The following is a 72,089-nucleotide window of genomic DNA, read 5'->3' on the forward strand; positions in this document are numbered from 1 at the left end:
TTCAGCTCTCCCATCATGCTCATCTCAAACTCACTCTGCATTAAGTCAGCAAATTCTTCGCAGAGGCGATTGTTAGTAGCACCGAAAATAATATCATCAACATAAATCTGCACTACTAACATATCTTTATTTTTCTTCTTAAGAAACAGTGTTGTATCTACATTTCCCCTAGAGAACTCATGATCTAGTAGGAATTTGCTAAGTCTTTCATACCATGCTCTAGGTGCTTGTTTCAAACCATAAAGTGCTTTGTTCAATTTATATACATGATTAGGGTATTGATGATTTTCAAAATCAGAAGGTTGTTCTACATATACCTCCTCATTAATATACCCATTTAAAAATGCACTTTTTACATCCACTTGAAATAATTTGAAGTCCTTAGAGCATGCAAATGCTAGTAAAAGTCTAATTGCCTCAAGTCTAGCTACAGGAGCAAAGGTTTCATCAAAATCTATACCTTCTTCTTGATTATACCCCTTTGCTACTAGTCTAGCCTTATTCCTTATTACAATTCCATTTTCATCAAGTTTATTTTTATAAATCCATTTGGTACCTATAATTGAATATTCAGAAGGTCGTTCAACTAGATTCCATACCTTGTTTCTAGTAAATTGGTTTAATTCTTCTTGCATTGCATTTATCCAATTTACATCTTTTTCAGCTTCTTCTATGTGTTTGGGCTCAAAATGTGAGACAAAAGCTAGATGATTATTTAAGTTCCTAAGAGATGCTCTAGTTCTAACAGATTGAGATGGATCATCTAAAATCAATTCTTTAGGATGCCCGTGAGCATACCTCCAAGCCTTAGTTAGCCCATGATCCATCATATCCTCTTGGCTTGATGATGCATTTCCAATTAATTTTTGTTCATCATCTTGTAACGTCATCTCATCAATCTTTTCTTCAAGAATTTCAGCATCATCATCAAAATTAACTCTCTTGCTAGAAGAGATATCACTAGAATCATCAAAAACAACATGTATGGATTCTTCTATAACTAGGGTTCTTTTATTAAAGACTCTGTAGGCTTTACTAGTTGTAGAGTACCCCAAGAATATACCCTCATCAGATTTAGAGTCAAATTTTCCTAGATTATCTTTCCCATTATTATGAACAAAACACCTACATCCAAAGATATGAAAATAGTTCACTTTTGGTTTCCTGTTTTTCCAAAGTTCATAAGGTGTTTTCTTTATAATGGGTCTTAATAAAACTCTATTTAATATATGACATGAGGTATTGATGGCTTCTCCCCAAAAGTACTTAGGGAGATTACTTTCACATAACATGGTTCTAGCCATTTTCTCTAGAGTTCTATTTTTTCTTTCCACAACTCCATTTTGTTATGGTGTCCTAGGTGCCGAAAAATTATGAGTTATCCCCTTTTTACTACAAAACTCATCAAATAAATGATTTTCAAATTCGGTTCCATGGTCACTTCTAATAGCTATGACTGAAGTATCTCTAGCATTTGTTACTTCTTTGTGAAATTTCTTGAAGACTGAAAATGCTTGATCCTTATGACCTAAGAACATGACCTAAGTGTATCTAGAATAATCATCTACAATAACTAGACCATATTTATTTCCACCTAGACTTGTGGTTCTAGTTGGTCCGAATAGGTCCATGTGTAGTAGTTCTAGAGGTCTAGAGGTAGAGACACAATTTATAGATTTAAAGGAGTTCCTTGATTGTTTGCCAAATTGACATGCTTCACATATTTTATTCTTTTCAAACTTTAGTTTTGGCAAACCTATTACGGAATCTCTCTTAACTAGTTTTGATATTATGTCCATGCTTGCATGACCTAACTTACGGTGCCATAACCAACTAGCATCATTATCCTTAGTATCATTAACAACTAAACATGGGTTATGTTTGGCAAGATCCTCAAGGTCTACAACATACACATTCCCACGTCTTATTCCTTTAAAAACTAAACTATTGTCATTTGAGTTGGTTATGATGCATAGTGATGGTTTGAACAAAACATCAAAACCTCTATCACACAATTGACTAATGCTAAGTAAATTATGCTTAAGACCATCAACATATCGAACATTATCAATAAAGGTTGAAGGGGTAATTTGTACTTTACCTATACCAATGATGTGACCTTGGTTATTGTCTCCAAAAGTCACAGCACCTCCCTTCTTAGCTTCAAGGGTGAAGAATTGATCCTTGTCACCCGTCATGTGTCTTGAGCAGCCACTATCCAAGTACCAACAATTTTTGTCGACCTTAGCTGCAAGACACTCCTACACAAGCAAATCATATAATCTTAGGTACCCAAGTTTTCTTGGGTCCTTCATGGTTAGTAATGTTTGTTCCTTTTGGAACCCAAACCCTTTTAATTTTTCTATTAGTTTTTCCTTTTCTATAATCACATACATTTGCTTTGTGTCCTAATGTTCCACAGCAAAAACATGTTATTTTCTTAATTTTACTCTCCCCTGCTTTAACAAAGAAATTACTAAGGAGTTTTTGCTTATTTTTAGGTTTATACCCTAAACCAGCTCTATTGAATACAGCTCGTTGACTATTAAGTATCATATTCAATTTTTCAGAACTATATGTAAATTTTTCAACCAAGGATTTGTATTTTTCAAGTTCATTAGTTAGTTTTTGTTTTTCTGTTTTTAGAGTGTTTAATTCTTTTGTGAGATTCTCGTTCAAGATTTGTTTATTGTTTTTAAGTTCTGAAATTTCCTTAGTTAGTTTATCCTTGTTAAGTTCAGAAATTTCCTTGGCTAGTTTTTCATTATCCTTAGTTAAGGTATTAGATTTTTGAATCAACATTTGATTCCTTGTTTTAAGTTCTACATTTTCTTTAGTGATAGAGTCCTTATCCTTAACTAACTTATCGTATTTGTGGAGGTGAGATTGATTGGTTAGTTTTAGCTCTTTATTCTTAAGATTTATAGCCTTATATTCAACCATTAATTCATTAAATGCATCATACAATTCATCAAAGGTAAAATCTAGATGCGTTTCGGATGATACCTCATTTTCATTTGCCATGAAGCAGAAATTGGCCTTTTCTTCTTGTTCCTCATCCGATGATGATGATGATGAGTCGGAGTCCGATAAGGTGGAGACAAGGACTTTCTTTTTCTTGTACTTTCTCCCCTTCTTCAGCAAGGGACACTCAGCTCTGATGTGCCCCGGCTTCTTGCACTCATAACATCCAATCCCCTCATTTTCCCTTTCCTTACCCTTATCCTTGTGATAGGAACTTGAGGGGCCTCTCCTTTGATGAAAGGACTTCTTCCGGTTGATGAATTTTCTGAACTTGCGCACGAGAAGAGCCTCATCATCATCTCCCTCATGATCTTCTTCTTCACTGCTGCTACTGCAAGACAAGTCTTTGTTAGAAGATGTAGATTTGAGAGCTATTACCTTTTTCTTATGGGTGGACTCTTTTTCGCTGTGTTGTTTCATTGTGAGCTCGTGCGTCATTAGGGATCCAAGAAGCTCCTCAAGTGGAAGCTTGTTCAAGTCCTTGGCTTCTTGGATTGCCGTCACCTTGGCTTCCCATGACCTTGGTAGACAGCGAAGAATCTTCCTGACAAGCTCACTGTTAGTATAATTTTTGCCAAGGCTTTTTAGGCCATTGACAATATCAGTAAATCTAGTGAACATGCAGGTGATTGTTTCATTAGAATCCATCTTAAATAATTCATACTTATGAACTAATATATTTATTTTGGATTCTTTGACTTGATTCGTGCCCTCATGGGTCACTTCAAGTCTATCCCAAATCTCTTTTGCAGAATTGCAGGTGGAGACTCTATTGAATTCATTTCTATCTAATGCACAGTAGAGCACATTCATTGCTTTGGCATTGAGTTGTGCCTTCCTAAAGTCATTGTCATCCCAATCCTTTTCAAGTATGGGTATAGTGACACCCTCTACATAGATGGATGGAATGTAGGGTCCATTTAGTATAATGGTCCACATCTCATAGTCTTGGGCTTGGATAAATATTCTCATCCTAGCCTTCCAATATGAGTAGTCGGATCTATTAAAGAATGGGGGTCTTTGGGTGGACTGGCCCTCAATGTGGGGAGATCCAAATGGGGTTGTCATTTTGATCTTTTACTCTTAGGATAAAAGAGTTCCGGCTCTGATACCACTTGTTGCTCAGATAGACAACCCAAGAGGGGGGGGGGTGAATTGGATTTTAAAATAATTTTGCAATTAAAACGTTTGTGGATGACTAATTAATACTTTTGCAAGATGATTAATTAGTTGCTATGTGCTGTGAGTGAAATGTGAGTAAGAGAGAGAGACACAAGCAATCACAAACACAATATTTTTATAGTGGTTCGGAGCTAACCCTTGCTCCTACGTCCACTCCCCAAGTCTCACTTGGGAATTCACTATAACCCCTCAGATTACAGCCAGTTGTTTTACAAGCTCACAACCCAACTTGTTGTTTTACGAGGTCACAACGAACTCGGCCGGTTTTCCCAGGCTCACCGACTAGAACCACCCGATTGTTTTTTCGGAATCACAATCGAACCCTTACACGTTGGTTTTACCCTCGGCTCACCAACCAACCTCTACACCCTTGATTCAATCCCCTGATTGAATCAAGTGACAAGAAAACAGTTTATAAAGAATACAGGAATAGCTTCTTGAAAAGCAAATATAAACAATATAACTAAAGAAGAGTTAGAAGCCCTCAAACAGATTTTTAGATTGAGGAAGGAGGCTTCTCGAACTCTGCAAACTCCTCGTGAGTGGAAAGAAGATTTGTTATCAGCTGAGGAGCCTTGAATGCGAAGAAGACGTTGGGAGTATGGACTTCAATGCACTTCTTCCTTCTTTCTCTTGTATTTACTCTAGAGAGGCTTTGGTAGGTGAAAATCACTTTAGCTTTGAATGGAGTCTCTCCCTTTTTTTTTTGCTACAGTCCTCTGTGGCTATTTAAGCCATTCCCCACGGAAACTAGCCGTTAGACACACTTTTCTAGCCGTTCTGCACATTCTGCACATCCTGACAATGTGTCCGTTGGGATCGGAGTCGACTCGCGCGATCTGGAGTCGACTCGACTGTAGCAGGAGTCGACTCATGCTTTTCTGGAGTCGGCTCGGCAACTATTCCATATTTGAATTAAAGTGGTCTTCTCGACTGGGAGTCGACTCGACTTAATCCGGAGTCGACTCCCCAAAGTTTGGAGCTGACTTGGCATTTTTGGAGTCGGCTCATGCCAAGGAATCCATGGATGTATTCTTTAACTTGGCTCACTCGAGTCGACTCGTGAAATCTGGGAGTCGACTCGGTGCTCAGAGCCCGAACTCCCGATCTTCTGTCTTTTGGCTCGTCCAGTCTTGGAGTCGACTTGAACTGTTCCGGAGTCGACTCGGCTCTCAGTATCCGGAAAACAGTTCTCTGTCTTTTTGGAGTAGCGCTGCCTTGGAGTCGACTCGAACTTTCTTGGAGGCGACTCGCGTCTCAGAGACACAAATACTGTCTTTTGTCTTTTTGAGGTCGCGCTGTCTCGGAGTCGACTCGGCCTTTGCGGGAGTCGACTCGGCCCTCAGTGTCCGAAAGTTGCTCTCTGACTTTTGCCTTGTATTACACTGAGAGTCGACTCTCACTTTCTTTGGAGTCGACCTGCCAACCATCAGAGTCGACTCGCATTCCTCAGGAGTCGACTTGGCTCTCAGGGTCCGAAAACTGCTCTCTGACTTTTTGTCTGTAACTCCCTGGAGTCGACTCATACTACCCTGGAGTCGACTCGGCTAGCATCGGAGTCGACTCGCGCACTTCAGGAGTCGACTCGCTGACAGGTTCTGAGTTGGGTCTTTCTGTTTGTCTGTCTGTTTTTAGTTGGAGTCGACTCGTAATGTTCCGGAGTCGACTCGAGCCTGTGCCAATGCTTCTGATACGCTTGGAGTCGACTCGTAATATCCCGGAGTCGACTCGAGTCTCAGACTTTGGTTCATATAGCCTTCTTAACTTATCCAAATTGTCTTGAACCAAATCTAGAGACTCTTAACCATAAATTTACAAGATTTTCACTGAAACACTAGATTGAATTCATTAGTAAACATAAGATATACTCAAATGCTTTGAGCTCATCAAAATCAAATAGGATTACAATCAATCACTCCACAGAACCTGTTACCTGTGGCGAATGCAGTCAACTGGAAGCGTCCGTTGTAGAGTCTTGAACCCAAAGTTGGCGCTAGGCAGAGCTAGCTGGAACTGTGGATCCGGATCTGCAGCCAAAAGGGGTTCTTGGGCTCCTGGAATGGACTGACGAAGGTGCTGGATCAGGCCTGAGATAGGGCCTGTGGCCGCTTGGGCCTGGGCTGCGCTCAAGGAGTAAAATGGGCTTTGGCCCGCAGCGGAGAGAAGTGTTGGCGGCCTATGGAGTGTGATCGGGCCTGAGGAACCTGCAGAAAACGATGGGCTGGGCGCGTGGGCGTGGGGTCGGATGAAGCCCACAGTGGAATGGGAGAATGGGAGACTTCAGAGGAGGGTTTGGGGTTTTTCCTTTGGTGGGTGGGTGAACGAAGATGATGAAGGGAGGGTGGTACACGGCGGAGGGAGAGGGGGGGGGGGGGGGGCTGCCGGCGAAGAGACGTCGGAGCTCGACGGAGGCAAAGGGGAGGAGAGGTGGCGGTGGCGCTCGGGTGGCGCAGGGTGCGGCGGAAGGGAGAGGGGGGGGGGGCGAACTGCTAGCGAAGAGACGTCGAAGCTCGGGTGGCGAGTGGCGGGACGATGGCGGCCACAGAAGGAGGTGAAGCGGCACCGCGGGGAGACGAAGGGGCACCGTGGACTCGGCGACGGCGTAGCAGCGCTGGCGGCACGGCGGATACCATTCAATTCGGAAACGGGGAAGAAGATGGTGGCGGCTTGGGCTGCGACGGCTTCGACAAGGGAAGCGACGGCAATGCAACGACGACGGCAGCGGCAGCAGGCGATAGCAGCAGCGGCGGCGCAGCGACAGATCGTGGTGACGGCGGCGAAGACGGTGGCGATGGTAGCGGCAGCTGAAACCTTTTGGGTTTCCTCTCGGCAGAACAGAGGTAAGTTTTTTTTTTTTGGGACACGTGCGGGTCACGTGAACCTACAGTTTTTTTTTTTTGACTTGTTGGACCCGGGTTACCGGGTTGTGGGTAACGGGTTAGAACTAACCCATTACTCGGCTTTTTTCTTCAACCTCCCAACCGATTCGGGAGGGTGAACCGGTCGCTTCGGCGGCAGCGGCAGAACGGCCGAACAGAGGGGCTACGGCGTTCGCGGACGCCGATCCGTGGTGGGCGGCGACAGGCGGAGGCTGAACAAGTACACGTTGGCCGGCGGGTGTCTCGACGGGTTCGAGCGACAAGGCCGAAAGAAGGACGGTGATATTCTTCTTCTTTCCAGCAACGAGGACCGCTCGTGGCCCGTCGGCGCGCTCCGGTGTCCGGGGTCGGGGGCACCGCGTAAAGCTCGTGCGCCAATTGGAATCCGGGGATCCGGCGACGCTCGGCCATACACCGGTGGTGGTGGCGTCGGTTGCAGGCACCGGCGGAGGGCCAGAGGCGGCGTTGCAGGGAGGGGTCCGGCAGATCTGATGGAAAGAGGTGGTTGCGGTAGGGAGGGGCACGGTGGAACTGCTCGGCCACGGGGAAGATTTCCTCTTTTTTTTTTTGACACTGACAGAGGGAAAGAAGACTGTTGTTGGATCGAGGCTTTGGCAACAGAGGCAAAGCCCACCAATGCTCTGATACCAAGTTGATGACGAACCAGGAGGTGGAATGGCTGCAATGATGAGAACGTATTGTTGAAGTTGCTGTACGTTGTAGCTTTAGATGAAACAGAAGAATAAGGAGAAGAGAATGAGGAGGAGGAAGAGAAGAGGGGGAAAAGAAGGAGGAAGAGAGGAGGGGAAGACGTGGGGGAAAATTTATAAAACCTTCATTGAAACCCTAATCATGAAAATAGGTCCCTATATATAGGGCCCAAATACACAATTTGCATAAACCCCCTTACACAAAAATAAATCCTAATAACCCCCAAATAATCCACAAATAAGCTCTAAAATGCAAATAAGCCCAGAAATAAAATAAACCACAAATAAATCCTAAAATGCAAATAAGCCCAGAAATAAAATAAATATGCAAATAAAATGGTGGCCTATCTGATGTCCCCATCACACTTTTTTGTTCGGGTTCTAATTTTGGACCCAGACCCGATCCGGTTGAAGACAGGGTCGGATCGGGTCGGATATGGGTCGGGTCCGAATCCGAGTCGGGTTGGGTTCGGGTCTGAATAGGATCCAATTTTTCTATGCTTTTGGGAAAGAATTTGGGCAAATCTAATTTGGCCATATCATAATTATGAGGTGCTGGGTGACCCATGACTTGAAAGACTTGCAATTAACATCCGGTCAGAACAGATGACCCCTGACTTACTAACTAAGTCGGTCAACAAGCCAAATTTCATATCACACTATTTTTTGTCCATATGACTGATTGGACGGAACTTGGTGTCTCCCAGCTCCCCTCTCACGAGGAGAAAAAAAATCCCAGACCTTCTTCCAAAATCCAATTCCATTGGAGAAAACTGGCACATGACCCATTTTCAGTTCAGTGTTCCCTCACTTCCTCCCTGCAAAAGTTAAAAAAAATAGAAACCAAAAAACAGAAAGGAAAAAAAAAAAAAAAGCCTGCTACCGAGACACCAGAGGTATCAATAGTGTAATAGATCGAGGATTCTAACGGACCAATAGTGCCACGACCCACACAAAAAAAAGAAAAAAAAATTCTCTTTTGCTTTTTCCCTCTCTCTCTTTCTCTCTTTGGGTCCATTCGGGTCGGGTCGGATTGGGTCGGTTTGATAAACTTAGATCCGACCCAGAAAATGATTCGGGTCCAATTTTAGGACCCGACCTGGACCCGTGGGTCCTAAAATTCGGATTGGGTCAGATCTACACGGGTCGGGCCGGATCAGATCTCGGGTCGACCCGACCCATTTGCCGCCTTACCCCCAGCTCATTCAAGTTATGCAACAGCAAACTTGTTTGCATCCTCGCATACTCTTCCGAGTAGGCCTATTCAAAAAAGGACTTTAGTTACATAAGACTATTTTGGCAAGCATATGTTTTAATAAAAGTTTGGATAGGCTCTCCCTCCCTTCCTCTTCCTTCTTCCCAAAAGGAAGAGAGAGAGAGAGAGAGAGAGAGAGAGAGAGAGAGAGAGAGGAAAACAAAAATCATGCAATCATTCACAGAAATTTGTTATCAGTTCTAGATCTGTGGGTCAGTTTGGTTTGTCAAGATTGGTGAAGGAAGCATTTGTGATCTGAAATGAAGTGTGAGACTTTCACTTGCAATGCTAAGGTTGTGAAATTTTCATTGTTTTTCCGAATAATAATAATAATGCCTTAGTATGCATGTATTTATTCTGAAATGCTAACTTTAATGTGGATTTTAGGAACCCAACAACGTTTGCGGAGGATAGTTGCAGCGGGCCGGGTTCAGATACCACCCACAGAGTGAAATGGGAAAAGAAGCTTGGTTCCAAGGAGTTGGAGTATTTTACCAGCATCAAATTCATCGACCAGGAAGGCTGGTTGTCTCAACAACCCTGACGAGATGTTCTCATCTCCTTGCTGATCTTGTTGTCGTACGTTGCTTTGATTTGTGCCATGGGATGAATTAAAAAAAAAAAAAATCGATTGTACGGGAAAGGTACAAGTAGGTTATGCTTGATTCTAATGCTAGGAATATCTCAAATTTATATCCTTGGAAGCAATTTGAGATACTAATCAATGATAGACCTAAGATTCTTTGGGCCCTCCTAGACTTGGTGCAACAATCGGCATGGGCTAGCCAGAGTCGATAGGGCACTAGCTTTGGAGTTGTAGATGGATTTGTTTCTAGAATCACAAGTCCATCATCTAGCCAAATTCGCTTTGGACCACTGTCCTTCACTGCTTTACTATGTCATCGCTTCATGCTTCTGGTTATAAACTTTCTCAATTCGAGAAATCCTAGTTGTTTTGCCCTGGGGTTTATGCCATGGTTCAACAAGCCTGGCAATGGCCTCATCATCATCATTCTAGTTGATTTTAGGCCTATAAGCTTATGTAACACAATCTATAAAGTTATGGCCAAAATTTTAATGCAAAGACTTAAGCCTCTCATGCCTAATTTAGTATCCCCTAGACAAGGTGCCTTTGTTCATGGTCAAAGAATTGTGGACAATCTCCTAGTCACACAAGAAATTATGCATTCGCTTACTAAGACCTTCAGGTCAAAAAGCTTAATGCTTGTTAAGGCTGATATGGAAAAAGCTTTTGATCGCATTCTTTAGGATTTTCTGTTTAGGGTTTTGAAGCACTATGGCTTTGATCCTCATTTCATTGACCGGGTGCATGCTTATGTTATGGACCCTAGTTTTGCCTTACTAGTTAATGGATTCCCTACTTCTTGATTTAGTTCCATCAATAGGCCTCAGACAAGGATGCCCCTTGTCCCCTTATTTGTTCATTCTCTACTTTGACATTCTTTCGAGATTGTTACACTTAGCTACGGATTGGGTAGCCTTGTATAGGGAGAGTTGTCTAAAGTGCTCTGAACTTATTATCTTTTGACTTTTTTGGATGTATTTATACTAAAAGTGTATGACTCATCCATTGGACTAAAGCTCTCCAGATTCTTTGTCGGCACTGCTCGCTATGCTGTCAGTAGCCCAGGTAGAGAGGTCGAAGACGGCTGCCGTAGCATTTACCTTATGGTCCATGTCGAATGCTTGGAATCTCAGGCTGTTTCAGCATCTTACTATATCCTCCATGCAGTTGGTAAGGAATGTTATGTGTTTCTATCATGACTTGCTTCTATATGACGACTCGGCTGGGTTTATAAAACAGTTAAGGTACTTGGGATCTTCTTCTTCTTCTGGTTCTTTCTCACATTCATCTTCTCACTTAGTGTCCTGGACTCCTTCACCCCTTGGTGTTCTCAAACTCAACTTTGATGGATCTGCTACCCCATCGGCAGCTGCTGCAGGTTATGTTATCAGGGATTCTTATGGGGCTTTAGTTAGAGCAGTAGGCATAAGGCTTAATTCTTGTACAGTCCCTTTTGCCAAGTTGGTGAGGCTGTGGGCTTCCATTCAGGATGCTGTCTGCTTGTTTCAGGCCAACCAGATTTGGATCGAGGATGATACTGCCATTGTAATCAAATGGATTAATCGATTGTCTTCTTTTCATAATGCAGGTAACCTCTTTTGCAAGACCTAGCCAAATGGTAACAATCTGCGGAGGTGTTCATCATTTCGCATACTTATCGGCATGACAGAGAATTAGGTTGCCTTCCAAGCACCCAAATAGGATTTGATGCGATGGGGATACAATTTATCTGAGCCTCCCTTTTGGAATTGGACCCCACTCGGAATGGTTACTGGACAAGAGTGTGTTGGGTTAGGACACCTAAACGCGACATCAGTTCTGTGGTACAATCATCCTGAAGTTAAGACTTGAACTTTGCAATTTCCATGTAATGAAAAAGCATACCTCAGCTTCATTATTGACTTCTGTTTTGCAAAACCAAGGAAGTGTTTAAAATATAATTATGTATTTTGGACTACTTACACTTTTTGCTTATACGTTATTTTTGTACCAAAAAGACAAGAAAGAAATGGTTGTCATCATCTACTTACAAGAGTTTGATAGTCTTTTTCTAGAAATACCATAATATATATTGAATGATTATTAAATAATGATCTAAATGGATGTGGATAAGTAAAATGAAGTATAATAGGTGTATATGTTGTAACCTGGTGGTCAGGGTTTATGATTCAAATCAAAGATCACTAGTTTCCGTTATACAATTTGTTGGGGGAAAAATAAGTCGCTCCAAAGCACAAGGGCACGTGGTCAGCACGTACCTGAAGGCGCCCAACCTGAAGGCGCCCAACCTAAAGGCGCCTGACCTGGAGGCGCCCGACCAGGCGCCCGACCTGAAGCCGACCTGGAGGCGTCCGACCAGGCGCCCGACCTGAAGTCGACCTGGAGGCGTCCGACCAGGCGCCCGACTTGGAGGCGCCCGCTTGACTTTTAAGGCATGCAACCGGGCCCGACGTCCGACCAGGCGCTCAACTCCGAGACGTCCCGTCCGAACACTTGGCCTCGGCATCCTCGATTTCGAGAGCCCGGCCTCCCAACCGCACCGCCCACCTGCTGCGGTCACATCCTCCTGCAGTTTGACCAGGGACCATGCCCTGCCACTGCCCTCAACCATTAATGCGCATGGCCTCTGTTGATCTTTGGTTCACTCGACCATTAATGCACATGGCCTCTGCTGATCTCAGGTTTACTCAATAATTAATATAATCTACGGATCTCAAGCCCTTCACGGCAAATAGCTGACTCACTCGGCTACGTCCGATCAGGCACGACGACTCACCGGCTCCGGCCTGATCTCCTACGACAAGGTATTAATTCACACGATCACGCATTAATACGACACGCACAATCATACGGTAACCCGTTCGCTCCGTCATATTGCAGGTACACCTATATCCCTCTATAAAAGGAAAACCCCCTCCTCCTGAGAAGGGGATTGGTTAGTTGGATTCTAAAACTCAGGAGACCCATTTCCTCCATCATTCTACACATTAGCCCCTTCTGACTTAAGCATCGGAGGGTCGGCGCCGGAAACCCCGGCCACCGGCTTGTTGCAGGTCCCCCGGAGGATACCGCTCGCCGACGGATTGCCATCCGCCATTCCCGCATTGGAGCTCCTCCTTCTCAGCTGAAGGTCACCCCCGGGTCCAATTTCCAGCAACAGTTGGCGCTAGAGGAAGGGCCCGAGTTGTGGCCATGAAGCTGAGAAGCAAGGGAGCCTCCAATACTTCCCGACGTCTCCCATCAAGTCCTGGACACTCTGTCCAGAACTCGTCACCTCTGGCCGACCCAGCCCCCCAAGTCCAGCTGGAACAGTTCGACGTCCTGGTGCAGCAGGTCCAGGCTTTGGCCGCCGTCGTCCAGGGACTGCAACGTGGGGAAACCCCACCCATGCCGTCTTCGTAGGCCCAGGTCCAGCTAGTGCTTCCTCCAAATGGACCGGTGCCCCGGGGCCAAAACCTCAACAGCTCCTCGAGGGCCAACAATGAAGAACGATGTTGTCGCCAAGACTCAGCCCGGGCGTCTCCCCAGAGAGAATTGCTAGGGAGGAGCATGGACAGAAGGCCGCCGCTTTCGGAAGCCGAGTCAGCCCCGGACCGTTGCGAGCCAGAGCAGACTACTGTGGCAACCCCCAGGCTGGGGAGCTCGACAGAAAGGTCGAGAACCTTGAACGCCAGATTGAGGCGTTTCACAGCAAAAGGGCAAGGCACGAGGGTGACTTTTAGTTTACCACCAAGTCCCCCTTCTCCCGCCAGATCGAGGATGAGCCGGTCCTATCGAGGTTCAAAATGTCTCAAGTGGAGCCCTACAACGGAACTACCGACCTCCTCGACCATTTAGAGAGTTACCGAGCCCTCATGGCACTGCAAGGGTCCTCGGAGGCCGTGCTCTGCAAAGCCTTCCCAGCAACTCTTTGGAGGATGGCTCGGCTTTGGTTTTCTGGACTGAAGCCGAGCACGATATCCTCTTTTGAGCAGCTCGGCAGACAGTTCGCTGCTAGCCGGCGCCAGCGGTGAACATCGGATTCCCTCCTGGGCGTTAAGCAGAAGGAAGGGGAATCCCTCAGAGAATACCTCGACCGCTTTACCGCTGCTACCTGGGAGGTCCGCGAGCTCGACCAGTTAATAGCCATGTCGGCGCTAAAGGCTGGGGCTCGCTCCTATAGATTCCTCTTCTCCATCGAGAAGAGCTTCCCCGCCGAGTTCACCGAGATGCTGGTCCGAGCCCGGAAGTATGCAAAGGCCGAGGAGGCTATCGCCTCTAGGCGGGGCGTGATCGAGCAGGGTTCAAAGAAGCAGAAGAAGCACCGTGAAAAGCGCGGCCGCCAGATAAGCCGATCTTCCCGTTGAGATAAGAATCTCCCCCGGCTAAGGAGTCCACCTCGACAGCGAGGACAGCCTCGACCATGGTCCCCGCCTCAACCAAGATCTCCGCTGCGACCGCGAATGCCCTCGGGGAGATACGAGAACTACACTCCCATCAACGCACCCCGGGCCGAGATCCTGATGGAGATAGAAGGTCGGGACTTCTTCCGACCTCCACCCCCGATGCGGGATACAGGAGCCTGGCGCAATTCGAGGAAGTATTGCCGCTTCCACCGAGACCACGGCCATGATACGGAGGATTGTTTCCAGCTCCGAGACGAGATCGAGGCACTTATCCGTCGTGGAGTGCTCAACCGGTTTGTGCGGAACCGGCCTGAGGAGAGGAGGCCAGCGGAAAATGCCGCACAGCCCGAGAATCCAAATGACAACGGGCCTATTGCCGGCACCATCAATGCCATTGGAGGGAGCTCAGCTGAAGAACCAGTCGAAGGAAGGACTCAGAAGCGCCCGCGCACTTCCGAAGCTATCTCATTCTCGGACGAGGACCTGGAAGGAGTTGAGACTCCTCATGATGACGCTATGATCATCTCCATGATTGTAAATAAGTTTGATGTAAAACGTGTTTTAGTTGATAATGAAAGCTCGGCAAATATTTTGTACTACCATGCCTACTAGAAAATGGGGTTAACAGAAAGCCAGCTTCGAAGAATGAATGCTCTGTTGGTCGGATTCACCGGGGACTCGGTCCCGATTGAGGGCGAGATTAGCTTTCTTGTCACGGTCGGGCTCGCCCCCCGAGAAAGTACAGTGAGGACAAACTTTCTTGTAGTTCGTCTGTCTTCAGCCTACAACGCCATCCTTGGAAGACCAGGATTAAATGCCCTCCAAGCTGTGGTCTCGACCTATTACCTGCTTATGCGGTTTCCCGCCGACCGAGGAGTAGGCAAAGTCCGCGGGGACCAGTCAATAGCTAAGCGGTGCTACGTGGCAACTCACCAAGTAAAGGAACTAGCTAAGGCGCCAAGCCGAGAAGAGCTACCGGCCAGGGCGCCAGCTCGAACGCCCGATCAGACGCTGCCCATTGAAACCTTGGAAGTACGGGACGACCTCCAAAAAGGATGGGTAGAACCTGGTGAGCTTCTTGCCCAGATTCCTTTGCAAGAAAATTGCCCAGAGCTAACCGTGCAGGTCAGCTCCGACCTGAGCCTCCTTGAAAGAAACCGCCTGATCGAGTTCCTTCGGTCCAATATGGACGTCTTTGCCTGGTCGCCCGCTGATATGCCTGGAATAGACCCTGAGGTCATGCTTCACCGACTCCAGGTGAAACCGACCTGCAAATCCGTGCGGCAGAAGAAACGGGGCTCTGCCCCAGAACGACAACGAGCAGCGGCCGAGGAAGTGGACAAACTTCTCGAGGCCGGCTTCATCCGGGAGGTCTCCTATCCAGACTGGCTCGCCAACGTGGTCCTCATGAAGAAAGCCAACGGAAAGTGGCGCATGTGCGTGGACTACACCGACTTGAACAGAGCCTGCCCAAAGAACAGTTTTCCACTCCCCAGCATCGACCAGCTCGTGGACTCTACCTCGGGCCACCAGTTATTGACATTCATGGATGCCTTCTCGGGATACAATCAAATTTGAATGGCGCCAGAAGACGAGGAGAAGACGGCTTTCATCACCGACGGAGCACTTACTGCGATAAAGTGATGCCTTTCGGGTTGAAAAATGCCGGAGCTACATACCAGAGGCTGGTCAACTAGGTTTTCAAAAATCAAATAGGCCGAAACATGGAGGTCTATGTGGATGACATGCTGGTGAAGAGCCGGACAGCAGAGGACCATGTGGCTGACCTCAACGAGACATTCTCCAAACTTAGAAAGTATCGGATGAAGCTCAATCCTGCCAGGTGCGCGTTTGGAGTCACCTCGGGCAAATTTCTTGGGTTCATGGTGACCCAACGAGGAATCGAAGCAAATCCTGAGAAGATTCGAGCACTTCAAGAAATCGCGCCCCCAAAGACGGTCAAGGATGTACAACGGCTCACCGGACGGATTGCGGCCTTGGAAAGGTTTGTTTCCAGGTCTGTCGAGCGGTGCCTTCCCTTCTTCAAAATCCTGAAGCGACCGAAAAACTTCTTATGGTCGGAAGAATGTCGGCAGGCTTTTGAGGAGCTTAAGCACCTCCTTGATTCCCCTCCATTACTCACAAAGCCCCAACAGGGTGAGCTCCTCTATTTGTACTTGGTCGTCTCCTCGGTTGCAGTAAGCTCAGTCCTGGTCCGAGAGGAGAACAAACTTCAAAGACCAGTATACTATGCCAGCCGAGTCTTGAGGGATGTTGAGACCCAATATTCTAAATTGGAGAAGACAATCTTCGCCCTGGTCATCTCGGCTCAGAGGCTCCGGCCCTACTTCCAGGCCCACACAGTGGCCATACTGACCGACCAGCCTATGAAGCAGATTCTGCAACGGTCGGATCGCGCCGGGAGGATTGCCAAGTGGGCAGTCGAGCTCAGGGAGTTCGACCTCGAATACCGTCCGAGGCCGGCGATCAAAGCCCAAGCGCTAGCCGATTTCATCGTAGAGTGCACTTTGCCGGACGATCCCGAGCTCTCACTCATCCCAACGGAGAGGACCCCGAGGCAGCCATGGGTCTTATATGTAGACGGCTCCTCGACCTCGGAGGGTAGCGGAGCAGGTCTCATTCTCACCAACCTGGATGGGGTGGTCGCAGAACAAGCTCTGCACTTCGAGTTTTCCGCCTCCAACAATGTGGCGGAATACGAGGCACTCATCACCGGGCTCAAACTGGCAAAGAAGTTGGAAGTGAAGAACCTAAAGGTCTTTAGTGACTCCCAATTGGTTGTGAGCCAGATCTTGGGAGATTTTGAAGCTAGAGAGCTGTCAATGCAGAAATATCTTCAGAAGGTGCGGAACTTCACCTCTACTCTGAGCTCCTTCAGCATCCAACATATTTCCAGGACAAAGAACCTGGGAGCAGACCAACTATCGAAGTTGGCGACCTCGCGCATGAGCGAACTCTCGAAGACAACGGTGCTCGAGTACCTTCAAACGCCTAGCACTGAGGAGCCCGAGCCAGCCCTCTGCCTCGAGACGGAGCCAAGCTGGATGGACGAGCTCTTCAGCTATCTGCAAAATGAAGCCCTTTTCCAATGACGAGCTCGAGGCACGCCAAATCAGGCGTTTAGCCTCCCGATACATATTGTATGAAGGCAAGCTCTACCGAAAATCCTTCACCTCTCCCCTCCTCAGATGCCTCCGCCCGTCAGAGGCGGACTATACCATGCGGGAGGTTCATGAAGGGATATGCGAGAATCATTTAGAAGGCCGAGCGCTGGCCCACAAAATCTTGCGTCAGGAATACTACTGGCCCATACTTCAAAAGGACGCAATGGACTTCGCCTGAAGGTGCGACCGATGCCAGCGGAATGCCAACATCCAGCGCCGACCCTCGACCCCGCTGACCTCAATCCGTGCCCTCTGGCCGTTTGCCCAATGGAAAATTGACATCCTAGGGCCATTTCCCCTGGTGACCTGGCAGAGGAAGTTTCTAGTCGTCTCCATCGACTACTTCACTAAATGGGTGAAAACTGAACCAATGGCCCGGATCACCAAGCAGAAGATGCGGAATTTTATTTGGAAGTCAATAATCTGCAGATTTGGACTCCCCCACATCCTTATATCTGACAACGGTCATCAGTTCGACAATGCCCGTTTCAGAGAATTCTGCTCCAAACTCGGCATCGATCACCGTTTTCATCTCGGTCGCCCATCCGCAGACCAATGGAGAAACCGAGGTAACGAATCGCACCATTTTACGGAGGCTCAAGGCCAGGCTCGACCGATCCAAGGGACAGTGGGTCGAGGACCTATACAACGTCCTCTGGGACTACCGAACTACGTTCCGGCTACCCACCGGCGAGACCCCCTTTAACCTGACATACGGAATAAAGGTTGTCATCCTCTTGGAAATCAGACTCTCCTCACTAAGAGTAGAGCATTATGATGCCGACTCCAATTCTTCTCAGCTCAGGAACAACTTGGACCTTATTGAAGAGACAAGGAAAGCCGCCCAAGTCCGCATGGCAAGATACTAATAGAAGACGGCCCAGTACTACAATTCCAAAGTCAAAGCCAAGTCTTTCAAAGTGGGAGATCTTGTCCTCAGGAAAACCGAAGCTTCTCAACCTACCGAGCAGGAAAAGCTAGCTTTGAACTGGGAAGGACCCTACCGGATCGCGCGAGTCCAGCGGCCTGGAGCGTACAAGCTGGAGTCTCTCGAAAGGACTCTCATCCCACGAAGCTGGAATTCTGAGAATCTTTGGATGTACTACCAATAGAGCCCTAAGGGGTCCTCGGCAATTGGGAACATGATTCTCGCCCTTTTGTGTTAATTCATAGCTCTTTTTGACTACCCTGTGCTCCTCCTGACATCGGGACCCTCGTGATCCTCAGAAAACCCGATCAAGTTTGGATTCCCGACCACGTTCGGATGCTCGACCAAATTTGGATGCTCCAGCCAAGCCTGAAACACCTCGCTGCGAAGATATCGAGCTCGGTCCCGATCTCCTTCAAAGACCCTGGCTGAGTTCGGGATGTCCCGAGAATCGACAGCGAGCTCGAGCTCTCTCGACCTCGGAAAGACGGGGTAGTACCTTCGCAGCCCTCCGTGGTGCTTGACGACGACAACGGGATAGTACCTTCGCGGCACCCCCGTAGCACCTCCTCGACTAAGGTCGGGATGCCCCGAGAGTCGACGGTGAGCCCGAGCTCCCTCGACCTCGAAAAGATGGGGTAGTACCTTCGCGGCCCTCCGTGGCGCTTGACGACGACAACGGGGTAGTACCTTCGTGGCCCCCCGCAGCACCTCCTCGACTAAGGTCGGGATGCCCCGAGAGTCGACAGCGAGCTCGAGCTCCCTCGACCTCGGAAAGATGGGATAGTACCTTCGCGGCCCCCCGCAACGCCTCCTCGACTAAGGTCGGGATGCCCTGAGAGTCGACAGCGAGTCCGAGCTCCGTCGACCTCGGAAAGACGGGGTAGTACCCTCGCGGCTCTCCGTGGCGCTTGACAACGACAACGGGGTAGTACCTTTGCGCCCCCCTGCAGCGCCTCCTCAACTAAGGTCGAGATGCCCCAAGAGTCGACAGCGAGCCCGAGCTCCCTCGATCTCGGAAAGATGGGGTAGTACCTTCGCAGCCCTCCGTGGCACTCGACAACGACAACGGGGTAGTACCTTCGCGGCCCCCCGCAGTGCCTCCTCGACTAAGGTCGAGATGCCCCAAGAGTCGACAGCGAGCCTGAGCTCCATCGACCTCGGAAAGACGAAATCGTACGTTCGCGGCCCTCCATGGCACTCGATAGCGACAACGAAATAGTACCTACATGAATTCTCGACGACTGTGATATCCTCCGATGTGTCGGTGTACCTGAAGCAGATCCCAGGGCAAAGAATGCCCCCAAAAGGCTAGCCGAAGAGCGAGGTTCCTTACCTCAGCATGGGGCACCTAACTCAGACGGTGCATGAGGTACGTTCCACCCAGCACCTGCTTCATTACATCTATTCACTCGTATCACTGACAAAATCCCGACCAAGCTCATGACCTCCCCCGACCAAGGTCGGGACACCCTTCTGAGCCAACCATTAGCCGAGTTCCTCTCGACCCCAGGCATGCTCTCCTCACTGCTAATCTACAGGTCAGTCCATACAGACCCCTCTGAATGAGGGCTCGGCCGAGTCCAAACGCTGATCTAAGTCGACGCCGGCCTGTAGCGACGACCTCGAGCTTAGATACTCTAGCCGAGCTTAGAGGTGCCGAGTTAGTCTCGATTCTACTTGTTGATACTCCGACCAAGTTCGAGACCAACAGCCACGAAGCCCCAATGATAGCTTGACTCTGGTCTACGATCTCCTCGGGAACCGACTCCAAAAGTTTTTGTAAGCCTATAACCGGAAAACCGAGCCTGAAGACCTGGCCAAATCTTCCGGGAGATGGACCTAAAGACCTGGCGAAACCCCTTCGGGGTCCAAGGTCCGAGCTCAGCGCTCCGACAATTCGGGAGCCGAGCTCAAGGGCTCGGCAAGATTCGAGTACGAGCTCAGATTTTCAATCGGGATCCAAGCTTAACAATTTAGTGAACGCAATCGGGACCTAAGTCTACGAACCTAGCCGAGCTCAAAGACTGAATTTTCCTAAGGTCTGAGCCCGGCGCCTAAGTGCCATCCTTATCGGACCTAAGCTTGATAACTTAGCAAACATGATCCGAACCTAAGTCTATGAGCTTAGCCAAGCTCGAGCACTTAGAGGAACTCGCCGGAAAGGATTCAATTCGAACGATTAAAGTAAAGGCTTACCCACCACGCAAAGAAGAGAAAGGTAAACATGAATTTACAAAGAAAGTTCTTTCATTAATAAAAGCCCGAAGGCTGAAGTACAAAATTAAGAATCGGCCATACAACAATTTCGGGGGCCGACCTTGCTTACAAAAAAAGAAAAGACCGAAACAAGAAACAAAATCCTAAAGGGCGGGTGCAGCTCCGAGGTCGTCCACAACGGCCGCCTCGGCTCTCTCCGTCGAAGCCCCCCAGGTCCTTCCGCCGACCCGGCCACAATCGTAGAGGCCTCAGCCGAGACGTCGCCGGCAGCTTCAGGGGCGGCATCAGGAGCTCCTTTAGGAGCCCCCTCGGCGGAAGCCTCCTGAGTGGCCTCCCCGGCCGCTTGAACCTCGGCCCCAGCCAGGCCTTCGGGCCCATCTTCGCCCTCCTCAATCCCCACTCCCGGTTGGAGCAGGTTGAGATCGAACTCGGGGCAGAGCTGCTTCAGCTGATTTCAGAAGTCTTCAAAGCTGCGGATAAGTCCATCCACGGCCTCTTCTTCCAGCAGCTCGCGGAACTCTTCCGACTCCCGGAAGAGTTGCACCGCATGGTCAGCTCGTTCCTGGGCCCCCTTCTCTCGGGCCTCAAGCTGCTCAACCTTAAGCTGAGCAGCTTTCGCCTCGTTCTGATGGACGACGAGCGCGGAGCGGGCCTTGGCCAGACGAGCCTCGATAGAGTGCACTTCCGATCTGGCCAGAGCGTGCGCAGCCTTCTCCTCCTCGAGCTGAGCAGTCAGCGACCGGAGCTCGTCTTCGCCGGCTTCTACCCTCGCGAGGAGCTCCCTCCTCGAGACCTCGACCTCGCCGAGCTTCCTCTCGGCCTCCTCCTGTCCCCGCAGACACTTTCGGGCCCGGTCCCGGTAGTCTGTCCCTATGGAGATCAGTGTGTCGATCTCATCGAGATGCTGTAAACAGAGCAAATGGGAGAGTGAGTTAAAGCCAACAACTGAATACAAAAGATAAAGGCAAACTTACCCGGACGGCAGAGCGATAAGTTTCGTCCAGGAAGCTGTTGTAGCTCATGGACCGGATCTCGGCCTGGTCGGCCGGGAGCAGCGCGACTCGAAAAATCTGGCGCGCTATTTCAGCATTGTTGAGGGCCGAGTCACCCTCGAAAACTACCCACTCGGGGCAGTAGGGCCTCCTCTCTTGTCGGGCCTCACCCTCCGAGGGACTCAGGAGGCTAAGCCTCGCTGGGCCCGGCGAGGATGACCTCGGAGCCCCTTGACTGCTCCCCGGCTCGGGAACCGAGCGCCGCAGTTGGACAGGCTGTCGACCGGGGCGCTGCAAGATAGGAGCCGGGCAGGCCGGCGTCGCGGAAGCCCCCGCGGAGCTCGAGCCCCTGCGGTCGGTGACCGGGACCTCCTGAGCAGGCCTGGAGGACCCGGCTTGGGGGCCAGTAGCCTCGGCAGCTGCACCCGTAGAAGATCTGGCCCTCTTTCTAGGCTCGGGTGGGGCCCCACCGATCTCGGCTGCCCTCTTCTGAAACCGGGCATAGAGAGCCGTGTTCTTGGTCACCATCTTCGGAACGTCTGAAAGAACAAAAAAAAGGAATAAATTCGAATGTCAGGGAAGAAGAGATAAAGAGCAGAACAAACAAAACAAAAACCACAACCGCCCTTACCCTGAGGGTGCGCCGAGCTCAAGCCTACGTTGACTAAAGCGTCCTCGCTTACGAGGTCGTTCAGAAGAATGTTTTTCTCGATGCCGTAAAGAGCGTCAAGGATCCCCTACTCGTTCTCGGACAATTTGGAAAGTTTGTTGGCAGTCTTGAGCCGGGCCTGCCCCCACCTGGGGTCGAACCCCCATGACCGCTCGGAGGACAAAAAGAAAAATTTCTCCTTCCACCCGTGAATGGATGTCGGAGCGCCCCGGAAGAATGACCGACCACCCCGAAGGGCAAGATACAGCTATTATCCGTCTCTCGGGTTGGACTTCAGTAAGAAGCACCACCGGAAGAAGTTGACCGAAGTCGGTATCCCGTGCGCAAGGCACAGGGACAGAAAACCAACGATCGTCCTCCACGCGTTCAGAGTAAGCTGCACTGGGACAAGTTGATAAGTCGCCAGGAGCTCATTCACAAATCCGTGGAGAGGGAACCGCAGGCCGGCCCAGAGTATTTCTAGATACACCCCGATCCGACCCGGGGGAGGTCTCGTTACTCGATCCCCTGACCCCGCAAGTTTCAGATGGAACCCCCGCTGAGGGAAAAACCACTCAGCAGTCATCTCCACCTCCTCATCGCTCATGGCGGACCCGACTTCGTCCGGACGATGACCCATCCCAGAAAACGACAAAAAGAAGGGAAGCAAAAATGAAAACCCTCCGAGCAGACGGGGGGAAGAAGGCACCTACTGAAATCTTCGCCGAAAATATCAACGAGTCGGGGAACTGCGACGATCGCCTCGGGATACCGCCGGAAGGAACAGAAGGATGAAAGGAGTAGGAACAGGGAGCAACTATGGTGGGAGCCAAATAAGAGCCCTTAGGGCCAGAATGGGCGTTTATATAGACCTCTCCGACGGCACGGATCGATGAAACAGGATCCCGCCTCCCATCGGCCCCGAAAACCGAAGCGGCATATTCAATTTAGATCGATGCCTTGAATGCAGAATCAGGAAAGCGTCCTATTGGATCGCGGAGCCCCATCATGAGCTCACAACGCGAGGACGCTTCGAAAAGCGAAAGGGTGTCGCCCCGTCTCTTCCCATTAAGGGCGTCTTGAAGCGCGCGGAGTGCCGAAATAATTCAAAATCTCCTGGCCCACACCAACATGGTAAAAATAGCTACTTTCCGCGCCCGAGCTTGCTAGCGGCTCGAACTCGGAAGTCGGGGGTAGTGTTGGAAAAAAAATAAGTCGCTCCGAAACACAAGGGCACGTGGTCAGCACGTACCTAAAGGCGCCCAACCTAAAGGCGCCCGACCTGGGGGCGCCCGACCAGGCGCTCAACCTAAAGGTGCCCGACCTGGAGGCGCCCGATCAGACGCCCGACCTGAAGCCGACCTGGAGGCGTCCGACCAGGCGCCCGACCTGGAGGCGCCTGCCCGACTTTTAAGGCATGCAACCGGGCCCGACGTCCGACCAGGCGCTCAACTCTGAGACGTCCCGTCCGAACCCTTGGCCTCGGCATCCTCGATTTCGAGAGCCCGGCCTTGCAACCCCACCGCCCACCTGCTACGGTCACATCCTCCTGCAGTTCGACCAGGGACCATGCCTGCCACTGCCCTCAACCATTAATGCGCATGGCCTTTGCTGATCTCCGGTTCACTCGACCATTAATGCGCATGGCCTCTACTGATCTCTGGTTCACTCAACACTTAATACAATCTACGGATCTCAGCCTTTCATGGCAAACAGCTGACTCACTCGGCTACGTCCGATCAGCCACGACGACTCACCGGCTCCGGTCTGATCTCCTACGACAAGGCATTAATTCACACGATCACGCATTAATACAACACGCACAATCATACGGTAACCCATTCGCTCCGTCACATCGCAGGTACACCTATATCCCTCTATAAAAGGAAAACCCCCTCCTCCTGAGAAGAGGGTTGGTTGGTTGGATTCTGAAACTCAGGAGACCTATTTCCTCCATCATTCTACACATTAGCCCTCTCTGACTTAAGCATCGGAGGGCCGGCGCCGGAAACCCCGGCCACCGGCTTGCTGTAAGTCCCCCGGAGGACGCCGCTCGCTGACGGACCGCCATCCGCCATTTCCGCGCTGGAGCTCCTCCTTCTCAGCTAAAGATTACCCCCGGGTCTAATTTCCAGCAACACAATTTATTTAGAGATTTTTCAATCAAAATATTTAAAATCCAAATTCTGCAAAAGAAATGCTGAGATTTAATAAGGAAGGGAAAGAAAGGAAATATGAAAGGAGAAAGAGAAAACATGCTTTAGAGATCTTTCTACGAAAATCTTTAAAAATAGAAAGGAAATAAGAAGGACAAAAGGAAGGATTTTGTCCGGTTCGGTTGGCTGGTGGAAAGGTGGAAAGTTAAGAGAGAAAGGAGAAGAAGATCGAGAGAAATGGGAAGAAGAGGCCTGGCCTGCCTGGCTTCCTTGGATGGAGTGAAGAGGGGAAATAAAGAGGAGGAGAAGAAGGAAAAAGGAGGAGGGAAGGAGGAGTAATGGAGGAAGGATGTAGGCTTTTAATTGCTTAATTACTAGTACCGTGGCTATTGTTTTAACAAGGCACAAAAATATTACGCATCTAAAAGACCAAACATTTTACATGCACTAGTTGATACAAAAAGATTACGCATTTAAAAGACTAAATTCACAACTTTGAGCTAAGACTTATATATATGTAATTAACTCAGGACTGTTACCTATGCTCTCTTCAAATAGTTTTATTGTTACATTCAAATGTGTTAGCAATGCAATCTCCTTTCTTCTTCCTCCTCTTCCTCTTCACCTCCTTGACACAGATTTTTCTCTATTATGATTCTGTTGATGGATATGCTGTGATCTCGAAAAATATCACTGTCGATGCGTTTGGGCATGGAGACTTCACTACCATTCAAAGAGCCATTGATTCAGTTCCTGATGGCAATAAGCAATGGATCAGAATTCATGTTGTACAAGGAATCTATAGGTTTGCTTAACTAGCTTTCTATTTATATGCTCTCAAAATTTTCAGGTAGATTATTTCATAATCTCATGTTAAATCAGATAAAACATGAACACTTGAGTTTGATTGTATTGGTTGTAATACCCCTAAAAAAAAAAGAAAAAAAAAGAAAAAAAAAGAAAAAAAAAAAAGAGAGAGGGGTGGATGGGCCGGCCCGAAAAGACCGGGCCCATCCACCATATATGATCGTGCCCTAGGCACGATCGTTGGAGAAGAAACACAAGAAAAAAAGGGGGGGGGGGGGGGGGGGGGGCAGCGGCGGCGTTGGAGGCGATCGCCGGGGGAGATCGAGCGCCGGAGCCGAGAACCGGCCGACCGTGGAGGAAGCTTTAAAGCTCTTCCTTCCTTCAAGAAGATCCCCACAAATCGGGTGAAGAAGCTTGGGGATCCGAGGGTCTTCCTCTCCGATTTTGTCGCCGGAAAGGCCGCCGGAGCACCCCCATCAGACCGAGGTAAGCGTGGCTTCTTCCTTGCATTTTATTGCTTGGTTTTTGGGTCGTGTGGGAGGGGTTTTTGGCCGGTGAATCGTCGAAGAAGAGCCCGAAACAGGGTACCCTGTTTCGGCCTCTTCTTTCCAGTTTTTGGCCGCCGCCGGCCGCCGGGATGGCCGAGATGCAAGGAGGTGGGGCTGGTCGGGTTCGTATGAAGGTCGGAGAGGGTTTTCTAGGATGTGTATGTGATGAGGGAGGGTGGATCCAAGGTCCTCTTCCTCGGGATCCCATCCTCTCCTCCTCTTCCCCTCGTCGGATGGCCACCGGCGGCGACGACGGCGGCGGTCGTGGGCCACCGTGGCTGCTGTCGGGTGGGGGGGAGCCGAGCCACCATCACGGTGGCTGTGAGGATGCTTGCCTTCTGTCAATAATGCAGGAAAAGGGGGAGGACCCTTTCGGTTCTAAGGGAAGGAGAAGAAGAGGGATCTTCTCTCCTCTCTTTCTTTGGCCAGCCACCATCGCCGACGACTGCAGCAAAGACGGCCGACGATGGTTCGGCCAGTGGTGTTGTCGGGTTGGGGAAGGAGAGGGCACAGCCACCATGGTTGTTGCCCTTGGATCAAAAAAAGGATTTGAGGGAGGGAGATGTATTCCCAACCATGAAGAGAGAGGAATCATCCCTTTATGTTGGTCTCTTCATCGGGACCGGCCATCGTCGCCGGCATGGCTGCGGCCACGGCTGGCGATGACATAGGCCGATGGTGCAAGGTGGGAGTCAGGCCATCCCGACTGCCCTAGATCTGGAGGGATTGAGATGTTTGGGGACCTGGTGATGGACCCCATAGTAGATGTGAATTATGGTTTAGAATATTTAAATATTAAATAATTTAGTTTGTGATTTATAATTGATGTTGTAGGGGAAGAGTCAGCGGTGCCAGGAGGTTTTGATCAGGAGACTCAGCACCCCAGCTCGTAGGTTGTGATCCAGATCTGTATTTGAGTCTGTCTACAATTTCTGTAAGAATTCTTGTACGCCAATCCTACATGATATAGATATTTTTGCACTATATATGTTTGATATGCTATGATCCAGACAAAGCAAAATAGTTTTATATTAAATTATATTTTGATTGTGTTACCTTGTGATTGGTATTATGATGGATGCATGTATGTGTATAACCTATACCTGCATAATTGGATTTATGGATGTGGTGGTATGGATTAACCATGTTATATTGATTGCCCTGTCACGGGCCGGAAACGTGACCATGGTTAGTCTAGGCCGGAAATAAAGTGGAAAAGGGAATAGATGTGTGTTTGTGAATTGATTAAATGAACAGGGACTTTGGGCTTATCTCGTTATTATTGATTGCCCCATCACAGGCTGGAAATGTGATATTATCGATTGTCCCGTCACAGGCTGGAAATGTGATACTATCGATTGCCCCATCACAGGCTGGAAATATGATACCATCGATTGCCCCGTCATAGGCCGGAAATGTGATACTATCGATTGCCCCGTCACGGGCCGGAAACGTGACCGGGATATAGCCCAAAGTCGGAAAGATAATTGATCCGGATCAAGTTAATATAGAATGAAAAAAAAGCATTGAAAACATTAATGAAAATTTATGAGCTATCGTATGCTATATCATTTTTGTGTGGTTGAACTTTCATTGATATTTGATGTACATACTTATGTTGATTATTTGAGCCTTTTTGATAGCCGGTTTATGATTTCATGAAATGTGAATCGATTTGTCGTGGCTTTCAAATTTATATTATTATTGTGTTGGTTTGGATGTGTAGGGATTCTTACTGGGCTGTAAAGCTCACCCCCTTTTCTTCTTTTTCTTTACCAGAGTTACATAATGCATTGATTTGGACAGGATGGGCGCAGAGTGCGAGTACCCGAGTCATTAGTTAGTTGGTTTGTTTATCTTTCTTTGATGTTGATGAACATTTGAAGATCTTGTAATCGAACTAATTTGTTTATCTGGTGTGGACATGTTGGATTTGTCTATTTGAATTACTAAATTAATTGTGCATTTATTGGAATTTTTTGATAATCATAGGCCTTGCATGATCTTTAGGGCACTGCTCTAGGGCTCATGCGGCCGGTCGCGTGCCGGATCCGGGTGCTGGGTTCGGGGCGTGACAGAGTGGTATCAGAGATTAAGGTTAAGGTATCCTAGGGTTTATGTTCAGGTGAGTATCAGTGGAGAATTATGATAGAAAAACTATCAGAGATTTGGTTTATAATTACTTGAGATTGTAACAAGAATGATATTATAATCTAAGGTTTAAGACCACTAGGGACTGTGGCCTTAGTGGCATTAAAGTTTGAGGTTTAAGATTATTGGAAAATGTGACCAGTTGGAATCTGAGCATATGTTTAAGATCACTAGGGATCGTGACAGAAATATATCATAGCTTAAGGTTATGATCACTTTGGAACATGACAATTAAATTCAGTGCTTAAGATGTAAGATCACTGGGCATTGTGATAAAATGTATGCATCGGATTTGGTTTTTGATGAGTGTGGAAGGAAAGTATAAATTGTCTTTGATCATGATAAGAGGGGTTTGACCTAAGATAAGTGTAGGAAGGTCAACAATGGCATATCGGTTATACCATGCTCATATATTATTTAAATGACTTGAAAGTTCAAACTTGATATAGATTTTGATGTGATTGTACTTTTGATTTTGTTGCTAATTATTAGAGTGAGATTTGTACGTAGATCTTCCATAGTATTGAAGTGAGCTAAGAAGATTTCATAATATTGAGAGGAACGTTCTTCGAAGTTGAAAATGCATGTGGATTATATCTGATATTGGCATGTTGGATATTGCAAATAGGTCTATTTCCTATTGATGTATTTGATTATTTTGAGGCCATAGAGTATGCATATTGATGGAGGAATTCTAATTATTTGAATTCTCATATTTGGATTGGGCTACTGAATTTTTCTTATAATTGTTGGAGATTATTGGGTGTGTTAACTTGAAATCTTTGTCATTGTAAAATACAAAATTGAGTAGAAATTTCGATTTTGAGATGCTTATGTGAGTTATTATGTGTAGCATTGATCATAGACATTAAGAATTTTGGTAAAGAAGGATTTGGAGGTTGATAGAGTTAATTCCTACTCATAGTGATATTGGCTCAACAGTTCTAACCCATTGAGTTTGAGGTCAATTCTGTTGGAAGGAAAATCAATGTAGATTTTCTAATTAAATTGCAAAGAGAATACAAGAATTACCCCCTTTAGATTAAACCTAGATATTTTGGATTCTAAAAAGGTTGTGGAGATCACATAGTGACCTTAAACTTGACTAAAGGATCGGGGGTTAGTTATGGTATGTACACTCTATATAAATTGAGGACAAAAAGATCTAGAGGTTTTGCTCTAGTTCTACTTGGAAATTTGAAATTTGGAGTTTCTTAGTCTCAATGCAAAGTAATACTTTAGTCAGAAATTATTTTGTGACTTTAGAGAATTAAATGAATTAAATCAGTGAGTGCAGCAAAAGTGTAGTGGGTTGAGTTATTTTGAAACCGATTAAAAAATAATAATAAAATAATAATACTTTAATCTGAAAGGTATTATTATAAAAGACTTGAGTTAGTTTTCTAGTAGAGGGGAATGTCGTTGATTCTTTGCGTACTGGAAGTAGTTGTGGCTCTCCTATTTTTGATAATTCTAAGAAGAATTTTGGGGCATCTCAATTTTAGCGTTAACAGGATTGATAGCTCTGTGATTAAGCTTGGGCCTGGAATCCTAGGATAAAGGTTGATCATTTAATCACAGGCAAAGTTAAAAAAAAAGAAAATTTATTATAGAATATTAAGAGCATTTGATACTAAAGATTTCTCCTATTTCTGTCAAGCCAATTATGATCTCTGGGTAGAATTAAGAGAAATTAATTTCTTTGGGATATAATTATGGCATTTTAATCCAAGGTTGGGAGTTTGGAATTCTTTTGAAGGAGATCAAAAGAACTTACTATGTGTGGTAAATAGAAAGGATCAAGTTTTGAGATGCTATAATTTTTGTATGTCAAAATCTTGTGGGTAGGTACTCCGAGAGGGAGACTATTTGAAATCTCAGGGATGATATAATGGATGCAATTTTTTTTAAAATTTGAGGCTTCAAGTAAGTTAATTTCGAGGACGAAATTTTTTTTAAGGGGGAGAGTATGTAATACACCTGAAAAAAAAAAAGAGAAAAAAAAAGAGAGAGGGGTGGATGGGCCAGCCCGAAATGACCGGGCCCATCCACCATATATGATCGTGCCCTAGGCACGATCGTTGGAGAAGAAACACAAGAAAAAAAAAAGGGGGGGGGGGGGCAGCGGCGGCGTTGGAGGCGATCGCCGGGGGAGATCAAGCGCCGGAGCTGAGAACCGGCCGACCGTGGAGGAAGCTTTAAAGCTCTTCCTTCCTTCAAGAAGATCCCCACAAATCGGGTGAAGAAGCTTGGGGATCCGAGGGTCTTCCTCTCCGATTTTGTCGCCGGAAAGGCCGCCGGAGCACCCCCATCGGACCGAGGTAAGCGTGGCTTCTTCCTTGCGTTTCATTGCTCGGTTTTTGGGTCGTGTGGGAGGGGTTTTTGGCCGGTGAATCGTCGGAGAAGAGCCCAAAACAGGGTACCCCTGTTTCGGCCTCTTCTTTCCATTTTTGGCCGTCGCCGGCCGCCGGGATGGCCGAGATGCATGGCGGTGGGGCTGGTTGGGTTCGTATGAAGGTCGGAGAGGGTTTTCTAGGATGTGTATGTGATGAGGGAGGGTAGATCCGAGGTCCTCTTCCTCGGGATTCCATCCTCTCCTCCTCTTCCCCTCGTCGGATGGCCACCGGCGGCGACGGCGGCGGCGGTCGTGGGCCACCGTGGCTGCTGTCGGGTGGGGGGGGGGAGCCGAGCCACCATCACGGTGGCTGTGAGGATGCTTGCCTTCTGTCAATAATGCAGGAAAAGGGGGAGGACCCTTTCGGTTCTAAGGGAAGGAGAAGAAGAGGGATCTTCTCTCCTCTCTTTCTTTGGCCAGCCACCATCGCCGGCGACTGCAGCAAAGACGGTCGACGATGGTTCGGCCAGTGGTGTTGTCGGGTTGGGGAAGGAGAGGGCACAGCCACCATGGTTGTTGCCCTTGGATCAAAAAAAGGATTTGAGGGAGGGAGATGTATTCCCAACCATGAAGAGAGAGAAATCATCCCTTTATGTTGGTCTCTTCATCGGGACCGGCCATCGTCGCCGGCATGGCTGCGGCCACGGCTGGCGACGACATAGGCCGATGGTGCAAGGTGGGAGTCAGGCCACCCCGACTGCCCTAGATCTGGAGGGATTGAGATGTTTGGGGACCTGGTGATGGACCCCATAGTAGATGTGAATTATGGTTTAGAATATTTAAATATTAAATAATTTAGTTTGTGATTTATAATTGATGTTGTAGGGGAAGAGTCAGCGGTGCCAGGAGGTTTTGATCAGGGGACTCAGCACCCCAGCTCATAGGTTGTGATCCAGATCTGTATTTGAGTCTGTCTATAATTTCTGTAAGAATTCTTGTACGCCAATCCTACATGATATAGATATTTTTGCACTATATATGTTTGATATGCTATGATCCAGACAAAGCAAAATAGTTTTATATTAAATTATATTTTGATTGTGTTAGCTTGTGATTGGTATTATGATGGATGCATGTATGTGTATAACCTATACCTGCATAATTGAATTTATGGATGTGGTGGTATGGATTAACCATGTTATATTGATTGCCCTGTCACGGGCCGGAAACGTGACCATGGTTAGTCTAGGCCGGAAATAAAGTGAAAAAGGGAATGGATGTGTGTTTGTGAATTGATTAAATGAACAGGGACTTTGGGCTTATCTCGTTATTATTGATTGCCCCATCACAGGCTGGAAATGTGATATTATCGATTGCCCCGTCACAGGCTGGAAATGTGATACTATTGATTGCCCCATCACAGGCTGGAAATGTGATACCATCGATTGCCCCGTCATAGGCCGGAAATGTGATACTATCGATTGCCCCGTCACGGGCCGGAAACGTGACCGGGATATAGCCCAAAGTCGGAAAGATAATTGATCCGGATCAAGTTAATATAGAATGGAAAAAAAAAAGCATTGAAAACATTAATGAAGATTTATGAGCTATCGTATGCTATATCATTTTTGTGTGGTTGAACTTTCATTGATATTTGATGTACATACTTATGTTGATTATTTGAGCCTTTTTGATAGCCGGTTTATGATTTCATGAAATGTGAATCGATTTGTCGTGGCTTTCAAATTCATATTATTATTGTGTTGGTTTGGATGTGTAGGGATTCTTACTGGGCTGTAAAGCTCACTCCCTTTTCTTCTTTTTCTTTACCAGAGTTACATAATGCATTGATTTGGACAGGATGGGCGCAGAGTGCGAGTACCCGAGTCATTAGTTAGTTGGTTTGTTTATCTTTCTTTGATGTTGATGAACATTTGAAGATCTTGTAATTGAACTAATTTGTTTATCTGGTGTGGACATGTTGGATTTGTCTATTTGAATTACTAAATTAATTGTGCATTTATTGGAATTTTTTGATAATCATAGGCCTTGCATGATCTTTAGGGCACTGCTCTAGGGCTCATGCGGCCGGTCGCGTGCCGGACCCGGGTGCTGGGTTCGGGGCGTGACATTGGTCTTCTCTCTCTCTCTCTCTCTCTTTCTCTCTCTCTCTCTCTCAATGGATGCATTAAGGTGGAATCTATATTTGAGAAACCAGAGAGCTTATTAGTCCTCTTTTCAACATTACTCAAAGCAATCTTCTTTCTTTAGAAAAAGATATTTAGCACCCCAATCTTGTTATGTGGGACAAAATGATCCTTTGCATCCAACTAGAGACCAGTTCCATTGGTATTTTTCTATTGAATGATGATTATAAGTTTAAGTTTACTACCATTATGTCACAAGCATTTCTGGATGAAGGATCTGTTGCTGGAATTTGGACCCGGGGGCGACCACTGGACCAGGAAGGAGGAGCTCCAATGAGAATCAGCGGGCGGCGGTCTGGCGGCGCGCGACGTTCTCTGGGAGACCTGTAAGAAGCCGGTGGCCAGGGTTTCCGGCGCCGGCCCTCCGATGCTTAAGTCAGAGGGGGCAAGTGTATGAACGGGAGGAGTTGTGAATATCCAGAGTTTCAATCTCCCAGCCCCTTTTAAAATGGGGAAGTTCTCCTTTTATAGAGTGGGCTGGGTTACCTGTGATGTGACAGGGCAAACGATCCGTCGTACGATTAGGCATGCAGTAGAAATTAATGCTCGATCGTGTGTATCAATGCTGTTGCCGTAGGAAATTAGGCCGAAGCTCTCAAGTCATCGTGGAGTCATGCCATCATTCGTAGCCAAGCAGGTTTGCCGTAAGAGGCTTGATGTCCATAGACAACAGAAGCCATACGCTTTAATTGTTGAGTAAGCTGAGTGCCTGTAGGGGCCATACGCATTGATTGTTGAGTAAACCGAATGCCTGCAGAAGTCATACGCATTAATTGTCCACGAAGGCAAGGCGTAGTTTTTCGGTCGCACTGGGGGGGATGTGACCACAGCGCGAGTCGGGCATTTTCAGGTCGGAGGAGGTCTGCTCGGCTGCCTCCAGGTCGGAGGAGGTCTGCTCGGCTGTTCATGTAGGCGTGACGACATATTTTCCCCCCAACAGGATCCATGTTTCCTCTCTCTTTAGAAGTAGGAAATCTCAATGTTATAATCATCATTATGAACAGTAGAGCTGGTCTTTAGAGGAACAATAGAGATTATTTATCTAAGAACCTTATTGGCAAGTTCCATCAAGAAGAATTGGTATCAAGTTCAACCTTTAGACCTATTGCTGAACCCAAGTCATCCCAATGTAGAAGGAGCTACATTTTATGTCTTCCATTGCTTGCACAGGGAGAAGGTCTTCATTCCATCTAAAAAGGAGTATATCTTTCTAGAAGGCGAAGGGCACCAACAGACATCAGTTGAGTGGGATGAGCCTGCTCGGCTGCCTCCAGGTCGGAGGAGGTCTGCTCGGCTGTTCATGTAGGCGTGACGACATATTTTCCCCCCAACAGGATCCATGTTTCCTCTCTCTTTAGAAGTAGGAAATCTCAATGTTATAATCATCATTATGAACAGTAGAGCTGGTCTTTAGAGGAACAATAGAGATTATTTATCTAAGAACCTTATTGGCAAGTTCCATCAAGAAGAATTGGTATCAAGTTCAACCTTTAGACCTATTGCTGAACCCAAGTCATCCCAATGTAGAAGGAGCTACATTTTATGTCTTCCATTGCTTGCACAGGGAGAAGGTCTTCATTCCATCTAAAAAGGAGTATATCTTTCTAGAAGGCCAAGGGCACCAACAGACATCAGTTGAGTGGGATGAGCCTGCTCCCCTTGATTTGATTAAGTGGAACAACACCAGTCTCCCAAATTCTGTACTTGCTGGAGAAACGCAAGGTGTTACTTTTAGTATCTTAGCAAATAATTTCGTCGTCAAAGATATCGCATTTAAGGTAAGCATCCATGGACAACTCAGATCCACTAATAAAAATCTAAGATGGATATGTCCTTGTTCTAAATTTTTTTCTACAACTAAGTTTATACATTTTTTTTGCACTCCTTCCAATTTTGAGTCTTGTCATAAAAAAAGGCTGGTGAGTCATTAGTCAGTCCTATTTCAGAAGGAATTGAACTAGAGAAAAGGGAATGTGAAGACCACAATTGAGAATTTTGTAGCTTCTTGTTATTCGAGGAATATGGTCCAAAAATTATGTAGATGGGAGTTTCCATGTTATGATTGAAATGGCTACCCGACAACAACAGCAAGTAGAACAAAAGTGACAGCAACAATAAAATCTATATATAGCTTTACACTATAGAGAAGCTACCTTATTGATCAAGATAGATTCTTCTCAGTTGAGAGATCAGAGCTTTTATAAATCTAGTGATAATCTTGTGGCAATTTCCCTGCAAAATACCTAAATACCATTATAATTTGGATTAAAATCAAGGGGTAGACTGCTTTACATTCCTTAGGTGTCATGCAAATATTAATAGGTTCGGTGGATGGAAATTAGTTCAAACATAATCTCATTCTCATTCACCATGAGTCAAAAATCTAGAGCATGTTCATGTTATCTATATGTTACTGAAACAAATCCTGACACAATGCTCTTCATGGTAGAATACATACGACCGTGTCAAGTATGGATCCAAACAAGCATTAGCAATGTTTGGAGCAGGAGACAAAGGCTCCTTTTATCGGTGTACATTCTATACCTACCAAGACACATTGTGTGATTTCGGAGGCCGACACTACCTCTATGATTGTTGGATCGAAGGTGCTGCCGACTTTATCTTTGGATTCGGCCAATTTATCTATGAGGTACTATCCTTTCTATTCATGCAATTAGTACTTCCGAATCTATCCTTTATGCAATCTAGACTAAAAATTTATACCTATGTGTTATTCATGGGTCCCAAATGTAGATTCAAGCTCTCAAACAAGTTAGTTAGAAGTAGAAGATATACAATGAGTCAATAATCACCGGAACATATATATATATATATATATATATATATATATATATATATATATATATATATATATATATGTATGTATGTATGTATGTATGTATATATGTGTGTGTGTATGTATGTACAGCGACCTAGTGCTAAATGATGCGCGGATGGTAGTGGGTGATTTAATTGGACCCTCACCTAAGTATACTTGACAAGAACTAATACATTAGGTATAATGCCTTCTTTATTTTGTCATGCAGAAGTCCACTTTGCATTCCATCATGGAGGGGGCACAACCAGGACGGATAACGGCACATGGCAAGCCTAAAGCCGACGCGCCGGGTGGCTTTGTGTTCAAGGATTGTAGGGTGGATGGGGGCAAGACGTTTTTAGGAAGAGCATGGAATTCCTACTCCACTGTGGTGTTCCATAAGACGTACATGGGAGGCAACGTTGTGCCTGAGGGTTGGGATGCTTGGAAAACCAATGGGTAAGATCCATCATCACTCTATGCTTTGGTCTGAAATTAAGTGGTTGCACCTTGGTAGACCAGAATGACTCTTGGGTGGACCTCCATTAATATTTGTTTTCCCCTAGCTCATTCAAATTATGCAACAGCAGACTTATTTGCATCCTCATATTCTTCCAAGTAGGCCTATTCATAAGGACTTGAGTCACAAAAGACTATATTGGCGAGCAAATGATTTAATACAAGTTTGCCTAGGTCGTCTCTCCCCTCCCCTTCCTTTTTCGAAAAAGAAGAGAGAGAGAGAGAGAGAGAGAGAGAGAGAGAGAGGGGTAAACAAAAATTATAGCAAGTATAATGATTTGTGCAGATGTGTGTTTAATCCCACATCGGTTATTCGCTGGATGGATCTTGAATACTTATACAAGATCAAGAAATCTAAATAATGTCTTATGACTAGTTCTTTTGGATGAGATCTTGAGTTGTTATAAATAATATCAGAGCAGCACGAGTATATTATCTATGGTTTGGCAAAAATGTCAGGGCTTAAATAAGAAGAGTTTGTAATAACGTCCGATAGATATTGGGTAAGATCCAGCAAGCATTCACATAAATTTGTTATTAATTCTAGATCAGTGGGTCAGTTTGGTTTGTCAAGATTGGTGAAGGCAGCATTTACGATCTGAAATGTTGCATGACAGTTTCACTTGCAATTCTACAGTTGAGAAACTTTCATTATTTTTCTGAAAATCTCAGTACGTGCGTATGTATGCTGAAATGCTAACTTTAATGTGGATTTTTAGGCACCAAACAACATATGCGGAGAATAGTTGCAGCGGGCCAGATTCAGATGCCACACAAAGATTGCTATGGAAGAAGCTTGGTCCCCAGCAATTGGAATACTTCACTAACATCAAATTCATCGACAAGGAAGGCTGGCTGTCGCAGCAACCCTGATGAGATATTCTCATGGCCTTTCTGATCTTGTTGCCATATGTTGCTTTGATTTGTGCCATGGGATGAATGAAACCAATTTCTCGTATTATATAAAATTGTCTCAAAGGCTCAAGCCTGCTTTCCAACTGCTTATTATATATCCAAAATGCTTTCGTATGACAAAATTGTAATAACCAATTGATTTCCCTGGTCTTTTTATTTATTTACTTTTTGTTTTCACCCTTTGCCTCCATGTGTTAATCTCCTTTTGCCTTGGATTCATCCAGGGTTGGTCCTGCAAGAACTGGTTAATCTCGCCGAATTGCAACTCCTTAAATTTAGGATAATATAACCTATGAACTTTTAAGTAAAAAAGGAAAAAAATCTTATTAAATACTTCTAAATAATAGGTCTCTGTGTTTTTTTTTTTTTTTTGCTAAGACGAGATATTCATATTTTCTTAGACAAACACATCCAAAAGAGCAAGAATCTTCAGAGCAAGAATCGAGTCCGTCTAAAACAAATAATTCAAAGTGATGAGTTATAAAGGATGTCATCTAGTCCACAGCCCCATTTGTCTTGCAGTAGATGTGCCTTGCAGCAGAAAAGGTGCTCTCTCACCAGACTCCAAATATCCTATATCAAGAGATGTGCATTCACCCCTCTGGTCTGCTTGTGGATTTAACCAATCACCATAGTAGAGTTGTCCTTAACTAGGATGGAATCAGCTCTTATAGTGTGCTGCGCATGGTTGATGCTTGTCTAAGCAACTCTCAGCTCTGCTCTTAGGATCGAGATATCAAAAATTGGACTCTCTCTAGCTACTATAAAGCTGGAGTCTAGACTTCTGATCATAAATTCAGCTTCGCCTCTCTTGTCATTGCCCAATGCATAGCCATCAAAGTTGGCTTTGGAAGAAACTTTGTGGTGCGGTATGGCTTTTGACATGCCTATGGCTCCAAGCCATTGCCCTCACTATTTATTAAATATTTTAAAATAAAACAACGGTAATAACATCACAATGATTGTTGTAATGGTTTCAGCTGTCTTCTGTCACACCATAAATATGTACGAGCATACGCAATGCATTTTCTGGAACATCCACCAAGTCGCCCCGTATTGCTTTTTCTGCATTGGACTTTCAACAAACATCTTGTAGGCGTTTCTTCTGGTTCGGATGGCGCTTCGTCACCTGGCATCCCCTTCGGTCCTCTCCCCTCTGCTTTGCTCTCGAAGACCTTGCGTCATCTCCGCCGCCTCGCCATCGTTTCCCCTCTTCCCTCAAACCCTAACCTCCAACCCCCCCCTGATTTCCATCTCTTCACCTGGGAGCCGCCATCACTCTAACCTGCAACCTGTCCGTTGCTGCACCATCCCTGAGTCTTCCTCCACAGTAGAAAACCCTTCTTCATCCAGGATCTTCGTCAAAGGTAAGCTCCATCTGCTTTTTTTTTTTTTATTTGGTCTTCACCGCTTCCAGTTTTACGGTTCATATGCTCTGTTTTGGGCTTTCTTTCAGCTTTTATTTCCCGTCTTGATCAATGTGCTGTGTGCATCGCTGCTGCAACAGATAACCATGATATTTCTTTGCTTAAAAAGAAAAGGATTGAGTAGAGAGATATAAGCAACTTTGAAATAAGAAAAAATATTACATGTTATCAGGCAAAAACCCTTTTATATTGAAATAATATATTGTTTCTTGATCAGCTTACGAATGGTTCTTGAGATGTGTTTGCAGTAAGCTTATATGACCAAGGTATTATCATATGCATGAAGCATGAGAGCAGCAAAAGGCCTGTGATTAGTTGTAATTAAGAGTGATGTATATGAAGTACGAAGGTGTTGACTATCATCATTTGCTCTTTAAAGATAGGAATTGCACAAGGTATTATGAACTGACTTTGTTTTTAATTTTAAAAAAAAGGAGAAAAGAAGGGTAGTACTCCTCCCTTCCCCTCCTTGATATATTGGACAAGAAAAAAAAAAGAAAGGAAAAAGAAAGAACTACAAGAAAATCTCAACTACACAAGCGAGCAACAAACAACACTGTCACAGAACCTCCTTGGTCCAACTTGTGTATTAAATATCTCTATGCATGTTGACATTCAAGAAAACTTTTGGCTTTGATGTTTTTGGTTTTCTGCATTGATATGGTTCTCCTTTTGGAGATTTTATCTAATATTTTAAATGTTGCTTGTGTACAAGATGAAATGTTAAAATTAACTACTTTAATTATCTCGATTTCTTTAAAAAAAATCGTCGCAATTTGGAAGGTGAACATTTGGGATGAAGGAGAGAGATCTGAGTGTTGAAGGACCAAGTTTTAGGGTGTCCATATAAGCAGATTCAGATTCAAGAGTTAAAGAAATGAAGCTATAGGCTAAAAATGGCGGAGGTGTGGGCTTAGTAGCTGGGAACTTCTATTTAAAGTGTAATGCTTGCTTTGAGATCTCTTCAGAAACTGATTCCATCACCTGCTTCCTAAAGATTACTTGTTCTACATTTTTCGAGGGATGTTCTTCCCTGTATGCACATCTGAATCTGCTTTGTCAACTGCTCCTGCTTTCGATAACTAAAAGATGGGTGTAACTAGAAGAGATCAAATGCCGTGTTTCATTTTAGATGACATGCTGATGGAATTATTTTTAATCTTCAAGTAGGATTTGTAAAGTGGATATCACATAGATTTGAGAAGGTTTGTCAGATTGCTCAGGTTGTTTATATTTTGAACATTTGAAGAGGGTGATGGATGAAGTTGCAATGAGTTATCGTTCATAGAGCATAATTTGATGAATCATTTCTTTGTGACTAGTCTTTTTATTACTTAATGGGACTTATATTTGATGTAGATAACATTAGAAGTTTTCTACAGACACCAAAAGTAGGGTGGCAATTGCAACCAACCCATCGGATACCCGACCCAACCTAACCTGAATGGTGTGCGTTTTATCCGATCCATTTAAACCCTGCGGTGGGAATGGGTTCTAGATAAATACCTAAAGCGGGTTCTGTTTGGGTGTGGGTAATGGTATGCCCCGTTCCGAACCCGACCCGATATAGCCTTAATCTAAATCCCACCCCCAAAGTTACAATTATTTTAGAATGTTTGCATGATGAGTTTCTTACCTGACCCGACTTGATCTGATCCGTCTTATCAACCGAATCCGACCCGCACCATCTACTTTACCTGACCTAATCTGAGACGGGTACAATGCGCGTATGAGTACGAGGTTTCTAATTGTGGGGTAGGTACAGGTATTGGCCAACCCAACCCATACCCGACCTGTTGCCATCCCTACCAAACAGGAGGGGTCAAGAGAAAGCTTCACCAAAGTATTTAGATAGTTTGAAGTTGAAAGTTGCTCCATCAGCCCTCGCTTAGAACAAGCATTTTGGTGGCTCAAGAATTGTGTGAATCTAACCTATGGCAGAGGAGTTATAAGTGTTTTACTAGAGAAATACTGAAATTGCCTTAAAACTTGATTTTGATACTAATGCAGTATTTGAGTAGTAACGTGGTTTGATTCCTTTTTTTGGGGGGGATGTGCATGTGTTGTTGGGGGAAAGGGGAGGAGGGCTTTGGGGTGTTTGTACTTTCTGAGTTAGAGCTTATAGGGCTTATGGATGTCGATTAGGTGTAGCATTTGTCATTTTGGGGATTCCAAAGGCTGTATAATCTTTGATTATAATTGGTTTCTTTCTTTATGTTAAGATTTGCTTATTTTCTCTAAATATAGAATCTATTGAATCAATTGTGTTAGAGTTAAAAAATTAATACTTGATATTGATAGTTTTGAGGGTAGTAAAGCTTCAAATCTTTTTGAGTGGAGTTCCAACATTATCTCTCTCTCTTACTCTCTTCGTCTTCTTCCTTTCTTCTCTAACATCTCTCTCTTGCATTATTTGGTTTCTGGGATCAATTTGTAATGCATCATTTGGTGTCAAAAGTGTCGGGCCCTTCATGTTATTTTAGCACCAGAGCAGGTTAATTCTTGGAATAGTGAATATCTGATCTTTTATTTCTGAGGCCTCATACTTGCCAAATCTTTAGCAATTTGTCCATGAGTTAAATCCCAAATCTTTGGAGCCTTTATTCTTACTGCTTTGTTAAGGAACACTATCTTCGCTAGCTCCTCTATTATCTCAGCCTCTATTTTCTATTCAATCATTGGAAAGCAAAAATCTCAATCCTCTTCTCCAAAATGTGGGAGCTGGAGTACAAGCTGTATATCTCACAATCTTAATGACAGACTTCTCACCTCTAAATTTCTAGTTCTATTAACTTCAGTTTAGGCTTCCTTCCCAAAAGTGTGCATCCCATAACTCATTCAAATTGCCCTCCATATTGAGCAATCATATGAGCAATTGAAAATAAGATCTTCTAAGGTCTGATGGTATGCTCAGCATGAGACGACCATTTAGTACTACCTCTCTCATTTGAAGCATTTTTCCTGGAATCTTTAACTATTTCAGGTGCAGAGCTCTCCGTGAGGCCATTTAATGTTTCCATACCCACCACCTAGACTAGATTACGTTGAACTAAGCAAAAGCTGAACTGGTTTGCCTTATGAAGTTCCAGGGTTATCTGAAAGAGCGATGTCCATCATCTTCAAGAATCCAACTAGCTTCATCTTAGGCAGGGTGGACAAATTTTTTCCAGATATGTTAATTCACAAGAAAACGTACAGCAAGTAACAAGGCTTATATTAGAAATTCTATGAGGAGATTGGCTGGAAGTTAGAATAAGTGAGACTATAGGTATTGAAAGAAAACTTTTTTGTGACATATGTAGCACGTATACTTGGGTATAGATAAAGGCAGCAACTACTGATAGACAATCAATATGATAATATCTATGAAGATATAATTCAAGTTGATTTCATAGGATTTCTTATCCAGATGGTAAAATGGGAAAATACAGTTGGTTCAAAATTGCATTGTCAAAACTTAGCAAGAATATATATCAAAAAAATGTTTCTTTATTGTCACGTTCTTTTTCAGTACACAGGGACCACTTCAGAATTATGCAAAATTTACTTTACTACAATCATTTGTTTTCTATTTAATGCCCAAATGATATGCTGATACAGGATTATCACGCACAACATCTGAGGGATATTTGGCAAAGATCTTTTCATGCTTTGGAGAAGTTAGCAGAGGTGAGATCTAAACTTTCCTTTTCCTATGCTAAGATTCTCTTCTTTCTTGGTTGATGTTAGCAAAGATAAGAAAGTACTCAATTGGACAGAAAGATGAAAGATCATGTATAAATTATATAAGCAGAGTACTTGGTGAATGGCATCGAATTGATAATAAAGCAATTTATGGCTGCATTGACAATTTCACAAGGAATTCATCAGCAAACCTGTATATTTACTTCCTCACTGCAATGCTGCAGTTAAAATTGTTTCAAGCAAAACATCTAAAGAGTCCTTGGGATTGGCGTATCTTTGGTTTGCTCGTGAGCAAGATGCACGACGGGCTGTAAAAGAGATGGATGGAAAGGTAATTTTCTTTTTCTAGGATCTGTATTCTGAAATATTTCGGGACCAATTAATGCTTGTCATTTTTAACTGTAAATTATTCTTTTCCTTTTAGTTTGTTGATGGCAGATTTATTGCTGTTATGATGGCGAAGCCTGAATCCCCTTCCAAGCAAGTGAGGGCCATACCTTACCAATTCTAACTCAAGTATTCTACATTTGTTCTAACTTCAGTTTAAACACATCATAGGCTTCCTTTTATATAACAAAATAGAAAGATTAAGTGGTTGCGGAATGTTTGACTATGTAATATAAGATTAGCTGTCTCAGTTTCCGATATACAGCTTATCATATTTGAAACAGATGGTGGTTATATGTACAAAAATTTTTTCTTGAATTCTGTAAGCGTGCTTACTTTCAAGCTTAACTGAAACATGTGCTTATTAATAGGCTTGAAAGGATTTAACACATACCTTTTTCTTGTGGTCCATGTGAATGCTGCTGTTGTTTGTGATGTGGTTATAAGTGTTACTGGAAGCAATGATTTAAAATCATGTGTCATGCTCATGTTGATAAGGCATTGACACAGTAAAAACGCACACGCCCGGCATATACGAGCCAAAAAAAAAAGGTGTGTGAAAATTTCCACAAGCAGAACATCAAGATTGATTTCTCGATCTTTTTCCAAACGAGACCGGTTTCAATATTTCATGATAGTGTACACAAATTTACGGATAAATAAACATATATCTTAACTAATAGAAATTTAGCATCATAAATTATTTTTAAATATTTGTTGTCACGCTCTAAACCTACGTGTGTAACAACTCAGAACCTTACTCAAAATGACTAGCTAAAAAGTACTATTTGGTTTCTTGGTCCTATATAAGTATTCAAGATCTATCTAACGAACAACCGATGTTGGACTAAACACACGTCCACATGGGTTTTCACATACTCTATCCATTTAAGTTCTGACATCTTCATCAGGCTAAAGGTTCAAATTTATTCAAATTTAATCATAAGTACCACGATCGACTCGTGATCGACCCTAATGTATCTGTGCTGCAGTATCTCATAATCCACATAGGTTATGAGTCGGATCCGCTTTAATATAATTAGTAATAATCCAGAATTTTACTCAAAATGGCTAGTCGGAAGGTATTATTTGGGTTCCTTGATATTATATAAGTATCTAAAATTTATCTAGCGAATAACCGATGTGGGACTAAACACATATCTGCACAGGTCTTTAGTGATATGGCCGCACATTCCATTTGGAAATCCTCCTACCATCTAGGCTGATATTTGTGATTGCCGTTGTTTAATACGTATATTATATGTTTTCGGGTAATTTACTATAGAAATGTTGCATAACTCATTAACCCATGATCAATGCGTATAAGCTCGAACTAATTATTTAAACTATAGGGGAGCATATGATATAAGTTGGACTACATAGTTATCCTTACAGTTGTGGTGGTGGTGTATACGAATGTGCATCCGATTCACATGCACAGTAGCCTTTATTGGCGAATATTTTTGTCCCATCCCTGCATAAGGAGACCACCTTGAAGGCACAAATCTTGATGCATGTCACTGACTGAAAACTTGTCAACTCCACTAGTAGATATTCATTAGTAATACGTATTTATATATATTGATACCAGTAATTAGCATGTTTGATGCACGTTCCTGATAGACGACGAAGATGAGGCAACACCGGAGTCCTTGGGATTTGTTGGTTTTTCTTTTCAAACCTCTCCTACGATTCTTGTTACATCAATGGAAATGTGAACTTTTTTTTTTGGAATTCTAAGTCTTTACAATAGTTGGATCATTTTGAATAATTGAAAAGGAGAAAGAAGTGTTCTTCTTTGATTGCTAATTAAACCCTGACCAACTGCTGCAAAGCAGATAGAAAATAGTAGTTCATCGGTTGAAGCATGATATCATCTTCATGTCTTAAGCACGAGGCAAGCTTCTTAGTTTCAATCTCTATTATCTCTCTTCTTTTTTGGCACAAAGAGCATGAAATACTCAAACCACTTGTAACCATCCTCTAACTCCGTAAATACCATAAGAAGAAGAAAAAAAAATCCAAGCTTGCGCGGTTCTGCCAACGAAGGATGCTTCAGGGGATCCAGGAGGATGGTAATGGCCATGGACGTGAGCATGGGCATGAGCATGAACATGGAGAGGATCGAGCAGCGTGCAAAAAAGGATTGTTACTGGTGGCTGGCTGAGGTAGATAGAGACTTGTGTATGTGAAGCTTTATTCCATTTGCCTCCATTCCTTATCAAAGCCAAGCACACTTGCATCATAAAAGTTGGGAAGACCTGTAAACATGAATACAAGTATGGAGGAATTTCAACCAAAATGGTGATATGTAGAGGAGTTATTGCACTCTTCTGTTAAGGGGCTTTTGTTGTTATTGAATGTTTGCTTTTTCAATCTGAATTATCTTGAGAGAGAGCCGGAATGGCATGAACATCTCTCGCTTTGGTCTTTTGTCTAAGATTTCCCAAGTAAATAGGTTAAATCACACACTTTGCATGTACATTGCTAATTCCTAGTTTGTTGCTCTGGATCGAAATTGGCTTACATGTTGCTTCTGGCTAGAAGCAATGAGAGTGGTGATCTTCAAACGTCCCTCAAGACGCATGCATGTGCATGTCTGTGCTGAATGAACTTGTGTGTGTTGCATACATGAGCCATGCACTCATTTTCTGGACCCATATTCAAGGTCACTAGTTAGATTCGGAATATATATGAGGTTAATTTATCATATATCTCTATTATTGTAACACAAACTTTTGGATTACTTAACTTTGCCATACTTCAACTCCATCTTTTTATTTCAAAAAAGTGTATTAATTTGTTATAATATTATAATATATATATTAATTTTCATTGATTTTGTGACATCCTATTTTAGGGATGGCCAGCTGGATGGAGTTGGCCGTGATCCTCGCCACAAGGGAGGCAGGGCCGCGTGACATCGCCAGAGCCCTGCCCCTCTTCTTTCCTTTTCTGGCGTGCTCTGATTTTGGAAGAATAGCATGAGGAGATCACGGAATCCGCGGTCTCCTCCCTCTATTTCTTCCCCTCCCCGTCTGCATGGGCTCACCGGGCCCTTCTTCTTCCTCCATAGAGCCCTTCTCCCTTCTCCTCTCCTTCCCTTCCTTTCTCCCTTCCCTTCTTCCTTCCTCTGCTTGGGCTCATCGTGCCCTCGCTTGTGTCGCCAGATTAGTGGCCGCAACACTTCCTCAAAGCCAAGTCTCCCTCTCCTCCCCTATCTCCCCCTCTTTCCGATCAACCCGGCAATGGCTGGAATCCGGCAAAGGGTCATCGGGATAGGGGGGGGGGGGGGGGAAGAGAGAGAGAGAGAGAGAGAGAGAGAGAGAGAGAGAGAAGAAAATTGAGAGAGAGGTTTCATCCTAGGTGCAACCATTCTCTCTATCTGATTCGTAGATCCTAGTCTGATTTACCCAGTCGGGGTTTAAAGCTTGCTTAAGTTCATTTCGAGTTGCTTAGAAATTTTTAATTTAAATTTAGATTTTAAATAGTGAATAGTAAATAGTTTATTATTATCTTTTAATGTTTTGATAGGTGCAACGGTTTTGTCCAACTGAACCTAGTGATCTTTGGGCAAACAGTGATAAGTGGCCCTAGCATGAATATTGTTAATTTTTGAATTATTTAATTTATATGCATTACGAAAATATAAATATAATGATGTGTTTAGTTTTTCATTTTCTTACAAAAAATTTAGGTTTCATGATTCATGAATAATTCATTTTAGAATTATGCTTTACTGTGGATAATTTACACATGAATTATGTTCTCTAAAATTAAAATATAAATTATAGTGATGTGATGAGCTTTTTATTCTCTTAAAATTTAGGATCAAGCATATGATTGTAAATATTCCATATTTTTGGCCAAATAGTATCTTTATTGAATATTTTATTATAAATGATTTACGCATGACTTGTGATTATAAAAAATTGTATGAAAATGATATATATGGCACGATTATATATTTTAAACTTTTGCGATGCTATTTAGAAATTCCAACCTATTTATAAATATATGATTTACGAAAATATGCAATATTTTACGAGCTCTCAAATAGCTATGATCGCTTTTAGAAATGGAGGCTAATTGACACCCTGCAGCTAGCATCCAACAAAAACAACTCTCTGCCAATGAGTTAAAGTTGGTAATGAATATGAATTATAAAATCTTATCGATTACGAAGACGACCCCATCACAGATTATAGTGACCGTAGCGCGAAAATTTGTGAGCACTGTTTTGATTAAAAGTATGGATAAATGGCAAACAATTGACGATTATGGATATTTTAAATTGCACCTTCAACTTTATGAACTTGCATGATTTGTGCATACACGATTGGTTTGCTACAACAGTTTATTATTATATTTATCAAATATTTTATTTTACACTATAATTTTACTCTCCAAATGATGCATTGAATCATGTAAAAATTTACTCTTGATCTAGCAAGGTGGTGCATGGTTACTTCTGAGCTACAGAGCTCATTTATCTCTTTATGTTATTTTTGTTTCAAAGAATTAAGGTTGCTAGGAGTGGAGAAGAATAAGTAAATAAATGATGAAAGAATAAAACTTGAAGCATAGTTGCAAGCTAGCAATAAGTGTAGTTATATCTAGGAAATCATATGTTAGATTTAGATGCCATGTACATGCTTCTTTTCGTTTAGCAAATGACATTGGACAATTTTTTTATCATGCTATATAAAGTGTCATTATGGGCTTCGTGTTATTGTGGCCAATACTCTATGGTAGCATCACTATGTCTTATACCGAATTTAGGGTGTGACACTTTATGGTATCAGAGTGAGCTCGACTCATAGCTTATATGGATTAGGGGACACTTCATCATGGGTTCATGGAGGCTAACTACGAGCCGATCATAGTGGTTGCGATTAGATTTGAATGAATTTTAACTCTTAGCCTGACGAGGACATCGGGGCTTAAATGAGAAGAGTATATGAGGACCTGTGTGGACGTGCATTTAGTCCCTCATCGGTTATTCACGGGATAGATCTTGGGTACTTATACTGAATTAAGAAACCCAAAAAATACCTTCTGGCTAATCTTTTTGGGTGAGGTCTGAGGTCTTGAGTTGTTACAAATAGTATCAGAACAGACCTGACTCATAACCTTTGTGGATTAGGAAACACTGCAGCACAAATTCATTGGAGCAGACTGTGGGCCGATCATGGTGCTTATGATTAGATTTGAATTGATTTAAACCCTTAGCCTGATAAGGATGTTAGGACTTAAATGAGGGGAGTACGTGAGGACTCGTGCATTTGTGTATTTAGTCCTACATTGGTTATTTACTGGGTTGATCTTGGGTACTTTTACAGGATCAAGGAACTCAAATAATATTTTTTGGCTAGCTTATTTTGGGTGAGGTCTTGGATTGTTACAAATAGCATCAAAGCGAATTCGGCCCATAGCCTATGTGGACTGGGGGACACTACAGTATTGGTTCATGGAGACTGACTACGAGCCGATCGTAGTGGCTGTGATTAGATTTGAATGAATTTGAACCTTTAAGCTGACGAGGACGTCAGGGCTTAAATGAGAGAAGTATGTGAGGACCCATGCGGGAGTGTATTTAGTCCCACATCGGTTATTCGCTGAGTAGATCTTGGATACTTATATAGGATTAAGGAACCCAAGACGAGGTCTTGGGTTACGACAGATTTTTCACTCATGATTTGGTAACTAACTTTCTTTTGAATAAAAGATTAGTTTATTGTGGTTGTAGATTGTAACAAGTTTGACATCTTTGGACATTATATAATTCTTTTTTAGTTCACCTTCTATCATTAATTTTTTTTTCAAATAACATCAATAAATATATAAGGGTTAATTCATTATACATCTCTATTATTGTAATACAAAATTTTGGGAAGTCACTTTAGCTTGTATGTGTGTGTGTGGGTATGTATCTATGTACATACGTATGTATGTATATGCATGGAAAAAGTGACTTTTTTATGGGAATAAGATCTCTACACTTTGTGGGAAAAAATCTATGAGAGACATGGAAAAGTCCAATTTCTACTCACTGAAAATTGAATTTTTTTTCTTCCAAAAATGTTCTTAAGCTTTTAGATAGATTGGGGTAGGATCTTTTTCTTTATTAACGGCATAATAGGTATTTTACACAACTTCTCTAGAAAAAATGGATGCTCAACAAAACATAAACTACTCTAGAGTTCACCCCCTGCTCCGCCGCATTTGGGAGATGGCGAGGGAGAGTGTTACATTTCAGGCCATGCATGTATATCGTGAGGCCAATGGGGCGGCCGACTGGGTGGCAGCATATGTTGCGAGCTACTCAGGAGGTATCCTATAGACTGGGGAGAGAGAGATACCCGGAGCACTTCAGAATTTTTTGTTTTCCGATTCTATTGGGTGTATTCATATCCGTGATGTATGAAATGGCCATTAAAGTTAAAAAAAAATGTAAAAACTACTTTTTCGGAGATCGGTTTGCGAGTTAAAATATTTTAGTGAGGAAAAAATTCTTCGCACCAACGAAACAAGTAAGGATTGCAGAATTTATTCCATCTCGGTTGGCAAATTATAACCTGCCACTCTAAACCTCATCCAGTTCAAACGGTAAAACAAAGAGGAGATAAAGAAGACATAAATGCAAAGAGGATTCGTGCTTCCACCACGTATATATCTTTAAATAATATAACTCCGTGAACATTGGGGGCTTTCACGACCTTAGGAATATTATCCTCATCAAGAGAAGTAAATAATTAGGATTCCCATTCACACGACAAAAGCAAAGAAAACGGAACCCTCCAGATGGATGGGCTCGTTTCAAAAGGCTAGCAAAATCAGAACGCCATGCATGCATGCATCCAAGCTGGTGCACGAAGTCAGAAATCTTTTACAAACTATATATATAATAAGCTTGCCCATCCTTCATTCGTTCCAAGTCTCAACACATGAGATGCATGCAAGCCACAATATTGGTGCCAATGATTTTCCCATCGTAACAATTATTATTATTATTATTATTTTTACTATCCATGCAGTGAATTTGATAAATCCACTTTCATTCTGAAAGTTGTACAAAGTTGTACTTCTCTTCTCTCTCTCCATTCGACTCTTTAAAATTTCATAATAAATCTAATAACTCCAGCTACAAAACTAAAATCTAGACGCACATCATCATCATCATCATCATTATTATTATTATTATTATTATTAATTATTTTGGTTCTTCATAAGCATAAGGTTTGTCCATGGCAGATTAAACCTCACGGTTGGCTGCTATTCCATTAACATGACCAGTCTCAGTCTCACACTTCACATCCTTAACCACGTTCTTGGGTCCTTCTCCATTGGCACCAGCTTCACTCCCGTTTTCATCCGCGTTCTTGCGATCGGTGGCTCCATCGTCACCAGCCACATGCTTAACCTCGCAATTCTCATCCTTGTACTTCCCTGCGGTTCCATGTTTATCGGCAACCTCACCGTTATCCTGCTTGTTATCGTCGGCGGTTCCTTCTTCACCAGCCATATGCTTAACCCCACCGGCCCCGGTCAGAAATCTTCGCACGATCTCCGTGCTGGGACTCTCCACCACCTTCTCCCATGCCTCGGCCTCCCCCTCCTGGCCTCGCTTCAGAAAGAACTCGCCGGCGTCGATGCGGTGCAGGTCCCAACCAGGGAGGGTGCAGAAGCGGTGGATCTTCTGCAGCTGAATGCAGGTCAGCTTGCATGTATTGGCCTTGATCTCATCCACCGCCGCCTCCAAAATCCTGGCCCGGGTTTCCTCGTCCGCCGATGCCTCCATGCGGAAGTAATGGTCCATCTCGGGCACCCCGATCGACCTCCGGATACCGCGGGAGTAGTCCGCATTGGCGTGGAACAAGCTTCGCGCCTCCTCCACCAGCCCCTTCTCCGCCATCCTATCCACCCGTGCCGACACGAAGGAGTGGAGGAGCGGCAGCGCCGCGTCCACCCACAGGAACAAGCACTGGTACCGGGACCGGAACTCGCCGCCCTCGCCGTCGACCAGCCCTTCAATGTACGAGTTGGAGCCGCCGGCGACGATGGGGACGCGACCGCGCCCGAGGATGGAGTCGATGGCATGCACGGCCTCGCGGCGGAAATCTAACGCGGTGAAGTCGGCATCCGGGTGGACGACACCTAGCAAGTGATGGGGGATGCCGGCGGACTCCTCCTTGGTCACCTTATTGGTGATCACGTCGAGGCCGCCGTACACTTGCATCTTGTCGGAGTTGATTATTTCGCCGTCGAATTGGGTGGCGAGGGCGATGGCCAGCTTGGATTTTCCGGAGCCGGTCGCTCCCAAGACGAACACGACCTTGTTGTCCTTTCGGCTGGGGAGGCCGCAGGGTGTCTCCATGGAGAAGGGCCTCGAAGCTGGCCGGAAGCTCGAAGGGGGTTGCGGTTGCCGGCTACCTCGGAGAGTAAAGCTGATTAAGATATAGAAGGAATACCATTAGTTAAAAAAGGAACTGATTTAGGACAAAGGATGGAAAAAAAAAGGTACTGTCGGTTGGATATTAATAATAAGATAGAGCCTTTCAATCTCTGGTGGGATATCTGGCTGTGCCTTCTGATATGCAAGGAAACAAAGTTTGTTAGCTCTGGATGTTTGTTGGGCTCAGATGCTTGGGCCATTAAATCACTCTTAATGTTGTGGTGAGAAGTAGAATTGGATAATTGGACAAACTCACTAATGGCTTTGTATTCAATTCTTGACCGTCTCTAAAATGGCTGAGTACAAAGATTTATATAGATATAATATGACACTTCAAATGCCTTCTACATAAATGCATGGATTGCTATAACCCACGAGATACAGTACAGGAGTCTAAAGGATATGGGAACTCCAAGGATCTTCATGGCTATTCACTTCAATAGATAACTCATGTCCTTGCTTGCCATAATACTTAGGCTACCGACTTGCTGACACTTTGACTATGCTACATAGGATGCTCTGCAGTGGGATGCAATGTAGGTTGGCTCAACTGAGACTACTAATAAATTTGGTTTGATATGTAACAAAATCATGGTCGGAGGTTGTATCCTTTGCGCAAATTAATCAAAGACCGTGCATTACTCATATCTCAAAGCACTTTAAACTTTATCTTTCATCCACCTAAACAGGCTTCAAAGGAATGATGGTTTCGTGCGAAGGAAGGTAATTTTTTTTTTTTGGTGCAAAAGATACAACCCTTGTCCCAAAGTCGTGGGTGTGACACAACCAAACAAGAAGTCTCATATTTAGATATTCTCTAGTTTACTAATTTTGCCTATGAATTTAGGGATTCCGATATAATGGTGAACAATGTCATGGAAATTATGTTCCTAAGGAGGCTTGCAACTCTTTTTCTCTAATAAAAAAATAAAAAAATAGCAATAACAATTGTAGTGACAATAAAAATCTATACTTCTAAAAACAAATAGCAAAAGTTTCAGTTGATCATACCTCCAAAAATAACTGAAATATTCTCAAATAAATTTACGATTTAAAACATATAAATAATAGATGTTGTCATTTCTTTAATAATCGTGCCTCTCTCTTTCTAGCCATTTCTCTTCCTTTGGTAGTTTCTCCTAACAATATAATTAGCTCATTCTTTGGCAATCAAAGGATTGGCAGACCGGCGGGACTCGATGGATGCTGATTTCGCTGGAAGGGAAGAACAGGATATGAGGGCTGGGGTTTTGGGCAGGAAATGTTGCTATGCTTAACAAATCGATCCATCAAAGGAGGTGTCAAAAACGAGGGAGGCGTTGGAGGAGAAGGAGTCATCATCGTGCAACTTGTCAATTGAGCAGAACAACACTCAGTGAATGCATTGGAATCAGATAGGAAGGAATTGAGGGAGATGGAGGTGCAGAGAAGGTGTTAGAGGAATCTCTTATGTCTAGGATCTTTTGAGTTCTTTTTGTTCTCTCACATTTCCCAATTGAATTTTGACTTTTGTTTTAAATATTTAGTAATGAATTTGCTTGTTTTCCTTTCTTTATGCTCCATGTTTCACTTTTGATCATCCAACTCATCCTCAAGCTCACTCTTAGTTATTTTTGTCACAACCTAGGACCTCATTCAAAATGGCTAGCCGAAAGGTATTATTTATATTCCTTGATCCTATATAAGTACCTAAGTTCTACCCAGCGAATAACCGATGTGGGACTAAACACACGCCAGCATGAGTCCTCACATACTCCTCCAATTTAAGACTTGACGTCCTGTCGGACTAAGGGTTCAAATCTATTCAAATCTAATCATAAGCACCACGATCAGCCTGTAGCTAGTCTGAATGGATTTGTGCTGCAGTGTCCCCTAGTCCACATAAGTTATAGGTCGGGTCCGCTCTGATACCATTTGTCACAATTTAAAACCTCACCCAAAATGGCTAGCCGAAAAGTATTATTTATATTTCTTGATCCTGTATAAGTATGCAAGATCTATCCAATGAATAACCGATGTGGAACTAAACACACGCCTACATGAGTCCTCACACTTGGCCAAATTCTAAAGAAGAAAAAAGTTTATTGCTTATATATTTAGCACCCATGCAAAATATATATCTAGATATCCGCAATTGTGCTGCCAAATCCTTATCTAATTCTTGACATTGAAACCCTTTCTTATGATAGAATGCTAAAATATTCATACTACCAGAGTAAATTGACCGGTCAATGATACTTGTGTCAAAAAAATTATACTGATGCCATAATAACACTAACGAGATGGACACAAGGAAAAATAAGTTTGATACTTTTGCTAAAATAGTCTAGATACTTTAGACTATATTGCTCAGTAGTAAAATACGTGAGATTTTGGAAAAATTATACTGATGCCATAATAACACTAATGAGATTTTGGAAGTGTTGGCACTCCAAAATTCCCAAACAAATTGGGAACATATTGTTGCATTGAGAAAGGTTAGAGGAATCGAAGTACATGACAAATGAAATGAAGGTGCAGTTGTTTCATGGTTATGGCCAGGTTGGTTCGCGATCAAGGTTTGAAAACTTAAATTTCAGTATGTTGGCCAGGCTGCTTTTTTTTTTTTTTTTTTTTTTTTTTGCAATTTCTGCATTTTGATGTTTCAATTGAAAAGTGATGAAAATATCCAAAAAAATAAAATAAAAAACCAAAAATTTGCTGAAAATTTAGTCACTTGGAAAATATCTCCACCATCTATCATTTGTATATTGCACTGTTTTGGAACCCTAGAATGCACAGTATTCATAGTTCCGTATCGAAATGAACAAGAATGACAAAGTACTTCGAAAAAGAAATAACAGAGATTTGTGGTCCACAATAGTGTAATGCAGTACACTGTTCTATTGTTCTGCTTGCTATTTCAACTTGACAAATTTCTGTCTGAGATTTGGAGAGCAATCCAAGATTCATGAACATGTCTAGGATATCCATGTGCTAGTGCTGAACTTCTTGGAAATATCCAAATGTACTATTGACACCTCTTTATATTCTGAATTTGTTTGTATGACTGACAATTGCTTCTTTGCATCGTGTATTCCCAAGATACATATGAAAGAGTTACCAATTTTCCAATCTCGACTTGCAATGTGCTTCAACATTGAGATGAAAATATTTTTTCATCTTACTTGTAGATTCATCTCTTCAGAGCTTTATCTTAAATTATTTTTTTGTAGATTTGCAGTGCAGGGTACTTGGACTTATCTGAATCTTTAGTAGCACTTATAAAATTCATATCATTTGTTCTTGATATAGGTAGTGTGGCTGACATATTTCATATGCTTATTTTCCTGTCATCACGCATACATTATATATACATGCAGACATACATGTGTTTATGCATAAATACCTACATGCGTTCATATATTGATAATCATTATGCTTCCAGCAGAGCAACTCACAAAATTGCTCCTATCAGCAAGTGACAAATTTACACCCCAGGTATTTTCTTTATAATTCTACATGCATCCGGGTATTTTTGTGACATTGAATTGCACCAAATGAATGTAAACTATAACCAAATGACAAACCCTATGGATGCAAACTAACTAGTGCAATACATGAAGATAAATTTCTCATTTGCCGGTGGGAGCAACTTTTGGAGTTGCTCCTGTAAGAGCATTATTACAGTACCTTGTAGGAATATGCACCATTTGCCTTTCTAGATAGAATTATTGTTTTAACTTTAGCGGAAGGAATCTTCCACTTAAGGTGGTGCACCTTCTTGGTGATTTTCTCATAACTAACCAATATGGGGCTAAACACATGCCCACACGGGTCCTCACATACTCCCCCCGTTCAAGCTATGTCGTCTTCGTTAGGCTGCGGGTTTAAATCTATTTAAATCTAATTACAAGTACCATGATAGGCCCGCGGTCAGCCTTAATGAACTCGTGCTGCAGTGTCGCCTAGTCTACATAGGCTATGGGCCGAATTTGCTCTGATACTATTTGTAACAATCCAAGACCTCATCTAAAAAGGCTAGCCGGAAGGTATTATTAATTTGGATTCCTTGATCCTGTACAAGTACCCAAGTTCTATTCAGCGAATAACTGATATGAGGCTAAACACACACCCGCACGGGTCCTCATAGTAGCTTTCATAGATTACAACCGGTCAAATGAAGGTTGGAGATTATGACCCTGGGTTGGTCAGTTTTAATCTACTTCAACCTTACTGCTGTTTCAGTTGGTGACTGTATTAGTGTGAGGTAACAAAAGGAAACAGAATTTAAGAATGGAAAGGAGGATAAGTTCATGATGCATCCACATATATTTCTTTTTCTACTCCAAGTTTATGTATTTACAGGCTGCTAATATTTAGTGGCATCAGAAATGAATTGACTGTATCTTTCTGTGTACTTTAAGAGTTTAGATTGTTTTAGCTGCATTTTATCTTTTAACTGACATTTGCAGCTAATAAAAGGTTGATCTGATAAAATGACATTCTTCTTTTTCCAGAAATTCCTGTGGTTATTGATCTACGTCTTGTGCTGATATTTGCAGGGAGGAGTTTGATGAGGAGAAAGAACCTGATGGGTTGGTCTTGGCTGGATGGAAAGCTCCTAACCAGAAAAACTCTCGGGTTGTAAGCAATGGCGAGAGTACATCGACTGCACATCCAGCTGTCACAGAAATGGCAGAGAAATCTGATGAGGTTGGGATAGCTCCAGCAAAACCTGGGACAAAGACAAAACTATATCTGAAATGTCAGAAATAATAGACAATGTTCATGATCCTGCATCTTCTGTCCAGTTAAACTCACAAAGGGATCATCCCCCTTTCAAGTTAAAGCTGCATGGAAACCAAGTTATGCTCCTGTGAATTGTGATGGAGGTTGGTCATCACTTGGACTCACTACTGGAATGATAGCAAGCATTAAACACCTAGCTAACAAGGGCAAAAAAATTGTGAATGGTAATGCAGACCTGACATCCATGTCACGCGAAGAGAATGAACACTCACACTGCCTTACAAATTTCGCAAGCATTACATAAGAACACGAACAAAGTTCGTCGTATGGTAGACCAGTGGTGGAGATAAAGCTATCATACAAGCAATGCTTAATTACAGAGTATCTTGGAGGTTTCTAATCGCTATGTAAAGTTGAATAAAAATCTTCGATGGAAATCATCGGAAATCGAAACTTGGAAGTTGCAATCTGTATAAAAGTAAATGGAGTTGGTTTAAAACACATTACGATATCAATATTGTCATCTCACCTCTTCGATGAACCTAGAAAATCAACAATGACACTAAAGAAAGACCATGATTAAGCATAGAATTTAAAAAGTCACTAATTTATCATGCCAATTTCAATATGGTAATGAAATGACTAGGGGTGGCAATGATCAGGTTTGGGTTGGCTTTGGCTTATCGTTACCAAACACAAATCATGTGTCGGATCTGAACCCAATTTACAATCCTATACCCCATCCTGGACTTTGGTCAGGTTTTGGTTACTATCAGATTTTTGTTGGGGTGTTTCCAGGAATGAGACTTGGCAAAATTGCAAGCACCAAGAGCTGAGGGCAGAACCTGACACTCACCGGCATTACTGAACTTTATCCTCATGCATGCTGCACAGGCACTCATCAGCATCACTTGTCACGGTCTCCATTATGAGAAAAGGAAACAAAAATTCTTGGATGTCTTGGAAGGAAAGAGAGTAGAGTTGTCTCAGTTGAGATGACTATATGAGGAGAAATAGAAGTTAAGACATGCATCATATAATTAATTATACATGATAATAATTGAGCTGGCTAATGGATCTCGGGTATGGATCAGCTAATAGCCAAGCCAGACCCAACAAGGTATCAGATTTGGTTTCAGGAACCCAAACCTGCAATGGTAGATCATTGAGCTCATTTCTCGTACCCAAACCTGGAATTTTTGAGTGGATTCAGGTCAGGCCAACAGCCTCCATTGCCACCCACAGATGACATCATCCTAATGACTGCAGGTCAAAAGTATTCAAAAGGCTAAAAAAAGACGAGCCCACAAAACAAAACGAGGCAACATTAATCATTTACAATAAAAAAGACGAGCCTAAAAATGATCTAATGTGACAGAGAAATGGAAGTTCCAGAAGACTCCAGTTTTGAAATAAATGCAAATGGTATAGAGAAAAGGAAAGAATCCTGGCAACGCAAATGATGTATAATCCAGACAGAATCCAGCTTGAAGGTTATAAACTTTGCACATCAAATTGAAATTTAAAATTCAGAGACCATTCATTCATCTTGAAAGTGAAGTTTTGTTTAAATTAGGGTTGCAAATGGATCGAATCGACCTGCGACCTGACTCGTATAAGACCTGAACCGACCCGAATTTTAGGACCCGGGGGGTTGGGTCGGATCCTAAATTCGAACATGTTCTATTTTCGGGTCGGGTCGGGTCCACCCAATCTCGAACCGGACCCGGACCCGACCGACCCATTTTTTTGGGTCAATTTTTTTCAGAGAATGTTGAATTTGAACATGTGAATATAGCTTATCTCATAAAATATCTATTTTTTTTAAAAAAAATTAGGGCAATAATTGCTTGATGTTATTTACTATTATATAGTGGAACTTTGAATATAAAAATACATAGATCCGGACTCGGAACAGACCCGGACCTGGCCCGACCCGATCTGAATGACCCGTCGGGTCAAAAATTTGTAGACATGGACCCGACCCGACCTGACCCGATTTCAACTAGGTCGGGTCTGGATTCAAAATTAGGACCAAAATAAGAAATCAGGTCGGATCGGGGTCACTCAGGACCCGACCCGACCCGACCCATTTAATACCCTAGTTTAAATAGAACATACTACGTCTATAGAATAAAAGTTATTTTTAAAATATAAGCAGACCTCCTTCTCATGTTTCTGCGCTTGAGAGGACCCTTGCTAAATGCCCAATCAACATAAATGGTTTGTGTGAGAAGCTCAGTTCCATTCAATGCTGTAATTGCATCTTGTGCTTCCTTGAAGTTCTCATATTCAATTAGAGCATAACCCTGAATGTGATGCAGGACGGGTTCCTTCAATGGAACATGGCCATGGAACAGGGGAACAGGGAGAAGAAATTGCAGCCGTGAAGATTTGAAGCCTCTTCTCCGTGGTGTATTTGGATCAATCCCATTCAAGGAGAGATCAATCCCATGCTCAAAGAGAGTTGAATCAGATTAGTTTGCTTCTAGATTTTGGTTTTATCAAGCCGGTTTAGAGTCTTTATTTGTTGCTGAATTAGTTGATGTTTGGTTCCAAATTAAGTTGGGATTAAGAGTCCTTGTTCATTTAGGATTTGCTTTGTGTTGGGTCCCATTGTTTAGGTTTAGGGTGAGTTTGTAATCCTATAAAAGGATTGCTAGAAGAGCCGTGCTCTTCTTCTTGTTATTTGGATGTTTTTCATCCGCCATTAAGAAAGGAATGAAAGCTCTATTTCTTGGAGCATTTGAATCCCCTGTTTTTCAAATCCTTTGAACCAGGTTCATCGCAAAAGGATTGGTCATCTTCACCACTGTTTCTGCTCTGATTTGAACTAGCAAACAACCACTTTTGGGATTCAAAGCTTAGCCCACAATCTAAGTTTCTATTCCTCAGATTCAGCCGGGCTTGTGAATCCAACTTTCATGCTTCCCCACATCATTTGGTATCAGAGCGGGTCTCTCCTGCTTCGATGGCAAATGACAGCGTAGGCAGCATCCATCCCATCGACGGTGATCATGGGATGCCGGCCCTTTGGGCGGTGGTTCGCAACCTTGAAGACACTGTGCGGAACATTGAGCAGATGCTCAACGAGTTGCGGATCGAAAACATAAGGGAACCCAACTGGAATCGAGTTCAAGCGGGCAAGAACTTCCCTCGTGGCTAACCGGTGCCGGCGCGAGACCCTCCCCATCAGCATAGGCAGCATGTCTACTCAGAGTTGTCCGACGAAGAAGACGAACGATTGGCCTTTGGCGAGTTCAACGGGCTGCAATAAAGGCGCAACCCAAATCCAGCGGGTTATAGGCCCGAAATGATGGATCGGAATCGAGTCACCTCCGATTACCGTTTGAAGGTTGATCTCCCTGTTTTCAGCAGAAATCTCCACATTGAAGGATTCTTGGACTGGGTGGCCAAGGTAGAAAAATTCTTTGATTACATGGAGATCCCAGACCAGAAGAAGGTGAAGCTTGTTACATAGAAGCTAAGTGGTGGAGCATCTGCATGGTGGGAACAATTGCAAAACAATCGTTTGCGACAAGGGAAGACACCAATTACCACTTGGCGCCAAATAAAACAGCATTTGTGTGGTCGCTTCTTCTTGCCCGATTACAAGCAGACATTATATCATCAATATCAAAATTGCTGATAGGGCCCTAGGACTGTGACCGAGTACACGGATGAGTTCAACCATCTCAACGCCTGTAATAATCTGTCGGAGACAGAAAATCAGCAAGTGGCAAGGTACATCGGAGGATTGAAACTGGCGATCCGAGATCATGTAGATCTACATCCGGTGTGGAGTTTATCTGAAGCCACAAGTTTGGCCTTAAAACTCGAGGCACAGGCGGCATGGAAGGCAAATCAGCCCTCGAGTCAGATAGTTTCCTCGGGCTCCCCCATGGCAAGGCAGAAGGCTGTTGATGCGGCAGCCACTTCGGGCCAACTGCCATCAACGTCCATGACCAAAGGTGCTGAAAATTTCAGCAAACAATCGGCGGCCCTGAAAGGTAACAGGAATCCCTAGAAAAGCCAATGCTCATAAAATATTACCGGTATCAGGAGGTTTGGCATCGGTCCAACGAATGTCCGAAGCGGCGATCAGTCAATGTGGTCGAAGCTGGGGAAGAAGAAGGGGTTCCTTATGAGGAGGAGAACAAGAGGAGGAGCAAACCGCTGACGATGACAACGTGGTGACGATGCCTGATCATGGGACTCCAGCTTCTTTTGTAGTTCAGTGAATCCTGTTCGCCCCAAAGAGTGAGGAAGAATCACAGCACCCAAAGAGTGTGCAACATGATCATCGACGGAGGTAGCAGCGAGAATATAGCATCATCAGCATTAGTCCGTGCCATGAAGTTGAAGATGGATAAACACCCATCTCCCTACAAGATCGGGTGGATCAAGAAGGGTGCAGAAACGAGAGTGGACAAGATTTGTAGGGTGCCACTGTTGATCGGCCGGTATTGCAAGGACGAGGTGGTATGGAACATGGTTGACATGGATGCATGCCATGTGCTACTCGGGCGTCCGTGGCAACATGACATAGACGTGATATATAGAGGTTGAGATAATACTTACATATTTTAATGGCAAGGTAAGAAGATTCTACTAGTGCCAATGAATGAAGGATCTACCCCCGAAGCTTCTAAAATAGAGGAAAAGTCTTTTCTCACTATACCGGAGGAGCAATTTGTGAAAGATCTCCAGGAGACTAACGGGGTCATGGGGTTGGTTGACAAAGGAGAGGACACCCCTACCTTGCAACAAGTACCAAAAGTTTCTGGAAAAAGTATTGCGGTAGGAACTTACAGCAAATGGAAGCCAAGAAAGTATGGAGAAGAGTTGTATCCAAATGCCAACTCGCGGTCGAGTTGTTTCCAAGTTGAGGGGATTGATGCAGGATGGGTTCCTTCCACGGAACAGGGCCATGGAACAGGGGAACAGAGAGAAGAAATTGCAGCTGTGAAGATTTGAAGCCTCTTCTCTGTGGCGTGTTTGGATCAATCCCATTCAAGGAGATATCAATCCCACGCTCAAGGAGAGTTGAATCAGATTAGTTTGCTTCTAGATTTTGGTTTGATCATGCCAGTTTAGAGTCTTTGTTTGTTGCTGAATTAGTTGATGTTTGGTTCCGAATTAAGTTGGGGTTAAGAGTCCTTGTTGATTTAGGATTTGCTTTGTGTTGGGTCCCATTGTTTAGGTTTAGGGTGGGTCTGTAATCCTATAAAAGGATTGCTAGAAGAGCCGTGCTCTTCTTCTTGTTATTTGGATGTTTTTCAGCCGCCATTAAGAAAGGAATGAAAGCTCTGTTTCTTGGAGCATTTGAATCTCCTGTTTTTCGAATCCTTTGAACCAGGTTCATCGCAGGAGGATTGGTCATCTTCACCACTATTTCTGCTCTGTTTCGAGCCAGCAAACAGCCACTTTTGGGATTCAAAGCTTAGCCCACGATCTGACTTTCTGTTCCTCAGATTCAACCAGGCTTGTGAATCCAACTTCCATGCTTCCCCCCATCAGAATGAAACATTCAAATCTTAATGCACAAATGGCAGTCAAGGAAAGGCACAGAATTTACAAACATACACATAGGGTGGAAAGGTAAGGCTTTATTATCCACTGTCAGCTTCGACGAGTATGACAATGAAAAATAAGAACCTAAATGACTGGATGTGATCATATACAAAGACTAGAATACCTAAACCAGAAAATCATATAAAAAGGTTCCTATCATACACATCCATTGTTGTTAAATCTTACAATTCATGATCTTGTACGAGATTGACATAAATGATCTGGATCTCAACAATGGACCCGGATTTATTAAGATCATAGGATGCATATAGGAATTTTGGAGTCTGAAATCCCTTAGATCATATGACCCTTAGATCATAGGACCATTTTCTATAATTACTTGTCAATAATCAACAAGTCTTCAGTAGTAAAATTAGCAAGCTTGTTATTGCAGTTCATGTAATTAAAAATTAGAGGCAAATTTTTGTACTTTTACAAGTATATCTTAAAACTGTATCCTTGCTTTTCTAAACATATTCTACCAAAAGTATAATAGAATTTATAGGTAATATATAAATATCTCATAAAACTAGATGTGATGTTTGTTTCATCAGACATGCTATACATAAGCTTATAACAGTGGAGAGTAGACTGTAGACATGTATGTATGTCTTTTTATCTTCCATTCATCTATATGACTCATATTTCATTTTTCTAATTTCTATTATATTTTATAATTTTTCAAAGAAATCAGAGGAAAAAAAAAAAATCTTATACACTCGGATAGATGATCCAATTGATCTAGCAAAACGGATGTATCAATAGTAGTCATAGAGGGACAATAACATTATATCTCTATAGGCATATGTAATTTGCCAGCTCCTTACTGCGCATGGCACTATCACAGCATCAGCTGTGTGGTAATACTTTGGCATGCTGCCATTCTTGCCAAGCATTGACTTGAGACAGCACAGCAAGACATTTTTCTTGCAGTGATAGTGCCCAGCTAGCATTTCTACCAGCATTCAATCCTGAAGAGAAGCTTTGTTTGGTGTTGCTTAAAAAAATCTTGTTCTGACTTTTATAGTCAAAAACTACTTTCTAAATGAAATGTTTCGTAACAGCATTTTGGGAAGTCCAACGAGAAGCATAAGCCAAAAACTGGCCTTTAGGAAAAACTAGAAAAAACTAGATTTTGGTTTCTGCTCTTGCGAGCTTGCTCCTTGTCTTCCAAACATTGTACGCTCATCCCGAAAGATGGTTCTGTAATACGTGATTACCAAACACCAAGTACAAAAATGCAGTTTTTTGTTTAAAACTTGAGAAGTTAAATGAAAGCAACTTTTGAGAATGGCTTTCTAAAGAGCAAAAGCAACACCCAACACACCCCTAATGTTTAGGAAGTCAAGTTTAAACGTTACGTTGATAATAGGGATGATAACTTTGGAGGATAAGGATTACAATCGAAAGAACTAAAAATAAATAGCAGGAATGCAACTAATGATAAATGGCAATGAGGCCCCAACTAAAATTGATGATCAATGTAACAATTGGAATAATTTCACAGCCTGGGTTTATCATGCAGAAGAATAAAAAGATAATTTAATACAAGTAAAGGCCCACATATTGGGCTCGGGCCGGACTATGAGCAAGGACGCCGGGCCAACACATGAAAAATTGGGAGGGAGACTCCCAATTATACATGGGCATCGGGCCGTGCCGGGCCGGGCCGGCTCGGCCCAAGCCCACCGGGCCACAGAATAAACGGGCCGTGCCGGGCACGGCCCGCTTAGCCTAAAACCTAAGCCCGGCCCGGCCCTAGGCCCGTGGGGTGGCGGGCCGTGCCCGTCACGGCACGAGATGGGCCGTGCCATCACGGGCTGCCAGACGGGCTGTGCCAGGCACGGCTCGTAACGGGTCCAAACGGGAAGAAAAAATCTGCCCGTTACGGGCCGTGCCTGGCACGGCCCGTCTGGCAGGGGGAAGAAAATAGCCGTTTCCAAACGGCTATTTTTTATTTTTTTCCCAAAATACCCCTCCCAACAGTCCAAAAACGGCTAATTTGAGGGGTATTTTGGGAAAAAAAAATGGAGTCCTATAAATACCCCTTTCCTCTCTCATTCTCACCATACCAAACTAACTATTCTCTCCTTCTCTACTACTACTATTTCTCTCTTCTAAAGTGCTCTTCCAGCAATTTAATTTTTAGTTTGCATTTAGCAAGTGTTCAAGTGCTACATAAGAGGAGGTTCTTGTTGAGAAGAGAAGGTCACTCCTATTGAGAGCACAAGAAGAAGCTCAGAAATCTCGGCTCTACCTCTGCCCTCTGATCCTCTACTCAATTCCTTCTTGTGGTTAGTTTTTATTTTTTGCATTCATCAATTTAGATATGTCATCTTTTGAGGAAAATCATTTTGGCATTCCTCCTGTTTCTGAGGGAGAAGAAACTAATCCTCAACCCCATATTCCTAGTTCCTCTAGAACTAGTGAACCGAGTGAAAATCAAACCTCTTCTCGTAAGAGGACTAGTGCTGTATGGAATGAATTTGATAGAATTATGGTTGATGGAGTCTGGAAAGCAAAATGTAAAAAATGTGCCAAACTTTATAGTTGTAGTAGTAGTGGGGGAACAGGCCATTTAAAAAGACATCAAGAGAGTCATAGAATACATGATTCTCATGCTCAAAGTACCCTTAATATACAAGGGGGATCACTTGTAGGTAATTTTGCATATAATCATGAAAATCAAAGAAAAGCACTTGTAAAATGGATAGTTAAGGATGAATTACCTTTTAGTTTATGTGAATCTTTTAATTTTGAAGAATATGTTCAATTAAACCTACAACCTGCTTACAAAAGAACTAGTAGGCGTACATTTAGAAGAGTAGCTATGACTAACTTTTTAGCAATGAGATAAAGTTTAATTGAAACACTCTCTACTTTATATGTAAAAATTTCATTGACTTCTGATATTTAGTCAGCATCTGTAGGTAGTAATTATTTTATTGCCATTACTGCTCATTATATTGATAATGATTGGCAATTAAATAAACGTATTCTTGCTTTTCGTGCTTTTGATTTTCCACATTCTGGGCAACAAATTTCAAATGCCATTTATCAAACTGCATGTTCATATAATATTAATGATAAAATTATGTCTATTACTTTTGATAATGCATCTAATAATAATTCTGCTGTTACATTATTAAAGGACTCATTGCATCCCATGTTAAATGGAAATTTATTGCATATTAGATGTGCATGTCATATCTTAAATCTTTCTGTTCAAGCTGGCATGGGCATGATTCAAGATGTGATTTCAAAAATTAGAAATGCAGTTTCTTTTATTCATGCTTCAAGATCAAGACTTCAAGAATTTAAGAAACTATGTATAAATCATGGTAAACGTTTTAAAAAATTTAAACTTGATGTAATTACTCGTTGGAACTCAACATATAGCATGATACATGATGCATACCCATATAAAAACTTATTAAGTGCATATATTAATGATCGTGAATTAGGCTTTACATTGACTGAAACTGATTGGAATAAAAAAAAAAATTTGGAAGATTTTTTGCTTAGTTTTTATAATGCTACTAATGTTCTTTCTGGTATTTATTATCCAACTTCATGTTCATTTTTACAACAAGCATATATAATTAGTCAAAAATTTGCAGAACGTAGATTTGATGATGTTTTAATGCCTATTATTGAACAAATGGAATCTAAATGGAATGAGTATTGGGACAAGATATGTCCTATGCATAACTTAGCTGCTGTATTTGATCCAAGAGTTAAATAGAATGGCGTGCTAATTTTACTTGATGCATACTGTGAAAATATGATTCAAGATCCTGAACCTGCTAAAATTAAGGTAAAACAACTTCTTTATGATATTTATGCTATATATGATGAAAAAATTCGTGGATCTAGATTCTCCGTACAAAGCTCTATTTCTTCTTCTAGTAGTTCTCGTTCGTCATCTATTTTTTCATTCATTGCACAGAGAAAACACACACATGCTTCAAGTTCATCTTCATCTTCTTCATCTTTAAGTAGTGAACTAGAATTTTATTTACGAAATGATCTTCAGTCTGCATATGATGAAAATCAAATAAAGAGTCTAGATGTATTATCTTGGTGGGAGAGTGTTAAAAATCAATATCCTGTTATGTCTGCAATTGCACGCGATATTTTAGCTCTGCCGATGTCCACAGTAGCATCGGAATCCGCTTTTAGTGCAGATCGGCGTGTTCTTGACGAAAAGAGAAGTAGGATGACTGGCGAAACGGTTGAGATGCTTCTCTGCTTCAAAGATTGGTTGGATGCTGAGGCGAGACTTCAAGATAAAGGTGGATATAATACAACATCCTCTGATGATGATGATACAAACACTACTGAATAGTGAATACTGAATCAATGATGATTAGTAAGATTTCTTAATTTTTTATAATTGTACATTTTTATTTTTTTAATTGTTAAAGTGAGTCATCTCTATTTTTTCTCCTTTCTTATTGTATTCTGGACGTCAGACCAAGGTCCAAAGTCCAAACCTCCCTTCATGTACCATTTTGATTTAAATTAATAAACTGGTAGGGGTCTATGCCAAACCCCCCACCATTAAGGTGGCTTTATATTAATAAATTCTTAGTTTTCAATATTTATTAATTTATTAAAAAAAATTTATTTCTATTTATTTTAAGGGGGACGGGCCGTGCCTGGCCCGGCCCAGGTCCGGTTCTGGCCCTTATGGGCCGTTCCGGGCTGGCTCGCGGGCCGTGCCGGGCCCAGGCCCTTATGGGCCGTGCCGTGCTTGGCCCGCGGGCCGTGCCGTGCTTGGCCCGCGGGCCGTGCCAGCCTAGGCCCTTATGGGCCGTGCCGGGCTCGGCCCGCGGGCCAGAAAGTGGTAACCCAGCCCGGCCCCCTTTTATGGGCCGTGCTAGGCACGACCCGTTACTGTAGCAAGCGGGCCGGGCCGGGCCGTGCCAGGCCATGGGCGGCCCGGCCCAGTGCCCATCTCTATTCCCAATTGGAGTCTTTTCCCTCCCCTGTTCAAACCCATCTATTCCTCCTCCCCAAATCCACCGGAAGGAAAAAAAAAAAAAGAAGAGGGAAACGGGGGATCAAATCCTACCTTATTTGAATCATTTTACATCTATAAGAAGATTTCTTCCCCTCTTCCTAGGGCATCAACCGAGAGGCCTTCAAAAAAAAAAAGGAGATCCGTGAGAAGCTTAAATTGTTCGTCGTCGGGCTTGCCGGAGAAGCTCGCCGGAGACGAGGTGAGCACCCTCTCCTCCTTCTGCTTTGTCTTTGGGCCACTATTTCTTTGAGAATACGGCCGGTAAGCCATCGGATTGAGGGGAACCGAGCCTCCTCTCGGTGGTTTAGTCCCTTTTTCCGTTCGGCTGGCCGTCGCTAGGCATGGCGCACCACCGACACCGCCACGGGCCGATGACCATGGGGCGTCGCCGGCCGTGGGCCGCCTGCTGCCTAGCACCTTTCCCCTTTCCATCGGGAAGAATGAAGAAGAGAGAGAAAGAAAGGGAGTTTATTTGGGTCTTCTCTTCCCTTTCCCTTTTCTCTTATTGTATATTTTTTCTCCTCTCTCTAGTTGGGGTTCTCTCCTTAAACTTGGATCCGAAGATATCGTTGTTTTAAAGTTTTGAGTTGTCATCTATCTTGAATAATTTTTAATGATGACTTGGTTCTATAGGAGAACAATCTATGGGACGAAAGGACATTGAGCGGAGTTCTGTGCATCCCAGTTCCTAGATCGCCGTGAGGGCGGGTGAAAATTTTATTTGAGTTTTTTAACAAAGGATAAAAATTCTTATATACCAATCCTGCATGATATAAATATTTTTGCACCATATGTATGATATGCTATGATCCAGACAAAGCAAAAATAATTTTATATTAAATTGTATTTCGATCGTGTTAACTTATGCTTGGTATTATGATGGATGCAGAGTTATTTATTAGTTAGATAGTTTACTTTGATATTGTTGAACATTGAAAGTTTTTGTAATTGAACCAATTTGATTTTCTAGATATGTTAATTTTGTCTTTTTAAATTTAATTAATTATGGATTTATTGGATTTTTGTTCATCATAGGCCTTGCATAATCTTTAGGGCACTGCTCTAGGGCTCATGCGGCCGGTTGTGTACCAAACCCAGGTGCCGGGTTCGGGGCGTGACAGCATGGTATCAGAGCCTAAGGTTTAAGTATCATAGGGTTTAGGTTTCGGTGAGTGTGAGTGGGAAATTATGATACAAAAATTATCAGAGCCTAGATTTATGATCACTTGGGATTGTGACAGGAAGGATATTAGAACTTAAGGTGACCATTAGGGACTGTGGCCTAAGTGGCATCAGAGTTTGAGGTTTAATATCATTGGCGATAGTGACAAAATTAGAACTAAAGCATAAGTTTAAGATGACTAGGATTTGCGACAGAAATGTATCATAGCTTAAGGTTATGATCACTTGGCATGGGATAAAATATAAGTATTGGGTTTGATATTTGACAAGTACGGAAGGGTTGGATACATTGTCTTTGATCATGATAAGAGAGGTTAGACCTAAGGCAAGTATAGGAAGGTTAACCTGAAGAAAAAATATCCCGCAAAATCCGATAAAATCGGATGCCAGGTCAGAAAATCAGTTTTAAAATTTTATCTATTTATTTATAACAGGTATAAATAAATAACATAACTATATTATGTTTACCATACCTCGATCCCGCAGCGGAAGATGGTCAAGGTACTCAGGAACAGAATTTGGTACAGGGCCAAGTGCTGGATCAGATACTGGATCAGATGCTAGATCTGGTACTGGATCGGGAACTGGATCTGGAACTGGATCTGGTGCCGGATCTGGTACTGATGGATCTGGTGCTATGCGAGGCCCGGATGTATGGACCCTCTACTTCACACGCACGCCAAGAAATGCAGGAAGGTAGGATGATGTCTGTATAGTGCAAAAACCCTTTTGCAAATAAACCCCTGGAAGAAAAGAATTTCAAAAATTCCTTCTTCCCTTTTTCTTTTTCTTTCTTTTCCTCTTTCTTCCCGTTTCCTTTTCCTCTCTTTTCAAGCTACTCAAAAGATCATGAATCTCCCCTCTCCCCAGATAAAATCTCTAGCAAAGAATGAAGAAAAAGCTAGCCTATTTATAGGCAAAGACAAGGCTGAACCAGAGAAGAGAAAACGCCAAAAGGAAAGAGTGAACGCCAAACGTTTCATGATTTTATTGAATTTTTTGAACCGTTTGATTTCAATTAAATCAGTCCTATATTAAAGAGGTTTCAAAACCGAAGAGACACGTCTCTTCGGATCTTCAAATGGTAGCCGAAAGAGGGAAGATCAAGCGGCCTTCGATGTGTTCGGAAGAAGAAGAAGAATGCGGTCCACGGGAGAAAGTTTGCAGAAAATTGGTCCATGGACCGAGGAAGAAACCAGAACGTGTCATTCAAATAGAGGGGCAAACTAGTAAATGGGTTAATTCAAATGGGCTGAATCAAATGGGCTTGGGTCCATTATTGATTCTAAACCAAATTGAAGACCAATTTGAAAGATTTTGGATCCGAAAAAATTCCACATGAATCTGATTCATGTGAACTCCAATTAGTTCAATTTTCAGATCAATCCGAGTCACACTTAGACTAGAATAAATATGGAATAAATTCTAATAAAATCATCATTAAGCCCAATTACATTCATTTGAATCCAATTCAAAAACAAACTCAACAAATGAGTCCAAATCAATTTCAATTACATTAATTGAAACTTGATTAAGCCAGAATACAGACATAATTAAATACACATCCATGAAATTCAGTATGTACCTCATGTTCAGTGCAAGCTGAACATAGACAAAACCAAATTTCAAATGACCCACAATTTAATTCTCAATTAAATTGGATCAAGTCCTTCCTACTTAACTTGACTTATGTGCGTGACTCCGATAGGTTCGAACACTAAGCCGGTAGTACATGAACCACTCCATGCACTAATCGAGGTGACCATCTAGCAATGATACCCGATGTCCGGATAGGTCGAATATGCAAAGCAACATTCAAGAACCCATTCATATGGTTACCGCATAATTCATCCTTTTGACCAACGATGCTCAAGATGACCTAAAGTGAACTGTCACACTTTGGTCCGGTCATCCATATTGTATTTCAATTAATTAAATTCAAGTGATCAATCACTTGGTTTACCCTGGCCAAGGTTTTACTAAATTGAAACACAGCGAAACATCAACTCCTATAATCTGGAGCGGTCAATCCTTTCTTGACTCATACACAGACTTCGCGAGTACTTGACTGCACCCAGCAACTTTTCAATATCTGAATTAGAAATTCAGATCGTTCAGTGCCAAAGTACAGTGAGTTGCTTGCAAGTCACCGTGATAGTCTCAGGTCTAAGGGATACTTATGCCCATATGCTTTGTGAGCTAACTCCTGACAGTGGAGTGCTCAACAGGTGAGTTACTGTTCAGTGACGATGTACTCCTACATCTCACCTATATGCCATACCAGTGTCTCCACACTCCTTGGTTAAGAGGACAACCAACTAAATGGCATACAACGACCTATACTTGACATAGCTATTGTCCAATTAATAGCTTGTCAATCGGTCGCGAACCAATTTAAGGACTAAATGATAAAACCTCCTTTATCCACTAAATTAGTCCTAAGGACTTCATCACAATACACAGGAGTTCCTATTTGAAGATGCAACACTTGTGATGAAAAGAATGCCAGAATAGATTTTATTATTCATTAAATAAAACATATACATTATTCTTACAATAAAAATTGGCTTTGGGACACAATTCCCAACAACTCCCACTTGAACTAAAGCCAATTTGTACAGTATCTAATACCCATCTTCGATTTGTGATAATCGAACTCCTTTACAGAAAGGGCTTTAGTGAATGGGTCAGCTAGGTTCTCCTTTCCATCGATCTTTTGAAGATTGATGTCACCTCGTTCCACGATCTCTCGTACAAGGTGGCAGCGACGCAGAATGTGCTTGGTTCTATGGTGGGACTTTGGCTCCTTTGCTTGTGCAATGGCTCCAGTATTGTCACAATACAAAAGAACTGGACCGTTGATTGAGGGAGCAACACCAAGTTGATTTACAAACTTCTTGATCCAAACAGCTTCCTTTGCCGCATCTGATGCAGCAACATACTCTGCTTCGCATACGGAATCGGCTACTGAATGCTGCTTGGAACTTTTCCAGCAGACTGCTCCTCCATTCAGGGTAAACACAAATCCTGACATACTCTTACTATCATCATGGTCTGACTGAAATGAAAACTAGAGTCTGTAAACCCCACAAGTTTTAAGTCGGATTCTCCATAGATTAACCATTGGTCCTTAGTATTTCTCAAATACTTAAGGATGGTTTTCACCACCTTCCAATGGTTCTCACCCGGATTAGACTGATACCTACTCGCTACTGCTAGTGAGTAAGCAACGTCCGGTCTTGTACATGTCATGGCGTACATGATAGAACCTACTGCAGAAGCATATGGGATTCTACTCATACGCTCTCTTTCTTCGAAAGTTGTCGGACAATCTTCCTTAGAGAGAGAAATTCCTTGGCCTATCGGAAGATAGCCCTTCTTGGAATGCTCCATGTTGAACCGCTTCAACATAGTGTCGATGTACGTGGATTGGGATAATCCAAGCAACCTCTTAGATCTATCTCTATAGATTTTCATCCCTAGGATGTAGGATGCTTCTCCCAGATCCTTCATGGAGAACTGTGATGACAGCCAGAGTTTCACATTTTGTAATGCAGGAATGTCATTCCCAATTAAGAGAATGTCATCCACATACAAGACAAGGAATGTGATCACTGAACCGTTAGCCCACTTGTAAACACAAGGTTCTTCTTCGTTCTTAACGAAGCCATACGTTTTGATAGTTTTATCGAAACGTATGTTCCAACTTCGAGAAGCTTGCTTAAGTCCATAAATGGACTTTTGTAGCTTGCATACTTTGGACTCGTCTGTGGATATGAAACCCTCAGGTTGTATCATATATACCTCTTCTTCCAGCTCTCCATTTAGAAAAGCTGTTTTCACATCCATTTGCCAGATTTCATAATCCATATATGCTGCTATAGCTAGCATGATCCGAATAGATTTTAGCATTGCCACAGGGGAAAAAGTCTCGTCATAATCGATACCATAACGTTGACGATACCCCTTGGCAACCAGACGGGCTTTATAGGTCTCCACCTTTCCATCTGCGCCTCTCTTTCTTTTGAAGATCCATTTGCACCCTATGGGTTTTATCCCTTCGGGTGGATCAACTAGTGTCCATACACTATTGATTTCCATGGACTCCATTTCGGATTTTATGGCATTAAGCCACAACTCAGAGTCAGACCTCTGCATAGCATCCATATAGGTGATCGGATCCTCATTGTTCTCATCGAGCTCAATAGGATCCGCGTCATGGACCAAGAAACCGTAGTATCTATCCACTTGACGCGGTACTCTACCGGATCGCCTTAATGGTGCTTCTACATTGGGCTCCGGGTTTGATCTAATCAAAACCGATTCTGTGGGTTCAGTAGATTGTGTTAAATCTTCCACCTGCTGAACTTCACTAAGTTCAACCTTAGAGGCAACAATTCCTTCACCAAGGAATTCCTTTTCCAAAAATGTTGCCTTAAGTCCTACGAACACCTTTTGTTCATTAGGAAGGTAAAAGTAATAACCCCTAGTTTGCTTGGGGTACCCTACAAAATAACACTTATCGGACCTTGGACCCAGTTTGTCAGTTTGAGAACGTTTAACATAAGCCGGACATCCCCAAATCCTAAGGTATGAAAGTGTCGGCTTACGCCCAGTCCATATCTCATATGGAGTCTTCTCAACAGACTTACTTGGAACCTTATTTAGTATTATACACGCAGACTCTAAAGCATAACCCCAAAAAGATAGAGGCAGACTAGTAAACCCCATCATGGATCGAACCATGTCTAACAGAGTTCGATTCCTCCTTTCGGATACACCATTATGCTGAGGTGTTCCTGGAGGGGTCCATTGTGAGAGAATCCCATTCTCCTCTAGATAAGTCAAGAAATCACCGGAAAGGTATTCTCCTCCTCGGTCTGACCGAAGGATCTTAATACTCTTTCCAGTCTGTTTTTCTACTTCATTACGAAATCGTTTGAACATTTCAAATGATTCCGACTTATGCTTCATCAGATAGACATACCCATACCTGGATAGGTCATCTGTGAAGGTTATGAAGTAGGCATAATCACCTTTGGCACTTACGTTCATAGGTCCACATACATCAGTATGTATGAGGCCAAGAACATCGCTGGCTCGTTCACCCTTTCCAGAAAAAGGTGACTTGGTCATTTTACCCAGTAGACAGGATTCACAAGTTGGCAATGA

At 43.3% G+C, this 72,089-nt stretch overlaps 3 protein-coding genes across 3 annotated transcripts; 2 read left to right on the forward strand and 1 right to left on the reverse strand.

The window, feature by feature from the left end:
* Positions 1-24,738: 24,738 nt before the first annotated feature.
* LOC103718072 (probable pectinesterase 66) lies at positions 24,739-36,409 on the forward strand. The gene is made up of 5 exons (XM_039133154.1): positions 24,739-24,956; positions 33,370-33,483; positions 33,764-33,977; positions 35,247-35,476; positions 36,256-36,409. Exons 1-5 carry the CDS (start codon positions 24,739-24,741, stop codon positions 36,407-36,409), a joined length of 930 nt encoding a protein of 309 aa, XP_038989082.1.
* Positions 36,410-37,378: 969 nt separating this feature from the next.
* LOC120112872 (multiple RNA-binding domain-containing protein 1-like) lies at positions 37,379-42,358 on the forward strand. The gene is made up of 4 exons (XM_039132847.1): positions 37,379-37,818; positions 41,479-41,547; positions 41,787-41,893; positions 41,987-42,358. The coding sequence occupies exons 1-4, from the start codon at positions 37,566-37,568 to the stop codon at positions 42,071-42,073; spliced, it is 516 nt and encodes a 171-aa protein (XP_038988775.1). The 5' UTR covers positions 37,379-37,565; the 3' UTR covers positions 42,074-42,358.
* Positions 42,359-49,175: 6,817 nt separating this feature from the next.
* On the reverse strand, positions 49,176-50,365 carry LOC120112961 (adenylate isopentenyltransferase 5, chloroplastic-like). The gene has a single exon (XM_039133184.1). The coding sequence runs from the start codon at positions 50,324-50,326 to the stop codon at positions 49,205-49,207; it is 1,122 nt and encodes a 373-aa protein (XP_038989112.1). The 5' UTR covers positions 50,327-50,365; the 3' UTR covers positions 49,176-49,204.
* Positions 50,366-72,089: the final 21,724 nt, after the last annotated feature.

Source organism: Phoenix dactylifera, chromosome 13, assembly GCF_009389715.1.
Source record: "Phoenix dactylifera cultivar Barhee BC4 chromosome 13, palm_55x_up_171113_PBpolish2nd_filt_p, whole genome shotgun sequence".
Lineage (NCBI taxonomy): Eukaryota > Viridiplantae > Streptophyta > Magnoliopsida > Arecales > Arecaceae > Phoenix > Phoenix dactylifera.

What these genes read in the sequence shown, in the direction of transcription:
- LOC103718072 (XM_039133154.1), top strand. Translation starts at nt 24,739, where the DNA reads ATGCAATCTCCTTTCTTCTTCCTCCTCTTCCTCTTCACCTCCTTGACA. An exon ending in GTTGTACAAGGAATCTATAG is followed by an intron (nt 24,957 to 33,369) that starts GTTTGCTTAACT and finishes TTGCTTGCACAG; the next exon opens with GGAGAAGGTCTTCATTCCAT. An exon ending in GATGCTTGGAAAACCAATGG is followed by an intron (nt 35,477 to 36,255) that starts GTAAGATCCATC and finishes GTGGATTTTTAG; the next exon opens with GCACCAAACAACATATGCGG.
- LOC120112872 (XM_039132847.1), top strand. Translation starts at nt 37,566, where the DNA reads ATGGCGCTTCGTCACCTGGCATCCCCTTCGGTCCTCTCCCCTCTGCTT. An exon ending in CTTTGGAGAAGTTAGCAGAG is followed by an intron (nt 41,548 to 41,786) that starts GTGAGATCTAAA and finishes GCAATGCTGCAG; the next exon opens with TTAAAATTGTTTCAAGCAAA. An exon ending in TAAAAGAGATGGATGGAAAG is followed by an intron (nt 41,894 to 41,986) that starts GTAATTTTCTTT and finishes TTTTCCTTTTAG; the next exon opens with TTTGTTGATGGCAGATTTAT.
- LOC120112961 (XM_039133184.1), bottom strand. Translation starts at nt 50,326, where the DNA reads ATGGAGACACCCTGCGGCCTCCCCAGCCGAAAGGACAACAAGGTCGTG.